At 44.7% G+C, this 72089-nt stretch overlaps 1 protein-coding gene and 3 long non-coding RNA genes across 10 annotated transcripts in view; 1 reads left to right on the forward strand and 3 right to left on the reverse strand.

Moving 5' to 3' along the window:
• Positions 1-263: 263 nt before the first annotated feature.
• Positions 264-33387, reverse strand: ADNP2 (ADNP homeobox 2). Of its 6 annotated transcripts, XM_077869798.1 has the most exons (6): positions 33241-33339; positions 32085-32308; positions 31056-31179; positions 22652-22772; positions 9133-9222; positions 264-4936 (listed from the first exon to the last, which is right to left on the reverse strand). In XM_077869798.1, the coding sequence occupies exons 4-6, from the start codon at positions 22757-22759 to the stop codon at positions 1730-1732; spliced, it is 3405 nt and encodes a 1134-aa protein (XP_077725924.1). In that variant the 5' UTR covers positions 22760-22772; positions 31056-31179; positions 32085-32308; positions 33241-33339; the 3' UTR covers positions 264-1729. The 6 variants fall into 6 exon arrangements, with proteins under 6 accessions (XP_077725924.1, XP_077726093.1, XP_077726015.1 ...); XM_077869967.1 differs by lacking the exon at positions 31056-31179; XM_077869889.1 differs by lacking the exons at positions 32085-32308; positions 33241-33339 and adding an exon at positions 31934-32075.
• A 6435-nt stretch (positions 33388-39822) lies between these two features.
• Positions 39823-70004, reverse strand: LOC144296969 (uncharacterized). Of its 2 annotated transcripts, XR_013363984.1 has the most exons (5): positions 69585-70004; positions 47322-47411; positions 42708-42847; positions 40717-40832; positions 39823-40472 (listed from the first exon to the last, which is right to left on the reverse strand). It is a non-coding gene; the product is annotated as an uncharacterized LOC144296969 (long non-coding RNA). The 2 variants fall into 2 exon arrangements; XR_013363954.1 differs by lacking the exon at positions 42708-42847 and having other exon boundaries at positions 39824-40472; positions 69585-69984.
• LOC144296932 (uncharacterized) lies at positions 54972-69555 on the reverse strand. Its single transcript, XR_013363901.1, has 3 exons — positions 69433-69555; positions 56365-56493; positions 54972-55635 (listed from the first exon to the last, which is right to left on the reverse strand). It is a non-coding gene; the product is annotated as an uncharacterized LOC144296932 (long non-coding RNA).
• LOC144297004 (uncharacterized) overlaps positions 69569-72089 on the forward strand; it is a 6302-nt gene continuing 3781 nt past the window's right edge. The window contains exon 1 of the long non-coding RNA XR_013364027.1: positions 69569-70541. This is a non-coding gene — a long non-coding RNA (uncharacterized LOC144297004). The remainder of the gene's footprint in view (positions 70542-72089) is intronic.

The raw sequence follows: 72089 nt of genomic DNA on the forward strand, positions 1-72089 counted from the left end.
CCAGTGCCCTGATCCCACCCAGCGCAGGCTCGACACAGGCCAAGTTCACAGCTACCCAACATCCACCTCGACCCTTAGGGGACCAGCGTTACAGATACGTCAGGAACCTGCAGCCACACCTCTTATGGACAGTGGTATTAGCCTTCTGGGTTATGCTAACTTTCATAGTGACAATGGTTTTTTGGCAAATAAACATGGTATCTATTTCCACATTTAGATTATTCTTGAGTCACAGTGACCTATCTGTTAAAAGAATTAAACAGTTCTGTTTGCAGTGGTATAACAAATTTTAATTCAAAATAGACACTCTGAAACAATAGGTTAAAAAAAAAATAAACTTCGACAAGCTCTTTTTGGATTTACAACAGAGTACACCAACAATCACAGACCAGTTTCACAACTGCCTCAAAAATGCACATTATAGCAATTACATGCAAGTTTCTATGTTTTAAAATCCATATGGTAACATTATCTTATTTCCCAGAGACCGTCACATCCTCTTAGTATGCTGGACAAGTGCCTCTGCCGTGTGTCGCCAGGAATATGATTTAAGGTCTAAACTGGCTGGTCTCCATTGCTGGTTCTGGTGCTCTGAGTTACTTGAGGGGTGGGAGGAACCGAGGGTTTAACTGCACAAAGCACAGGAACACAGTGGAGCTCTTTAGCAATACCACGTCCCTGTAACGCACACAACTGGGCTGCAGGAGAGCCTAGAACAAATACGCTGACCTCTGGGACACTGCAGAGAGTTAACATACCAACACAGAGACCACTCTCACTCTACTCACTTCGCTTTGTCCCCTGAAAACCCATGTCTACATTTCAGTTAGTATCCACACTCAGGGGTAAAAGTTTCATTCCTGAGTAACATGGTCCTTCCCTTTCACTGGTTTATGAACAGTTAGGTTAGGAGGAGTTTGTGTGTGTTCAGCATTTATTCTAAAGGCACTAAAAATTTATTGTCTTACCTTTGAATGGAGAAATGACTTACCACCATATCAAAACGGGGAGAAGTCTATACTGAAAGTATTTCTGCACCTACTGAATTGCTTTATTTATAAAATAACTCTTATGAGCTAAATATAAATAGGCTTCAGGTTCAGTGTGATTTTAACAAAGGAAAACATTTGGTTTTCTATGATTTGTAATAAAAAACAGCTGCTAGGATGAACTTGAAACAATCTAAGTCAAACTCATAGTCTAGTAAGCAAATACTTGCAGAGAAGGAACCAGCGTGAGTTAATGCAGTGCATCCTCGGGGCGCCCACCTCCCCAGGCCGTGTGCTCACTCTCTCAGCTCAGACACTCATCGCTGGCCGCTACCCATGAAGCTAACTGAGGACAGCAGCACAGATAATCAAGTATTCTGAAACAAGCTGAAATTTCCTTAAATGAAAACACAAACATACAGATTTCAGTTTCATCCTACGATACTGACACTATTGGGTAATAGGACGTGCATGAAGGTTCCAAGGATTTCATTTACATGACAGGGAAGAACTAAAAATACTTGTTACAAAATCAAACTGCAGGAAACAATAAATCTGAAAGAACTATTCACTTCTTTTATATAGAAGTCCTTCTGAGCACCTGAAATAAATCTATAAAGAGCAGCATAAGGACCACTGAAATTGATTAATTCAACATACAGTGAAGAAAATAACATTTTTAAATCTCAATTGAAAAAAACACTAATTATCTAGAACTTTAGATTTCCTTTTCTTTTTTTTTACAAGTTTTGTGGCTCATACTCAAAGTTCAACCTGTGTTTAACATTTTTAAGTTCAGACATATCAAAGCCTAAAAGTACAGAAGGCTTGTGATTTTTTATTGCTTTCATGCAAATATATCTTCTTTTCCCAAAAAATGAAGCCACATCGATTTTCCACACCCACAAGAGTGAAGAAAGAAGTTCTATTTCCTTTTTACTAGGATATGGTCTCTTGTGGAAATAATCTCTAAGAAATTGCTTTTTCTCTTCATAAGAACGGTCTTCATATTTTTTAGGGTTTAATGCTAAAATCTGAAGAGCGTCATCATTAACCAGCGGCCCCCCCTCTGTCCTGATTTCATTCCTCTGTCTTTTAAAAGGCACCACACTTGCCACCTTTTCAGGAGCCAGGGCTGCATCACTGCTAATAACAAGAGGCCGCTCCTCTGCATCCCTCTGGTCTTCTGTCCCGAAGTGGCCATCGGGCAACTTTCTCTTTACAGAAAAACTAGTGTCATGGACCACCTCACCATTCAATAAGAGCACTTCGCTGTTCTCAATAAAATTAGGCTGGATCTGGAGGTCTGAGCTGCTGTCCTTTGGAGCACTTCTGCAGCGCAGCAGGTGTATGGCAATGGCTGCCAGGGTCATGTTGCCAGTGTAGACTCCACAGCAGTGGATGCATTTGAACGCTGGGGATTTCAGAATGGTGTGGACCGTTGGCGTGATGTGGTGCCTCTCCTTCAAATGAACCTCATAAGCCTCAGTCGTCACGAAGGTGCCAAAACAAAAGGGGCAAGTCAGTGCTTGTTTGCCAGGGCTCCCGGAGGCACCCTCTCCCTGGGGTCTCACTTTAATATACACGGGGACCAGGGACTTGGAGTGGATCCCAGCCAGTATTGCCAAATAGACCTCCCGCTCCCCAAGCTCTTCCTTTGGCAGAATGGTAATGAAATCAAGATGGGGAAACATCAGGTTGCCATTGGCATCGACATCCAACTGGAAACCTTTGTTACTATAGTCCACAGGTAACTTCTTCTTTCCCCGGTGCATAGTCCTGCTGTGCTCTGAAAGACCTTTAATGTCATGGAAAGTGCACGGACAGAACAGGCACCCCAGGCCGTGCATTAGCAAGTGATGGATGAGCTCTTCCTCGGACACTAAGCATTTACAAGAGAGACACCGAACTGTTTTCTCTCTCATCCACTTTAAAAATGGTGCACATGCTGCCAGCTTTTCAGGCTCCAGTTTTTCAGCAGATTTGGACTCGCTGTGCTTATGGGCCACTTCCATATGAACCTGGTAGACGTTGGAAGGGAAGAGCTCATTGCAAACTGGACAGGTTTTCCATTGCTTCGCTTGTTTGAGTGCCTGGTTCGCCTCTACCACAGACGGAGAGGCCTGAACAAACACACTCTGAGTGGCACTGACGAGCACCGGAGGGGAGGGCATGCTGGCCACAGAACTGGCCATCTGTGCAGCTGGGCCCGAAGGCAGGAGCTGGATGGGCATCTGGGAGGGAGGGACAGCTGCCATACCACCCGGAGGCACAGGCAAAGTGACAGACACAGGGGCAAGGGTATACGTGGGAATCCCGTTCACCTGCTTCCCTGTAGGGATGAGCTGTCTGAGAATAGAGCCCGACGTGAGGAAGGTGGTGTTCTGAGAAGCACCAGGCCTAACTGGCTGACTTGCAGGCAGGATGTTGGTGCTCACAGACTGATTAAGTTGTAGGACCCCAGGCCTAACTGGCTGGCCTACGGGGAGCACTCCTGACATGACAGGCTGGCTAAGCTGAAGAACACCAGAATTAATACCCTGGTTCACAGGGAGGACACCTGATGATACTGACTGGGTGGGAGAAAGGAGCCCAGGAGCGACCACCTGGCCTGCAGGCAGCACCCTCAGTGGTACCGTCTGGCCAGGAGGGAGAACCCGGGACGGGACTGTCAGCCCAGTGGGGAGAACCCCTGATGGGGCCGTTTGGCCAATGGGGAGAACCCCTGACTGGACCACCTGGCCAGCAGGAAGAACCCCAGAAGTCGCCGTCTGTCCTGAAGGGATAACCCCAGCAGGGGTCATCTGGCCTGCAGGAAGGACCCCTGACGGGACAGTCCTACTCACAGAAATGACCCCTGGTGAGACGGCCTGAAGAACCCCAGGGGTGACCGAGGGACTGACAGGAAGGACGCCAGGCCCAGCAGGTCTGCTGACTGAAAGAACGCCAGGCCCAACAGGCTGGCTAAGGGGTAAAGCTCCAGGGCGGATGGTCTGGTTTAGAGGGAGGACACCAGTTCCAACAGACTTATTTATAGGTCCAACTGGCTGACTCAAGGGCAACACAGGAGGATTTGCTGACTGAGTAAGTGGGACTCCATGAGAAAGAAAGACAGGCTGGGGAGCAGAGGGAGGGAGAGGACTGGAGACTAGAGTCACGTGGGACTGCACCACAGCAGGCGGAGAGTGCGTGAGGCTTCCAGATGTGCCTGAGGCCACAGTCACTGGCTGGACCATGGTCTGGCTCTGACCATTCTGTGGCAAGGCAAGACGAAAGCAAGGGGATGTGGCTGTGATGCCTGGAGCGCTGCTGTTTGGTGGTGCAGCCAAAGGCGCTGCTGGTTTTGGAGCAATGTGCATTTGCTTCAAAAGTCCAGGTTTCTTAATATGTTCTGAAATCACGGACCTAAGTTTATTCTCCAAATCCCTGTGTATGTCTGATGTCAAAATATGATACATTAAAGCATCCTGGCTGCTGGCATTGGCATTGCACTTTTTACAATAATACTTGTCAGATGGTGGCATCTTCTCAGTAGAAAGGCTATCCTCAGTTTTGGGTTGCTCACCCATTTCCTCAGTTCGCAGGCCAAAGTAGGAGTTAATTAAGTAGTGAAAATGGGCTACCAGCACATGCTTCTTCATGCTGTAGTACAAAGTGTTTGAAAAGTTACATTTTAAACATGTAAAACTTATCACATCACTCCTAGATTTCGTTTCACCTAAAATATTTACTGTGTAGTTCTGGACTTTCCGAACAGGTGCATGAAACATTCTGAAGTGCCTTCCCACAGTTTTGGGTTGAGAAGAAAACACACAGTTTGGGCAAGGGATCACCAGCTCCTGATCAATTTCGTCTTCATGGTAACGATGTAAATGATTTTTGAATGAAGTAAGCACTTTTGTAGAGTATTTACAGAGGCTACAACAGTATGGCTTTGTTCGATATCTCTGTTAAAAGAAAACAAAGTCAAGCATGCTTTAATAAAAAAATCAGTTGCTACACCTTCTATAGTTCAAAACTAAATTATTCTTCTTCATTTAATGTGCTACATAATTTAACACTATCACCCCTCACAGAACAGTGTTTTTTCTAAACCAGGGCAAGTTTTTTCTCAAAGGGCCAGAGAGTAAATAAATACTGCCTCTATGCCAACAACTTGGTGCCACCATTGTAACAGAAGAGCACCCACAGATAATATGCAAATCTACAAGCATGGCTTTGTGCCAATGAAATGATAGGCCCTAATTCAAATTTCATAGAAATTTCATGTTACAAAATAATATTCATTTCTTTCTTCTCAAACATCTGAAAATGTAGCAGCTACTCCTAGCTGCAACCATGCACACAGAACCCAGCCCACAGCTCTGCCCCACTGGCCCTTTGAACCCAGCTCCTAAACCACAACCCATCACTCCAATTGAAGAAATTCACTCAATTCTCTGAGAAAGAAAGCTAGTAAGTATTCCATTTCCCATAGCTCCAATGTTGTTTTTACTCCAAATTCTAAAACCTCTAGAATTTATCTGCAAATAAACTAACATGCATACTGTTAAACACGTCATTACTTGCTTTTATTTCCCTCATTCCAGAAAGGAGCCAAATGACAGTGCTCACCACATCCAAGGGTCCCGTAAACTATGTGATAAAACTGTAAGAAAAGAGGGCTGTACCTAAAGCACGACGACAATCCTGAGGGAGCTCCAGGCCAGAACACAGACCAACGATGTAGTTTCTCTTTGGGGCAAACACAGGGGAATTCAACAAGCTTGGGGCATCTGTACAAGAGCTGGCCAAATGAGAAATGTGATGTTCTAACATCCAAAAATGTGCTGGTTGGTGAAGGTTTGAGGGTCACAAAGTCTCTGGTCTCATGAGTCTCCTCCAGACCCTAGAGCTGGTGAACCACCAACTGCCTAGCCCTCCTTTCACAGAAGAGGAAGGTAGACCTGGGCCAACTAATGCTTCACATGAGGGAAAGACCTGCTTGTGACACCACTTCTTGCTGGCCCTTCCTAACCCTGCGCTCTCATGTCCCCCCACAAACATTTTGTACTTTCCGTCACCCTCTCTCCTGTTCACACAGGTTTCCTTCCTACCACAAGGCAGAGAAATCACTCAGCATGTTCAACAACGTGGAACTGTATTCTCAGCAATTAGCAATTTCCCAAGTTCTGGCATTTCTGATAGGATCTAGAATAAACCTAGGGCAACAGCCAACCCCATACCACAAACCAGAAAAAACAATAACCCATATTTCACTGATTCTAAAAGACTTTTTCCCCCAATTTTACTATCTCAGAAATCTGGATACACTTTACAACTAATAGTTTAATGGTACAACTCAGTTTAAATGAAATATTGCTTTAGTTTTATTTAGAGGTTCATTAAAAAAATGGTGTGTCTCAGAACAGAGTCAATACTTTTGTAGTAATGGACGATAACAGATGGTGACTACACTTACCATGGCAAGCACTGAGAAATGTAGTTACCGAATCACAGTTGTGCACCTGAAACTTGTAACACTGGATGTCAACGATACTTAAATAATACATCTTTTTTTTTAGAATTTTTTATTTCTAAGTAATCTCTATACCCAGCATGAGGCTAGAATTTACAACCCCTAATGAAGAGTTTAGTTTAGCTAGCCAGGTGCCCCAATAATACATTTTTTTTAACGGTACGTTTCATACTCAATGAAATACTGTAGTGAAAAACCAGTTAGTCAATGAAAATTACACTCAATGAAAGAGCCAACAGAAATCACTAAAGTTGCATGTTACTATTTTTGGGTCAGGGAAAGATTTCTTCAATATGAAAACATAAACATGATCCATAACTGGATCTCATCAAAGTAAGAAAGTTTCTGTTCTGTGAAAGACACTGTTTAAAAAGACAAGCCACTGGCTAGGAAACAACATTTGCAAATCTCATACCTAATAAAGGGCTTGTATCCCGAAAACATGTTGTAGGCATGTACAAGTCTCAATAATTTAAAAAAACAAACAATTTTTAGCAAATGGGCAAAAGATTTGAACACTTTACCCAAGAGGGCATCCAGATGCCAAATAAACATATGGAAAGATGTTCAACATCATTAGGCAACAGGGAATTGCAAAGTAAAACCAGAGAAGGTGCCACTACATACCTATTAAAATAGAAAATTAATGGATAAATCCATAAGCACCACAACCCAGACAGAATCAAGTCTAGTTTAAATGGAGAGTAACTTAGATGCAGACCACCCACACCACATCAGGGAAAAGCAAAATGGTATAGTCACTTTGAAAAACAGTTTGGCAGTCTGTTATAAAGATAAATATAAAAAATAAATAAATAAAAAATAAAGATAAATACACACTTATTTACCATATAGAGTCCAACAATTTCAATCCTAGGCCCTTACCCAGAAGAAATGAAAGCCTATGTTCCCATCAAAGTCCCCTGCAAAAGCTCTAGGAAGAGTGATCATTCAGAACAAGGTGAGTATGAGAGCTGGGCCCTCCTGGCAACAGAGGAAGAAAGATGACTGGGGCCAGATGCACAACAGTGCAGTGAGGAGGACTGGGTGCCAGCAGAAACCCTCACCCTGGACTGGGCACCATCCCCATCAGCCTGTGGTTGCTTCCTTATGTCCCATGCTAAATCAGCTCTGTCACCTGCTAGAACCTTAGCATGTCTCAGTCCCCAAAATCCAAACATCTAGCAAATCTCTGTTCTCAGAGCCCTTAAGAACCTCACTGCAGCCACATGCTCCAGCAGGAGCGCACATCTCTGCCGCCTCCTGAACGAAGAGGAGGTGCTGAACTAGCAGACAGCACAGTCCCTACCTTATTGGGCAGGGGTGGTGTTTCCAAATACGGAACCTAATCAACAAATTCAATCTCTGCTATTTCATACGGTCATTTAACACTTTATGCTGAGGCCCTATTCACCCCCCATAAAACAAGCCCCCTTAAGGGAAAAAAACTAACTTGAACCTATTTGTACCAGGCACTCAAAAAGTGTTTCTTGATGTAAGCTTAAATTAGGGCAGCCTGGGTGGCTCAGCGGTTTAGCACAGCCTTCAGTCCAGCACGTGATCCTGGGGACCCAGGATCAAGTCCCATGCCAGGCTCCTCTGCCTGTGTCTCTGCCTCCCTCTCTCTCTGTCTCTCATAAATGAGTAAATAAAATCTTAAAAAAAAAAAAAAAAAAGAAAGAAAAGCTCAAATTATCTATTATACTGCATGTTGCCTTTTGGGATTTTCTGAGAATTCAGAAGAGGAAAATCAATGACATGTAAGAAAAGATTCATGACGTCAAGGTCCTCAAAGCAAAAGGCATATTTGAACAGCCATGTGCTGTTCCAAGCAGAATAACCAAATCAAGGGGGCATCTTGTGTCTGGTGGTAAAGAGGGGTGTGGTGGGTCAAGGAGGGCAGAGACCAACAGGTGGGACACAAAACAGAGGCAGAAAAGTACAACTCAGGAGGACAGTTGGCAACAGAAATGCTTTTAAAGAAATCTGTGACACAGCAATGATTGACTAGTAATAGGAAAATCTTTTTAAAGCCCAAAGTTCCAAGGCCAACATGGCTTGGACGAATGGAGGGAGAGAGGAAAGTGGGCAGGTGGCAGAGTCAAATCTGGGACATGTGGAGCTTGGTACTGATGAAGGTGCTGATGTTAATGGAGGGCTGGGTGTTAGGAATGGTTTTCCAGAAAAAAAACACTATTAAAGAATTTAGCTTGAATCTGCTTAGGTGTGATGTCTCAAATTATCATAAATTGTGTTTTTCATCTCAAAGATATTTTTAATTAAGCTTCCTGAAACCAGGATGAACCTTCATCATACGTAATGACACGGCAATTCTTTTTCCTCAGAAGAGTGATAAATCCAAGGCCTTTCTTGCATGAGTGGCCGTCTTATGATCAACAAATCATAGTTTCACTGTATCTCATTATCAACCTTAGACACAGAAAACTCTCAAAGTAACAATGACTCTATACTATAAAGCATTCTTTGTTGGTTCTCCTTCCCTGAACTTTACATGCCTCCCCGTATACATCCATGATCCCAACACGTGGGATGTTCCTCAGAATTGAACCAACACTTACCCCCAACTTCTGAGGAAATATAAAAATCAAATACAAAAATACATACCACTTTCTTTCCAGAAGGTTCCCAGAGAGAAATATCTCCCCACGATGTGTTAAAAAAGTACTTCTCTCCTGGGTCAAAGCCTTTAAGGTCCTTTTAAAAGGGGAGAAAAAGAGATCGTTAAGCAATTTCAAGAGAAGGAAATATTTAATAACCTGAAGGGATTATTTTAGCTCCTAAGAAATCTGCATGGGAAAGTAAAATGAAAACACAGCCCGTGAGCAAACTGTGGCAGAGCACTCATAAAGCATAAAAACGGAGGAAAAGGCTGAAATGATCTAAGTAAAAATTAAAGTTTTAAATTATAGTTAAAAATTACAGTTTTATAAGTAGTAAACAGATGAGAAGAGCAAAGCTGCACGAGTGAACACTGTCTTCCGTAACTGGCAAGCACCTGGGAGGATTTGCCAGAGAATATGAAGTGGGAGGTCCCAGTGTGTGCCTGACCAAGGATACCCAGAATCAGCCCTGTTGTGTGGACAAGGTGTGGACAAGGAAGTGGACAACACAACAGAAAGTGGTGAGGAGATGGGTCAGACAGGACACGACACTGAGAACCAAAAAACCAGATGCAATGCAGTTCACTCTGAACCTGGGTTAAACAAACCAAGTGTAAAACACATTTGGGGACATTGGAGAGACAAGAATATGGACTGTCAGATAAAAAAGACAAACATTTAATGACACAAGGATGGAAGGTAACTGAAAAGTACTACAAAAGCATCATCAATATGAGCTCACTGTGGCTCACTACACACACAAAGAAGACACTGAAGAACAAGATGTTAACAGGCAGGAGTATGGCATTTTGAATTTTATTTTCTAAAGAAATGACCACCTGTATTTTCTAACTTTTACAGATTATATTGCTATTTTTATAATAATTAAAGACTTGTAACATAAAAAATTAGTGAAGCCAGGTAATAATATAACAATTGCCTTCAAATATGCCTACCCTGGGGATCCCTGGGTGGCGCAGCGGTTTAGCGCCTGCCTTTGGCCCAGGGCGCGATCCTGGAGACCCGGGATCGAATCCCACATCGGGCTCCCTGCATGGAGTCTGCTTCTCCCTCTGCCTCTCTCTCTCTTTCTCTCTCTGTGTCTCTAATAAATAAAATCTTTAAAAAAAAAAAAAAACTTCCCACAAAGTGGGTGCCTAGGTGGCTCAGTCAATTAAGTGTCTGTCTCTTGATCTCAGCTCAGGTCATGATCTCGGGACCCATGTGGGGCTCCACACTCATCAGGGAGTCTGCTGGAGACTCTCCCCCTGCCAATTCCCCCAGTCATTCTCTCTCTCTAAAAGATAAAACAAAAACAAAACTTTGCACAAAGAAAACTCCAACTCTAGATAGCTTTGTTAGTAATTCCACTAAACATTTGCAGAAGAAACATTATCAATTCACAAACTTCTGGAAAATCTAAAGGGGAAGAAACAATTCCCAGTTCATTCTGAGGCCACAATTATCCTGACACCAAAACTAGACAAAGATATTACAAAAAATTAAAACTACACACCACAGCACTGATGCATATAGATACAAAAATCCTTAACAAAAATTTTGCAAATCAACATATAAAAAGAACTAAGTAGAATTTCTCCCAGGAATACAGATTGCTTTAACAGTTTATTTGTTTGTTTTTAATATTATATTTATTCATGATAGACAGAGAGAGAGAGACAGAGGCAGAGACACAGGCAGAGGGAGAAGCAGGCCCCATGCAGGGAGCCCGACGTGGGACTCGATCCTAGGACTCAAGGATCGTGCCCCGGGCCAAAGGCATGCGCTAAACTGCCGAGCCACCCAGGGATCCCCAGTTTGTTTCTTTTTTTTTTTTTTTTTTTTTTTAGTTTTTAGTTTGTTTCTTTTTTAAAGATTTTACCTAGGGACGCCTGGGTGGCTCAGTGGTTGAGCGCATGAATACATTAATAAAATCTTGAGACACACAGAGAGAGGCAGAGACAGAGGGAGAAGCAGGCTCCCTGTGGGGAGCCCAATGTAGGACTTGATCTGGGGACCCCAGGATCACGACCTGAGCCAAAAGCAGACACTCAACCACTGAGCCACCCAGGAACCCTAACAGTTTATTTTTAAAAAAGAAAATCAAACTATGCTGTTCACTATATTAGGCTTTAAAAAGATAATTATCTTGACACAGAAAAATCACTTTCACCAAGGTAGGAACTTCCTAACCCTGAAAGAGGGATCTATGAAGAACAGGCAGCTAACAATCACATTGTTAGCTAACATCATGAACGTTCTTACTGCTACTGTAAACTCTATTTCAAAGATTTTTTAAAAACCAGTACTACCAAATGGTAAGGGGTACAAGTGAAACCCTCACACACTACTGGCGGGAGTGTGGAATCATACAATGGCCATTTCCTATAAAACTAAACAGATGTTCTCAAAAATACTTCTATAAGAATATTCATAAGGAGAAACTTATTCATAATAACCAAAAGTGGGAACAGCCTAGGTGTCCACCACCAGGAGAAAGGACCAATAAACTAATCCGTCCATGGGATGGAGTACTGCAACCACACAGAATCTTTCACAGGAGTACATCGAAATCTCATTCCCATAAAACTGTAGAAGAGGCAAATCTATTCCATAGTACAAAATTTTATTTTGTACATAGTACAAAATTTTATTTTATGGATTCCCATAAAACTGTAGAAGAGGCAAATCTATTCCATAGTACAAAATTTCAGAACACTGGTAGCCATGGAGTGGGGGCAGGGACTGACTAGAACAGAGCTTGAGGAAAACCTTCCAGACTGATGGAATTGTCTTCTATCCTGATGGGAGACTTGTATTACAGTAGGATTTGCACATCAAAAATCATCATCTGCAAAAACTTAAGTGCATTTCACAGCATATAAATTCCTTCCCCCTCCCAAAAAAACTAACACTAAACTCTACTGACACATACTGAAAGAGTACAAGGGTAAAATATACTGCTGCTGCAACTTTCTTTGAAATTCATCAAAAAATAAGATAGAATGATGGGCTAAATACAAATACATAATTCTTAAACATAGTTGTTTATGTATACATATATGTAACTTACAGATGATGATTTATATATATGCACACACACATCTATGTAATGTTGATTTTACAGAAATTAGGTGGTAGATAGATGGGTTTTCTTTTAGGCTTAAATTTTTCATAAAAAAATACTGGAAAAGAAGAAAGACAGCAATGTTTTGTCACAGAAGAGATAAGGGAAGAGGATTTAAAGGAAGCGGTGCTTTCCAACTCCAGTTGCAGAAAAAAAAAAAGAGCTAGTTAGAAAAAAACAATTATTAGGAAATAAATAGAAGATACTAAAAACATTTCAATATGCTTTTATAGATAAGATGTAGAAACAGGTTGAACTTTTGAACATCTGGGCAGCCCTGGTGGCCCAACGGTTTAGCGCCGTCTTCAGCCCACGGTGTGATCCTGGAGACCCAGAATCAAGTCCCACATCAGGCTCCCTGCATGGAGCCTGCTTCTCCCTCTGCCCCCCACCTCTCTCTCTCTCATGAATAAATAAATAAAATCTTAAAAAATAAATAAAAATTTAAAAAAATAAACTTTTGAAGATCTCTTTATACATACATAGGTCTCTAAAGCATGCCTGCTATCAAGGGTGGGTTCAGGACATGACAATTTGTAAGCACTGATTTAATGTCTCAATCTAATATCTGACTTGATGCACAGAACTTAAGTGTAGGGTCACCCTCAGAAATGGTCACTCTGAACAGGGCAGCAAAGAAAGAAATATGATACAGTGAGGAACCAAGAATAAGTACCTAAATAAACAGAAAGACACTCTATATTCATGGGTGTGGATATTGTTAAGATATCAGTACTACCCAAAGTGACCTATAGCACAATCCCTATTGAAATTCCAAGACTCTTTTGCAGAAATGGATTACTCAATCCTCAAATTCATATGGAACTGCAAGGGGTCCCAAATATCCAAAACAATACTGAAAGAAAAAAAAAATAATAAAGTTGGACGATTCACACTTTTCAAAACGTACTACAAAAGTAAAATAATGATTAGTGTAGGGGCACCTGGCTGGCTCATTCTACAGAGCATGTGACTCTTGATCTTGAAGCTGTGGGTTTAAGCCCCAGGTTGGGTATAGAGAGGACTTAAAAATATAATCTTCAAAAAAAAAAAAAAAAAGTGTAGTACCAGCAAAAGGACAGACATACAGAGCAATGGAATAGAAGAGACAGCAGAAATAAACCCAAACATCCAAGGCCAAATGATTTTTGACAAGGATGCCAAGTCCATTCAATGAGCGGAAAATGGTCTCTTCAATAAATGGTACTGGAACACTGAATTTCCACAGGCAAAAGAACAAAGCTGGACTCTTACTTCACAACACATTCAAAAATTAATTCAAAATGGTTCAACAATTTTTTTTTTGGTTCAACAATTTAAACAAAAAGAAATACAACCATAAACCTCTTAGAAGAAAACATACAAAAGAATCTTCATGACTGGATTTGGTAACGGATTCTCAGATATGATATAAAAAGTACCAGCAACAATAACAAAAATAGGTAAACTGGACTTTATCAAAATTTAAAATTTTTGTGCATTGAAAGATACTATCAAGAAAGTCAAGAGGGACGCCTAGGTGGTTCAGCGGTTGAGCGTCTGTCTGCCTCTGGCTCAGGGCGTGATCCCGGGGCCCCGGGATCAAGTCCCACCTCAGGCTCCCTGCATGGAGCCTGCTTTTCCCTCTGCCTCTCTCTCTCTCATGAATAAATTTTTTAAAAATCTTAGAAAAAAAAAAAAAAAGAAAGAAAGAAACTCAAAAGAAACCTACAGAACAGGAGAAAATATCTGCAGATCACATCTAATAAGAGTTTAATATCCAAAATAACTGCAATTCGGGGGATCCCTGGGTGGCGCAGCAGTTTGGCGCCTGCCTTTGGCTCAGGGTGCAATCCTGGAGACCCGGGATCGAATCCCACGTCGGGCTCCCGGTGCATGGAGCCTGCTTCTCTCTCTGCCTGTGTCTCTGCCTCTCTCTCTCTCTCTCTCTCTCTGTGACTATCATAAATAAATAAATAATTTAAAAAAAATAACTGCAATTCAACAATGGAAAGACAAATAATCCAATTAAAAACTGAGCAAAGGATTTAAACAGAAATCTCTTAAGATATACAAATGACCAAAAAGTACATGAAAGATGTTCAACATCCTTAGCTACCAGATGGCAAACAAGCAGGGAGAGAAACAGGAAGATGAAAAAAGGGAGAAAATAGCAAGTGTTGGCAGGGACGTGGACAAAGTTGAGTCCTCACTCTGCTGACAGGAGTGGAGAAGGGTAAAGCCAGCATGGAAACAGGTTGGTAGTTCCTCAAAAAGCTAAATATGAAATTATCACATGACCTAGCAATTGTACTCCTAAGTATATACTAAAAAAACTGAAAACAGGCTCAAATAGATACTTGTATGCCAAAGTTCACTGTAGCATCCTTCACAAAAGCCAAAACATGGGATCAACCCAAATGTCTATTAAGAGATGAGCTGTTCAACAAAACGTGGTGCATCCATACAACGGATGTGATTTAGCCATAAAAAGGAATTACATGGGACCCCTGGGTGGCGCAGCGGTTTGGCGTCTGCCTTTGGCCCAGGGCACAATCCTGGAAACCCTGGATCGAATCCCACGTCGGGCTCCCGGTGCATGGAGCCTGCTTCTCCCTCTGCCTGTGTCTCTGCCTCTCTCTCTCTCTCTGTGACTATCATAAATAAATAAATAAAAATTAAAAAAAAAAAAAAAAAGGAATTACATTTTGAGACATGCTACAACATGGACGAAGCTTGAGAACATTAACATAAGTGAAATAAGCCAGACACAAAAGAACTACGCTTACATGAAACATCCCTAACAGGCCAACCGTGGAGCTAGGGTAGATTACGGGTTAGCAGGGGCTGGGGGGTTGGGGGGAGGGGGAGTTGGACGGGTGGACAGGGACTATCTCATGCTTAGTTTGTTTGAGGTGATAACTTTGGGAACACAGCAGACTCTTAAACAACAGAGGTTTGAACTGCATGAGTCCACTTCTACACAGATTTTTTTCTCAATGAATATACATAAGTTTTATAAACATATTTTCTCTTATGATTTCTTAACATTATTTCTCTAGGGATGCCTCAGTGGCTTAGCAGTTGAGCACCTGCCTTTGGCTCAGGATATGATCCCAGATTCCTGGGTTCGAGTCCCACATTGGGCTCCCTGCATAGAGCTTGCTTCTCCCTCTGCCTGTGTCTCTGCTTCTCTCTGTGTCTCTCATGAATAAATAAATAACATCTTCAAAAAAAATTTTTTTTTCTCTAAGCTTACTTTATCGTAAGAAGACAGTATATCACACATATAACATCTGTGTGCTGACTGCCAATGCTGTCAGTAAGGATTCTGGGCAACAGTGGACTAGTAGTAGTTAAGTTTGGGGGAGTCTAAAGTTATATCCAGGTTTGAGTGTGCAGAGGAAAGGTGGTTGGTGCCCCTAGCCCTCCCGGATGTGCAGGCGTCAACTATAGATAGTGCAGATAGTCACAAAACAGTGTGAATATGATTAACGCTAATGTACTGTGTACTTAAAAATGGGAAAGATGGCAAATTCTTTATTATATATATTTTACTCTAATAAAAACATCTTTAAATATGGTTGGAAGATATTAGAGAAAAAAAGCAACATATTTCATTACTTTATATTGATTTCATACTGAAATATTTTTAATATATGAGGTTAAGTAAACTAAATTATTAAATATTAAAAAAAAGTCTGGGGCACTTGGTTGTCTCAATTGGTGAAGCGTCTGCCTTCAGCTCAGGTCATGATCCCAGAATTGTGGGTTTGACACCAGCGAGGGCTGACTCCAGGGACACAGGCCTAGTTCAGCCAGTGTTGGAGTTTAACACTCTGTTTTCACCATCTTGAAATTGTTAATAATTTTACATTTGAGTTAAACTCTAATAGGATAATAGAGCACCACTGGGGCACCTGGGTGGCTCAGTGGTTGAGCATCTGCCTTCAGCTCAGGTTGTGATCCCAAGGTCCTAGGATCGAATCCCACATCAGGCTCCCCATGGGAAGCCTGCTTCTCCCTCTGCTTCTCTCGGTCTCTTTCATGAATAAAAAAAAAAAAAAAAAAAAAAAAGACCATGAGGCACATTTTAGGCTTAGAGCTCCAGCTCATGCATGGTCCTACCCTCCAGTATTCCTGGGAAAGATTCTGTCCCTGCTCTGTCTCCCACTCACCCAACACCCTCCTCTCAGCCCCCATCCTACAACCACTCCCTCTGTCCTCTACGACATGGGGCAATTAGCACACTGTCAGGAAGTCCACATCCCACGGTCACCTCCCATGGCAGCCCAGCACAGGCTGGGGCAGGGGAGGAGGCAAGGTGGGGACCTGGAACCCTGCCAGGCTCCAGGTACCATAAGCATCCCAGCACAGAGGCTCCTCTCCCTTGGGAGCCGCCCACGTGCTGTGGGTTGGGACAACAGGCCTGTGGGCCAGCGCAGGTCCACATTTTCACTGTGCCCAATGCCCTGTAAACTAAAGAGCCAGCCCATATTTAACTGACCAAATGTTAACTTTCAAAAAAATCAAGAGACTCTAATGAGTAGCAGGGTTTAGAACTACTTTTAAAAAGAAGATAAGGTTCTTGGAAGAGTCTCTCTTCCCTCAAGTTCATTTTTCTCAGAGAGGCTTTCAACAAGAGTTGTATAGCCTAAAATCTGAGGTCCTAACTCTTGGGACAAATTAGAGAAGGCAGAGTGACATCTCACTGAAATCTGAAATGCTGGCTGGGTAAGAAGTAGAAAGCAGCATGGACAGGTGTTCCCTCAGCTCCTTCCATTCCTGGAAACCTAAGTCTGCCAGTAAATTCCCTGTTGCTCAACTTGGTCTAGTGTTGGTTTCTGCTGCTTGAAACCAAGAAATTCTAAATACTCTGGGGGATTAGGAACAAATGCATCTGACATGGAAAATAATTCTTAATATGAAATTCAGTGAAAAGACAAAACAAAGCTAGTATCTTAGTTTGATCTCTCCCACTTATAAAAAAATCTAGATAGACATACAAAAATATTAACAATGGGGGAGATTTTGGGTAATGGCTTACAAATGAGTCTTCTTATATCCATGTTTCTACATATATTTTATTTTTCTAAACTGAACTTCACATAGCTTGAATTTTAAACAATTTTATAAAACACAGAACTATAGTTTTAAAAAAACAAAACTTTCCCCCAAAAGAATTTGTAACATTTAACCTAAGAGTTTAACTAACCTAATAGTTGTACACCGTTCAAATCTCTCAATTTTCTTTTTTTTTTTTTTAAGATTTTATTTATTTATTCATGAGAAACACAAAGAGAGAGAGAGGCAGAGACATAGACAGGGGAGAAGCAGGCTCCTCACAGGGAGCCTGACGTGGGACTCGATCCCGAGACTGGGATCACGCCCAGAGCCAAAGGCAGATGCTCAACCACTGAGCCACCCAGGCGTCCCTAAATCTCTCAATTTTCCCTTGAGAAGTATGTACGCTTCTATGTCAGCACAGTCAAGAAAGTAAACAAGCCTTGAACAAATTCAGATGAGTAAACACATTCTTAGGCTGACTAATAAGGAAGCAAAAGTCAGTGAGGAATATTTTCTATACAAAGTCAAAAACAAGGACACTAGGATGAAAAACTTTAGTTATTACTAATGTTTTATCTAAGAATAAAACAAAACCAATTTTGGAACAGAATTCCATTCAAAAAGTGAATTCATATTCAAGGAGATGCAAGAAAGACATGACAACTAAAGGCCATGCCTGCTCCTAGACTGGGCCCATCGCGGACCTGGAGGAGCTATAAATGATCAGACAAGATAAAAATACCAGTTTACTTGAGCTGACAATCACCCTGTGTTAACGTAAGAGACTGTCCTTATTCTTAGAAAACACACATGTGAAGTATTACACACACACACACACACACACACACAAGTGAGCCAACGTTAAACCAAACAGAATAAAATGAGAATGACTGGTTAATCTGGTTAAAGGGTAATGTGTTTCTGAGTTCACTCGGCCTGGTTTGATGGGGGTTAATCAATTTGGTTGTGGTTTTAAATTCCAGATTCCTGGAATACCCTTTCTAATTCTTTCCACTAGGTAATCCTACTGGTTCTTTAAAAACAAAAACAGTTCCAATCTCACCTCCCTAAAGGCCACACAAGCCCCCCAAGCCAGAAGTGACAGTTCTGCGAGTGTGTCTCTGAGCTCCTGCTCAACTGCCTCCCTCTCCTGGGTAACGACCCTAGTGCCCTCATCTCTACAGTCCTTCACTGGAGTAAGGACACAGGCCCAAAGGCCTAAAGAGGAACTGATTTGCCCAAGGGCACATAATTAGCTAAGAGACAAGATTAAAATAAAAGGCAAGATTAAAAACAAGGCATCCCAGTGACCTAAGGGTACTCTCAGTCTGATATCTTCAGGGTTCACTTTCTGAGCATCACCATGTACACCACATGCCAGGCACCACTGTAGGAGGTTCCCATATATTATCATTTGAAATACCCTGTATCTATATACATACACTTGTGTTCTTAGCTTATTTATATATTCTCTACAAATATTACTTCAATACATGTACTTGCTGCAATAAAATGATTTATAAGAAAATCATAAAAAATTACTTATAAGGTCATTCAGATGATTAAATATGTACTTCTCAGATAAATGTGGTCTTCATTCAGAGTTCCTGAAAATGCTTCAAAACCATAAAGGTGACTTGCAGACCCTACCCAAGGGGATCATTCTGTTGTATGTACCCAAGGGTACATACAGTTGGTTCCCCAGAGGACCGATCACATTATTTGAGGACTGGAGCCTTCTGGGGAAGGGAGGGGGGCTGGAGGTTGAATCAGCCAATGACTTAATCAATTCTGACTATTAATGAAGCCTCAGTAAGAATTTTATTCCCTGCTTTGGTGAGCTTCCACATTGGGAAACCAGAACCCCTGGTGTTGTATCAGAACTGGGTCCAGGAACTTTATAAGACTTATCTGTTACTAATGGACTATGTCTCTCTCTTTCTCATTTTTTTTTTTAAAGATTTATTTATTCACGAGAGACAGAGAGAGAGGCAGAGACATAAGGCAGAGGGAGAAGCAGGCTCCTCACAGGGAGCCCAATGTGGTACTCAATCCCAGATCCTGGGATCATGCCCTGAGCTGAAGGCAGACGCTCAACTGCTGAGCCAAATTTTACCTCCAAATAATGGCCTTGCTTTCTTAAACCTCATGCATAAAATGACTTATAAACAGAGATGCAAAAAAAAATAAATAAATAAAAATAAACAGAGATGCAGCTGGGGATTTACCCAAAGATACAGATGCAGTGAAATGTCGGGACACCTGCACCCCGATGTTTATAGCAGCAATGTCCACAATAGCCAAACTGTGGAAGGAGCCTCGGTGTCCATCAAAAGATGAATGGATAAAGAAGATGTGGCTTATGTATACAATGGAATATTACTCAGCCATTAGAAATGACAAATACCCACCATCTGCTTCGATGTGGATGGAACTGGAGGATATTATGCCAAGTGAAATAAGTCAATCGGAGAAGGACAAACATTATATGGTCTCATTCATTTGGGGAACATAAAAAATAGTGAAAGGGAATAAAGGGGAAAGGTGAAAAAAATGAGTGGGAAATATCAGAAAGGGAGACAGAACATGAGAGACTCCTAACTCTGGGAAACGAACTAGGGGTGGTAGAAAGGGAGGTAGGAGGGGGGTGGGGGTGACTGGGTGACAGGCACTGACGGGGGCACTTGATGGGATGAGCACGACGTGTTATTCTATGTTGGCAAATTGAACACCAATAAAAAATAAATTTATTAAAATAAATAAAATAAAATAAAATAAAATAAAATAAAATAAAATAAAATAAAATAAAATAAAATAAAATAAAACAGAGATGCAAAGAACTCCAAGGTTCTCTCACTGTAAGACTGTTCCTAAGCAGTATGATCTACCCAAGGTTTCCACTTATATCTCCCCCATCCTTTTATTTGCAAATGGACTTTCAGTCATAGTCTGTTATTAAAAGTACTGTTTCTATTTTTGTTCATTCAAAAAATATTTATTAAAAATATAGATGTAAAAATATATATATATATATAGATGTATCTGTTACACACCTATGCACCAGACCACAATTCTGATCACAGGTAATACCATCAATGAACAAAACAAGAGGTCCTTGTCTTCTTTCATTCAAGTGGGGGAGAAAGATACCTGGTACCTGATGTTATTTTAGAAATATAATAAAATAATATCAGGTACCATGAGAGCTCTGAAGTACAACAGAGTTGGTAAGCCAGGAGAGCACAGGGAAGGCAGCATTTCAGAGGGAAGAGCTCTCTGAGGTGGCAATGTCTCAACAGAAAATTACCTGCAACCTTTTAGAAATTAGTATTTGTCTACATGAGGGCAAAAATAAATTCTGGCCATTAATGAGGATCCTGGTAATTATTAGTCTCAGTATTAGGCCACCTTTTTATAAATAAAATCAATCTGGCTGAAAGTCTGAGATTTGAAAATTAAGAAACCAAACCCTTCCAAGGCCAATACTGTGAACTGAATTGTTCACAAGTCTAAAAAAAAAAGTCAAAGTAGACACGGTCCTTATTTTGATAGTTATGAATAAAACAAACATGCACAGAACTACCAGTGGCTACTTTTGGCATATCCATCCGATGGATTATTGCATAATCATTAAAAATTATGAGGATGAGGGGCGCCTGGGTGACTCGGTTGACTGAGCATCTGCCTTCAGCTCAGGTCATGATCCCAGGACCTTGGGAGCCTTGCCGAGCAGGGAGCTGGCTTCTCCCTCTGCCCCCTTCTCCTGATCGTTCTCTCTCTCTCTCAAATAAATAAATCTTAAAAAAAAAAAAAAAAAAAGAACTACCAATGGCTTTAAGAATACACATCAAGGGATCCCTGGGTGGCGCAGCGGTTTGGCACCTGCCTTTGGCCCAGGGCGCGATCCTGGAGACTTGGGATCGAATCCCACGTCGGGCTCCCAGTGCATGGAGCCTGCTTCTCCCTCTGCCTATGTCTCTGCCTCTCTCTCTCTCTCTGTATGACTATCATAAATAAATAAAAATTAAAAAAAAAAAAAAAGAATACACATCAAGCCTCACTCCACAATTTCTATTTCTTAACTTGAAAATATATAGCTGGCAATAGAGCCTCAAGTTAATAAGAAAGAAAATTAAGAGAACATAACTTATCAGAGTATGACTGTGACCTTAATTTTTAAACTTTTGTTAAAATTACATATATTAAATTCACAAAGCAGAAAAGCCCCATCACATGAATCCCCATTTGGTAATTACTCCAACCATCTAGGGAATTAAGTCAGGGTCTTCTTCGGCTAAAATAACAAATAATTCAACACATTCCCTTCGATCAAAACAAGATCAAAAACAAACATATTTGATAACTAGTAACTATAAAAAGCACCACCTAAAAGTAACTTTTAAAAACTTGAATAGGGATCCCTGGGTGGCGCAGCGGTTTAGCCCAGGGCGCGATCCTGGAGACCCGGGATCGAATCCCACGTCGGGCTCCCCGTGCATGGAGCCTGCTTCTCCATCTGCCTATGTCTCTGCCTCTCTCTCTCTGTGTGTGTGACTATCATAAATAAATAAAAATTAAAAAAAAAAAGACTTTAAAAACTTGAATAGCTTAAAATAGCTCAGTTTAAAAAAGACATAAAAGAATACTTCTTGGGCAGCCTGGGTGGCTCAGCAGTCTATTAGCACCGCCTTCAGCCCAGGGCGTAATCCTGGGGATGCAAGGTCGAGTCCCATGTCAGGCTCACTGCATGAGACCTGCTTTTCCCTCTGCTCTGTGTCCCTGCCTCTCTCTCTCTGTGTGTCTCTCATGAATAAATAAATAAAATCTTAAAAAAAAAAGGCAGCCCAGGTGGCTCAGCGGTTTAGCGCTGCCTTCAGCCCAGGGACTGATCCCAGCGCGGGATGGAGTCCCACATCAGGATTCCTGCATGGAGCCTGCTCCTCCCTCTGTGTCTCTGCCTCTTTCTCTCTCTCTCTCTCTCTGTGTCTCTCATGAATAAATAAATAAAATCTTTAAAAAAAAAAGATTATTTCTTGCAGGGCTGGTTTAGTGTCACAAACTCTTGTTAGTTTTCATCTAGGAAGCTCTTCATCTCTCCTATTCTAAATGACAGCCTTGCTAGAGAGTATTCTTGGCTGCAGATTTTTCCCATTCAGCACCTTGAAATAAGAACTAATGATGCTCAAAAAAAAAGAACTAATGATGCTCTCAAACAGTCATCTGAAATACTAGCAATTTCCACCTTGAGGAACCTTACTCATTCCTCAAACACTCTAAAATCACCTCCATAAAGCCAACCCTACATCACTGATATTACTGTCTTCTCTTAATCTCACTTATGGACTCTTACCTTCAGCAATTCCTTGCAGCTGTCAAGCCCAATATCCACAAGAATGCCTTTCACCTTTTTTCGTACCTTCCTGATGTTGTCAAGATTTTCCACAGGAATTTGAAACATTTTTTAATTTTTCCTTGAAAAAAGAAAAAAGAAAAGAAAACTGAGTACCTATATCTACATCTACATATTTAACAGAGCTGGCAAAATAGTAATTTTCAGGGTGCCTGGGTGGCACAGTCAGTTGGTTGTCCGACTCTTGGTTTCAGCTCAGGTTGTGACCTTGGGGTCGTGAGATGGAGCCCCACATGACGCTCCATGCTCGGCATGGAGTCTGCCTCAGGCTCTCCCCCTCTGCCCATCCCTACCTCACATACATGCATGCTCAAATCCTCTCTCAAATAAATAAATCTTAAAAAAAAAAAAGAGTAATTTTCAACAAATTATGCTAGGACAACTACATATCCACATGCCAAAGAATGAAGTTGGGAATTTCCTTTCATTACACGCAAAAATTAACTCAAAATGGATCATACGTCTCCATGTAAGAGCTTAAACTTTGAATCTCTTAAAAGAAAACAGGCATAAATTTTCATGGCCTTGGATTTGGCAATGGACCCTTAGATAAGACACCAAAAACCAACTAACAACTAAAGAAAAAGAGATAAGTTGGATTTCATCGAATATAACACTTTTACACCTCAAAGGAAACCATCAAAAAAGCAAAAAAAAAAAAGAAGAAAAGAAACCGCAAAACAAGAAGAAACATTTGCAAATCATATTTCTGATCAGGAACTTAACATCCAGGGATCCCTGGGTGGCGCAGCGGTTAGGCGCCTGCCTTTGGCCCAGGATCGAATCCCACATTGGGCTCCCGGTGCATGGAGCCTTCTTCTCCCTCTGCCTGTGTCTCTGCCTCTCTCTCTCTCTGTGTGACTATCATAAATAAATAAAAATTAAAAAAAAAAAAAAAGGAACTTACATCCAGAATATATAAAGAAAACAACTCTTATAACTCAATAATTAAAAGACAACCCAACTTAAAAATGGGCAAAAGAGGGGCACCTGGGTGGCACTGCCAGTCAAGTGTCCACCTCTTGGTTTCAGCTCAGGTCGTGATCTCAGGGTCGTGAGATGGAGCCCCACATCAGGCTCTGTGCTCAGTCTGCTTGAGATTCTCTCTCCCCACCTTTGCCCTTCCTGCTCATACTCTCTAAAAAAAATAATAAATCTTAAAAAAAAGATGATGGGCAAAAAATTTGAATATTTCTCCAAAGATAATATACAAATGCTGTTAAGCACATAAAAAGATGCTAAACAACATTAGCTGTGGGGAAATGAAACTCAAAACCACAGTGAAATATGTAACTATACCTACTAAGAGGACTATAATATAAAAAAAAAGAAGAAAAAAGAAAAAACACAAGTGTTGGAAAGGATGTGGAACAACTGAATCTCTCATATGTTGTGGTAGTTAAAGTAAAACAGTGCAGCCACTTTGGAAAACAGTCTGGCAGTTCCTCAAAAGATGAAATATATAGGTGCTATATGAACCATCAATTTCACCCAAGAGAAATTAAAAACATGCATTCAAACAAAAACTTCTGCTGTTCACAGCAGTATTATTCACAAGAGCCAAAAAGTGGAAACAATCCACATGTCCATCAACTGATGAATGAATAAATAAAACATGGTATATCCACACAATGAAATATTTGGCCAAAAAAGAAATGAAGTACTGACACGTTTGCTATGATGTGGATTTCCCCTGAGGAAGATTATGCTAAGTGAAATACATGTTGTATTTCATATAAAGTGTTCAGGGCAAATTTATGGAGACAGAAAATAGAATACTAGTTGTCCCAGTTGCCTAGGGCTGAGGAGGACTGGAAGGTGATGAGTAAGGGGAACAGGACGTTAGAATAATGACAATGTTCTAAAAAATCAACTGTGGTGATGTATGCACAACTCTCTGAATATACTAAACACCAGTGAACTATAATTATATATACACACACACATATACACTTTAAACAGATAAACTGGGGCAGCCCGGATGGCTCAGCAGTTTAGCACCACCTTCAAGCCCAGGGCCTGATCCTGGAGACCCAGGATCGAGTCCCGTGTCGGGCTTCCTGCGTGGAACCTGCTTCTCCCTCTGCCTGTGTCTCTGCCTCTCTTTCTCTGTCTCTCATGAATAAATAAATAATCTTTTTTTAAATAAATAAGCAGGTGAACTGTATGGTTTTAAATTATATTTCCATAAAGCTGTTTTTAAAGTATCTGAAAAGGCATAAAATTAAACTAAATCCTGTGGTACTTGATCAGAATGTAGGTATGACTGTATTGTTTTTAATACATACATAAAAGATACAGTTGTAAACCTGTACATATATATTCCATAGCTCTGTCTACTAAGAGAGTCTAGAGGCAGTGACATACTCCAATAACAGTGAGCACTCCTAAAGCCCAAATCTTACTCTTTTCTTTTCTTTTTTTAAAGATTTATTTATTTACTTGAAAGACAGAATGAGAGCAAGTGGGTTCAGGGAGGGGCAGAGGGAGAATATCAAGCAGATGAGGCACCAAGCAGAGCCCCACATGGGCTTGATCTCATGACCCTGAGATCAGGACCTGAGCCAAAACCAAGAGCTGGATGTTTAACTGACTGTGCCACCCAGGCACCCCCCTCCCCCCCAGATCTTACTTTCTAAATACCACTTTCCACAAAGAACCAGGACTCCTTAGAAAAATGGTTGATTCTAGGGCTGAAGCATGGAAAAGATAAGACAAGCCAAGACTGTCCTACACCAGAAATAAGCAAGTTGTTCAAAGAATGGTGAGACATGTCAAAAGGACTCAAAAGAAACCAGCTTAAAGAAGTTCCCACTGGGGATCCCTGGGTGGCTCAGCGGTTTAGTGTCTGCCTTCCGCCCAGGGCGTGGTCCTAGAGTCCCAGGATCAAGTCCCGCATTAGGCTCCCTACATGGAGCCTGCTTCTCCCTCTGTCTGTATCTTTGCCTGCCTCTCCCCCTACCCCCGCCCCTTCTCTGGTCTCTGGTGAATAAATAAATAAAATCTTAAAAAAAAAAAAAAAAAAAAAGTTCCCACCACCCAAATATAAGACAATTTGGGCAAAAAATAAATGACAGTAATAGATTTCAACCTGTGTACTACAAAGCTGTGGTCATCAAGACAGTGTGGTACTGGCACAAAAACAGACACATAGATCAATGGAACAGAATAGAGAACCCAGAAGTGGACCCTGAACTTTATGGTCAACTAATATTCGATAAAGGAGGAAAGACTATCCACTGGAAGACAGTCTCTTCAATAAATGGTGCTGGGAAAATTGGACATCCACATGCAGAAGAATGAAACTAGACCACTCTCTTGCACCATACACAAAGATAAACTCAAAATGGATGAAAGATCTAAATGTGAGACAAGATTCCATCAAAATCCTAGAGAAGAACACAGGCAACACCCTTTTTGAACTCGGCCACAGTAACTTCTTGCAAGATACATCCACGAAGGCAAAAGAAACAAAAGCAAAAATGAACTATTGGGACTTCATCAAGATAAGAAGCTTTTGCACAGCAAAGGATACAGTCAACAAAACTCAAAGACAACCTACAGAATGGGAGAAGATATTTGAAAATGACATATCAGATAAAGGGCTAGTTTCCAAGATCTATAAAGAACTTATCAAACTCAACACCAAAGAAACAAACAATCCAATCATGAAATGGGCAAAAGACATGAAGAGAAATCTCACAGAGGAAGACATAGACATGGCCAACATGCACATGAGAAAATGCTCTGCATCACTTGCCATCAGGGAAATACAAATCAAAACCACAATGAGATCCCACCTCACACCAGTGAGAATGGGGAAAATTAACAAGGCAGGAAACAACAAATGTTGGAGAGGATGCGGAGAAAAGGGAACCCTCTTGCACTGTTGGTGGGAATGTGAACTGGTGCAGCCACTCTGGAAAACTGTGTGGAGGTTCCTCAAACAGTTAAAAATAGACCTGCCCTACGACCCAGCAATTGCACTGTTGGGGATTTACCCCAAAGATACAAATGCAATGAAACGCCGGGACACCTGCACGCCGATGTTTATAGCAGCAATGGCCACGATAGCCAAACTGTGGAAGGAGCCTCGGTGTCCAACGAAAGATGAGTGGATAAAGAAGATGTGGTTTATGTATACAATGGAATATTACTCAGCTATTAGAAATGACAAATACCCACCATTTGCTTCAACGTGGATGGAACTGAAGGGTATTATGCTGAGTGAAGTAAGCCAGTCGGAGAAGGACAAACATTATATGTTCTCATTCATTTGGGGAATATAAATAATAGTGAAAAGGAATATAAGGGAAGGGGGAAGAAATGTGTGGGAAATATCAGAAAGGGAGACAGAACGTAAAGACTGCTAACTCTGGGAAACGAACTAAGGGTGTTGGAGGGGGAGGAGGGCGGGGGGTGGGAGTGAATGGGTGACGGGCACTGGGGGTCATTCTGTATGTTAGTAAATCGAACACCAATAAAAAATAAATTAAAAAAAAAAAAAAAACTTCTTAAACTCAACACCCAAGAAACAAACAATCCAATCATGAAATGGGCAAAAGACATGAAGAGAAATCTCACAGAGGAAGACATAGACATGGCCAACATGCACATGAGAAAATGCTCTGCATCACTTGCCATCAGGGAAATACAAATCAAAACCACAATGAGATACCACCTCACACCAGTGAGAATGGGGAAAATTAATAAGGCAGGAAACCACAAATGTTGGAGAGGATGTGGAGAAAAGGGGAACCCTCCTGCACTGTTGGTGGGAATGTGAACTGGTGCAGCGGCTCTGGAAAACTGTGTGGAGGTTCCTCAAAGAGTTAAAAATAGACCTGCCCTACGACCCAGCAATTGCACTGCTGGGGATTTACCCCAAAGATTCAGATGCAATGAAATGCTGGGACACCTGCACCCCGATGTTTATAGCAGCAATGTCCACAATAGCCAAACTGTGGAAGGAGCCTCGGTGTCCATCGAAAGATGAATGGATAAAGAAGATGTGGTTTATGTATACAATGGAATATTACTCAGCCATTAGAAACGACAAATACCCACCATTTGCTTCAACGTGGATGGAACTGGAGGGTATTATGCTGAGTGAAATAAGTCAATCGGAGAAGGACGACATTATATGGTCTCATTCATTTGGGGAATATAAATAATAGTGAAAGGGAATATAAGGGAAGGGAGAAGAAATGTGTGGGAAATATCAGAAAGGGAGACAGAACATAAAGACTCCTAACTCTGGGAAACGAACTAGGGGTGGTGGGAGGGGAGGAGGGCGGGGGGTGGGGGTGAATGGGTGATGGGCACTGAGGGGGACACTTGACGGGATGAGCACTGGGTGTTATTCTGTATGTTGGTAAATTGAACACCAATAAAAAATTAATTTATTAAAAAAACAGATTACCACCTATGGCACTGAATTTTTCAAAACACAATGCAACAGTACTTCCCATCCCACATGCTCTTTTGCAATATCAGTGCCCAGGACCTTGGGCACCTGGGTGGCTCTGTCAGTCAAGCGTCTGACTCTTGATTTTGGCTCAGGTGTGAGCTCAGAGTTATGAGATCGAGCCCCACATTGGGCACTGCACTGGGCACTGCTTCACATTCTCTCTCACCCTCTCCCTCTCTCTCCGCACATGCTCTAATAAATAAGTAAATCTTTAAAAAAATATATATGATCTTGACAATTCTCCCCCAAAGTGGGGCACTTATGCCTCACCCCTTAAACTTGGGCAGAACTCTGTGGCTGACTCAACCCATAAAGTATGGCAGAGGTCATGCCATGTGACTTCCAAGACTAGAGCAAGCTTCTGCTCACTCTCTGAGCACCATCACCTTGGAATCCAGACACCATGTCATGAAGCAGCTCAATTAGCCCACATGGAGAGACCATACAGAGATGTTCCAACCTCAACCACCAGACAAGTAAGTGAAGACACTTCTAGACACCTGGCTCTCAAGTCACCTCAGCCTTGGAGTCTTCCTAGATGAGGAACAGAAATAAGCCATTTCCCCTGCTCCAGTCTGAACTCTAGATTCAAAGAATTACTGAATTTTAACCAAATGCTTTATTCTACAAGATTGTGGCGTGATTTGGTAATCATCAACATGGTGATAAAAATTAAATATATTGAAAATCTGATGAGGAGTGGGATATGTACATGATTTCCAAGCACCTCCCTAAAATTACTTAATAATTAAGTAAGGGGTGCCGTAAGTGCCTCAGTTGGTTAAGCATCCAATTCCTGATTTCAGCCCAGGTCATAATCTCAGAGTTGTGAGGTCATGCACTGAGTCAGGCTCCACACTGGGCATGGAGTTTGCTTGAGAGTCTCTCTTTCCCCCTCTCTCTGTCCCTCCTCATCCTCTAAATAAATAAGTAAATAAATACCAAAGGAAGAAGAGTAATTCACAGAAGTCTGGTAGACTTCTCAGCCCAAATTAATAGACACTGCACAAAATAACTAGCCTATACTATTCCAAAGTGTTCAGACCATACAAGGTAGCACTATTCATAACAGCCAAAACATGGAAATTGAAATGTCCTTCAAATGGTAAATGGATAAACACAATGTGGTATACCCATACAACAGAATGCTTCTTGGCATTAAAAACGAGGTACTGGGGATCCCTGGATGGCTCAGTGGTTTACCACCTGCCTTCAGCCCAGGGCGTGATCCTGGAGTCCCAGGATCGAGTTCCACATCGAGCTCCCTGCATGGAGCTTCCTTCTCCCTCTGCCTGTGTCTCTGCCTCTGTGTGTCTCTCATGAATAAATAAATAAAATCTTAAAAACAAAAACAAGCAAACAAACAAAAAAACTAGGTACTGACACACACCACAAATGAATTCAAAAGCATCATGCTAAGTGAAAGAAGCCAGATGCTAAAGTCCTCACGTCATCTGACTCCACTTATGTGAAATATTCAGAAGAGACAACACTACAGCGATAGAAGGTAGGTTAGCAGTTGGCTGGGAATGAAAACAGGTTTTTTGGAGTGTACCAGAAATGTTCTTTCATTAGACTATATAATTCGACATGAATTACACACTTTAAATATATATATACATGGAAGGAAAACTACAGAACTGTTTCCCGCTGAAAGAGACTAAAAATGAGTAAATACAATGTGCAATTCTAAGTTAATTCTTTTACTAGAAATAGTATTGGAACACTGGAAAAATTTCAATGGAATCTGAGGATTTGATGATAATTATTCATTTCCTGATTCTGATGGTTTTATTCTGGATATGTAGGAGACTGCTCTTATTGTAGGAAACAGACAATATTTGGGGTAATGTGGCATCTTGCTTAGCTAATTTCTTTTAAATGTTTCAGGAGAAAAAGTTCTTTGTATTATATTTGCAACTTTCTATAAGTCTGCAACTATTTCAAAGTTTTTTTAATATGTAAGCTATCACACTAAAAAAATCAAGTTCAAGTTAAAAAACATCAGGTTAAAATAACGAATGCCAATCTTACTAACAGAACGGTAACTTTTAAAGATTGATAATATCCACTAGCAGTGAAACTAAGTGGAAAAATCATAATTTCTACATGTTCAGAAGCAGTCTGGCCATATTTCCCAAGATTTTAAATGACAACATCTGTGAGTCAGCAATTCCACTTTTACACTCCTCTTGTCACCCCTCTTCCCGCACTGCATGCCTGGTGCCCCTCAGAGTTTATGCTTCTTGCATGGCACCCTGTTGCAATGATCCATTTATATATCTATTTCTTCTATTAGGTTAAACTCCTCCAGGGTAGGAATCATGTTTTCTTTGCATGGGGCCGATCACAGAGTATAACATACAGCAAGCGTTCACAATAAATGAACAAAAGAGATAAAAATAAAACAGGAATCATAAGACGTGTGGGAAGCACTATAAAGGTTGAAAATGGCTATGGGAGGGTTTACAGTTGGAGCCCAAGACAGTCTAGGTGAACAGATCAGAACCAAAAAAGGACCAAGGTAAAGGAAAAAAAAGTATCCATATATTTGACCAAAGGTAAATAAAACCAAAGAGGCAGACTGGAATCAAATGGGTGGGGCAGAGGGAGGAAGGGTTAACCTGTAAGAGGGAGGAATTCCCAGTAGGTACAAGGGAAACAAAAAGTTTCTGAAAAGCTAATTTGGAGTGAGTTTTCCAAATCTCATCATCTATGTCAAAAGTATATTTTAGGTTCAGTAGAAGGAGAGACTGAAGGATCATTTAGCACTTTGTAATGGAAGAACATTAAATCCTAAGAAATAAAGTTAAAAATCATAAAATTATTAAAAATTTTAATGCACATATGGGTTCTAGGCCTCAAAAGCCTCACCTGGGAGCGCCTGGTGCCTCAGCAGGTTGGGCGTCTGACTCTTAATCTCAGGGTCATGAGTTCAAGCCCCACAGCCTCACTAACTGAAGAGCTGTCCAGCACCTCATGAGGGTGTTCCTAAAAGCTAAACACAAGGTCACTTTCAAGCCCACACTGGCTTCTTCAGCCAGAGCAAGCCTCAATGAAAATCACTGTTAGATGCTTTCTACTCAACTCTATTTGCTTTCATTTCATCCTTAAAGTTCCATCTGTTCTCCACCCTTTGGAGTTCTCCTTTTCCCCAGAGCTGACTGTTAAACAGACCTGTCCAAGGTTAAGACCATCACCCACTTGTATCTGAAACAAGGAAGCAAGCTACATTTACTGCAGGCAAAGAAGGATGGCTTCACATGGTAAGCACTAATCTTGAAACTGGATCTTACCACCGGGTTCTGAGAAGCACAGCATCCGAGCACTAGTGGACTTTGAGAAGCACTAGTTTGGGGATGGGCGCATCATCAGAGGCTGGTTCCCAGAGGCTGTTGCAGCCTGGCTAACTCTCAGGACAGGAAATGAGGCTGTCAGCAACTAGGCCCTGTAGTTACCTGCTGAAGCCTTGGGAGTAGGGCCAAGGAACTGTCTGTCCTTTCCTGAATCTGGAGAACAAGAACTTTGATTCTCAAATGTAAGCACCCCCTTCCCTCACCATTGTTACTGTGGCTCCCAAGCAGGTTAAATGCATACCTTCCTCATTAGGGCACAGCAGCAGAAGGCGGCCGCACGACCCTGTCCACCTAAGTGGTCAATTTTACATTTCCTATCAGTGGGTGATACGCGTGGGCCTCCCCCAAATTCCACTCACTGCACAAGAAAATACGATTTCCCAAGGGAGCACTTACAGTTACTTTTGTTTTTTAGGATCAAGATCACTTAAGATCATTTCATTCTGGAAAAAGTCCACTCCAAAAATGAGTGGTTCAGGTCATCTCACAGGAACTTGGGAGATCGTGTGAAACTGAAGTTATACAGGGATGTGCCAAAAACACCCACACTGCACAGCAGTCTCAGCAGCAGAGTCCGTTAGGGCACGTCCTGGATTCCAACTGGGTCCACAACCACGGGCTGTAGTTAAGTGGTCTGTCCCCGGGGCGGGGACCAGAGGCACCATGACCACCAGCATCCCATGAAGCGTCCGGACCACGGCAGCACACCACTGCACTCTCACAATCCTGCGGCACCGAGCTGCGGCCTCCCAGTGGCCGTGTAGACAGGCCCTAACACGGTGAGACAGCCGGGGTGCGGAACATGGGTCAGGGTCCGGGGCCGCTGCACCCGCCAATGCTGCAAGTGCGCCGGGCAAAGCGGGGTGCCCGCCTTCGTCCGCAGCCCCCAGCAGCCCCCGCCCCCTCCGCCCTCCTCCGCGCGGACGGACCACCTGCACGCAGCCCCGATGCCAGCCCACCGGACGGCACTCGACCGTCACCCCGCCCGCAGCCCGGTAACCGGGGCCTCCGCGGGATATCCCTGCACTCCGTGCCCTGCCGCCCCGGGGGTCGCGTCCGTGCCCCGGCGCCCTCCCCCGCACTGCCGGCCCCTCGGGGCCTCGGGAGGCTGTGAGCACCTTCCGTCCCATCAGGACGCGTGTGAGCAGCACTCCGGCGAGTCTCCCGCTCATACTCGGACACGTCACACCCCGACTCGGATTATGCAAGTGCGCACGGTCCGCACCATCCAGGTCGGCGGGCTCGGCGGAGGCAGCGGGATCGTGGGCGCCGCGGCGCGGGGCGAGCCCGCGAGGGGAGCCCGCCCCGGACCCAGCTCCGCGCCCCCGACCCGCACGGCCGAGCTGGGCGCTCCCGCCGGGCTGCCGCGGGGACAGGCTGCGCGGAGCAAGCGGGCCGCCCTCCCTCCCTTCCCCCGTCGGTCCCTCGGTCGTCCCCTCCCCGCCGCGTCCTGCCCCCGCCCCCCCGCGACCACCCCCGACGCCCACGTGATGCGGAGGGTGACGGCCGCCGTCCCGGGCCGCGAACCCCACGCCGCGACGACCTCGCAGGATTCAGGAGGCGGGAGGCGGGAGGCGGGAGGCGGCCGCCGGCCGCGAGCTGTGGGCGGGGCTGGGCGGGGCGCGGCCGCCGTCGGACTCCGCGGGCCTGGGCCAGGCAGGGCCGGGGGCGTCGCCGCGGGGCTGGGCCTGGGTCGTACCTACCGCTGGGCGCTCGGAGCGCCGCTGCGTCCCCCGTCGCCTCTCGCCGCGCCGCCGTGGCCCGTCGGGGCCCCGCGCTCCCGCCCGCCTCCGCCCCGCGCGGCGGGACCCCCGCCTCGGCGCGCGCCCACCCCCGCGCGACCCCGTCCCCTCCTCCCAGCACGGCCAGAAAGAGAAAATGGCGCTCGATTTGCCTCCGGAAGTGACGCGCGCCCTCATTTGCATGCCAGTACAGCCAGCCAATGGGAGGAGAGTATGCATTGGACCCCCCTGGGCACTGCCCACAGGACCCTTGGGGCCCCTCCCTGAAGCTGGACTGGAAGCTCTGGAGTGGGGGTGGGGGAGGGTCCCTGTTGGAGCCCCCGCCCCCCACCCCTTTCCTGCCACAGTGGGCTGGCCTGCCAGCCTCTCCCTAGCATCTCTGCAAACTCTCTCGAGAGTTTGTGTGGGTGATGACGTCATTGAAGGGGCGGGGCGAGGGCGCCGTCCACCACGTGACCAATCACGTGGGCTCACCAGAGCTTTGACTTCATTTACATGGAATGGGGGTGGAGCTAGTGGCAGGGGCAGGAATGGGAGGCCCCGCCCACATCTCAGAGCCAATGGGAAGCCAGCTGCGAGGAGAATCCTGCGCTGCCATTGGAGGACACAAGTTGGGCTCTCAGAACTTGAACAAGTGTGTCCTTGGACTGATGGGGGCTCCTGACCTCACGATTATTTCCTGAGAAAGTTGTCTCAGTTTCTCTTGAGAAGTCTGATTTTTTTTTAGTTAGAGCTACTATACGTTGTGTAGGGAAGAGGTTAATTGCATACACTTGTAAAAACTCTTAACTGGCCTAAAAGTTCACTTTTGCCCAAATTTTAATTGTGAAGCCATAATATGATATTCCACATGGAATGGGAGCTTTCAGAAGGGTCTTCATCCCTTGAGTCAGACTTGCGGGGGAAGACAAGGACCACACCGCCCTCAGGGATCTTGCACTTTAGTGAGAGGCTGGGTGCGCATGCAAACACCTCCTTTTACCTCTTGGGGCCCTGTCCTATTCTGGCTCCCTAATGACCATTCCAGACCATCCTCACCTCATCGACCTTCTCTGAGCACCTGCCCTGCTCAACTTCACTTCCAGCAGAAGACCATGTCTCCTTCCACAACCCTAAGACCCTCAGACGGGAGATTCCTTGACCTCCTGGTGGCACCATGCATACCTGTTTCCTCAACGACCACCCTCACCGTGGACCTAGTTTGAGAGGATGTGCTGGCCATGCCCCTCCCCCAGTCTGCCCTGCCATGGACCTCCCCAGTGACCAAAAACGTAACAGGCACGAAATAACGGAATTAATTTAAAAATGTGTTAAATTCTGAACTGCATGACATGACCATGGTTTGCTCCTTTTCCCTACAGGAATACCAGTCATAATTGAAGGAGAGTTTAATCTTTATATTTATTTATGAATTATGATTTAATGTGCTAATGAGTCAGTGCTAAATGGGTATGATATCCTCATGTATCTTCCTTGAAATCATGGGTGTGATGAAAAGTAAAGTTTAAGCCTTCCAGTCCCCTTTGATCCAGATCAAGGTGTTGTAAGGAGAGCATTTGGTCACATTTCTCCCAATGTGGCCTGGGTACCTTGAACTCTACATCCTTGTGCTCTGAACCCTCAGCACCTTGGAGAAACTCCTAGGTAACCGACGACCTCATCATCGTTAGACCCAAGAACAGATGTGAGTCCTCACCCTTCATTTGTCACCCATCTCCCTCTCCTGAAGCTCTTCTCTCCCTGACCACTTCCAGATATGCCCTTCCATCTTCTCCAAGATCTCTGTTCCTTATGTCTTCATCAGCTTCCCTTCCTCAGCCTATCCTTCAATGTGGATCTCCAGGGTTGTGCTCACTTTCATTCATTTTTCAACACATATTCATCACCCACATCCTATATGCCAGGTGCTGTACTAGGTACCAGAAATCCCATCCCTCTCACTTTATTACTCTGCATACTCTCCCTTCTTAATCTCAATTGCAGATTCAAATTTCATTATTTCAATTCCAAATGAATATATCTACCTCTTTCCTAAGCTTTACTTTTATTTTTCTGGCTGCCAATTGGGCAGCCCACTTGGGTCTCCTGCACTCAGATTTAAAATGTTCCAAACAAACAGCCTATCATCCTTCCTTGTAATTACAGTAAGCGGTGTGATTGATTGTCTTTCATTTTACCATCTCGAGTTTTCCAATTTTACATTCTAAGCAATCCTCAAATCTGTCAACTCACTTGCAGCCTTGGAATTCAGCTCACCTCCTGAGGAACACCAACACAAGCACCTAACTTGTCTCCAGCGTTGGCTCCACAGGTACATTCTCTAGTCAGCCATCCTTGTGATGTAGCTAAGACAAATTGGACCCTGCCATTCCACATCCTCCCAGGAACAAGCCCAGTGGTCAGCACAGCACACAAGCTCTCCAAGCTTGACCAGTCCCAGCGCATCTCCTGTTCCTGAAACACCATGCAGTGCCCATAGGATTCCTATCCTCTCCACTGCCAGAACTAATTTTCATCCCATTCCCATTCAAGGCTGCATACCGCTGCCCTCTCTTTCAGGAAAATCTCCCTGACCGCTACCACTCCACACAGAAACATTACAAACTGTGGTGGGCACATCTCCTTGGTATTCCAGAACATTCTGTGCGTCTGGCACTGCACTCACTGGGTTGTTTCATCACCATCTGCTAATGTGTTTCTCTGTCAGAAGAGCTGTACCAACAGGAACCATGTCTTCTTCACCACTATATCTCTGATGCCTAGGTTACTTTAAGAAATATAATATAAATAAATATTTTAATAAACATAAGACAGGGCAGCCTGGGTGGCTCAGCGGTTTAGCACCGCCTTCAGCCCAGGGTGTGATCCTGGAGATACGGGATCGAATCCCACGTCAGGCTCCCTGCATGGAGCCTGCTTCTCCCTCTGCCTGTGTCTGTGCCTCTTTCTCTCTGTCTATCATGAAAAAATAAATAAAATCTTTTAAAAAATAAAATAAACATAAGACAATTTTAGGGGCACCCGGGTGACTCAGTCAGTTGAGGGTTCGGTCTGCCTTTGGGTCAGGCCATGATCCCAGGGTCTTGGGTAGACCAAGATCCCTGGAGGGAGCCTGCTTCTCCCTCTTCCTCTGCCCCTCCCCCTGCTTGTGCTCGAGCTCTGTCTCTGTCAAATAAATAAAATCTTTTAAAAATTTTTATATAAGTCAATTTTAATAAAATTTGGTTAAAAGTTTTCCCCATCTCATTATGAAATATTTTGAACATACTGAAAAGTTGAAATAAGTATACAGTGAACACCATCACTGAACTTTTACAATTAACATTTTGCTCTGTTTGCTTTATCGCCCAGCTATCTATCTATGTTTGCATCTCTTGATCCATGCTATTTTTTTTTATTCACTCAAAGAGTGCATCAGCCCACTACATCCCTAAATACTTCGGCATTGATATATGAGTGATGTTTCGAACTATAATCAACAGCTTTGGTGTGGAAAGGACTGTCCCTCCCCACCATAGAAGGAATGAGCAATATGGCCCAGTGAGACTCATCAAGATTCTTTTCAAAGACTCAGGAAAACACATGGCCAAGATGTAAGCAAATCATGTCACAGCACACACAAGTGTGTTCTGCTTTTCCTTAACCAACTTGGTGTCAATATAAGTATAGATGCTTTGATTTTAGTTGTTCAGTTGGGCTTAAAGGAGGGTAGGCTGAATCTTTCCTAGTTCACCTCATAATCAGCGTCGGCATTTGTAGTATAATTGTCCAGCATAGAGAGAGCAATCCGAGTGAACACAGAACAGAGAAAAATCTTGAACTAGTCCCAGACTCTGACATGTCCATCCACAGCTACCTTTGTACCCAGTTACAGGGGAGAAGCCCTGTGGGCTCTTGCTGCCCTGAGGGCCCTAGCTGGGAGATACAAGTGCCTTTATGTGTAAAGAAAGGGGGGAAGCATCATATCCTCTGAGACAGATCTGAGTGAACAGAGTGGGCTTGATTTCAGCTCCAACTGCCCCCACCTTAGCTTGTCTCCCTGTGGGGTCTGCACAGCATACAGCTATATTTGGCATCCCTGACTGAGCTATAAACAGACAAGCTGTACACATGCTCATCTACAATAAAATAAATTGCTAAGGTTAATCTAAAACCACTGAAATTTCCACAGAAAAGAGGGACAGTTATTCTTTATGAACAAGTTACATCTAATCACTCCTTTCTTGCCTGTGTTCTATATATACTTTTTGTGTGTCTACTGGGTGCCAAGGAGACAGTGATGAGCAGAAAACAAAAGCTTAATCCACCGGAGGAGAACATCATTAGTGAAATTGCTACACAATGAGAATTTAATTATAAACTGAGGTAAACACTCCTGAAGAAGATATGCTCTCCAAGCATCTATGATGCAGAAACCTGATCTAGAGTGGCAGTCTTAAGGAAGCAACAACCTGAAGTCAGAGGGACAAGAAAACATTAGTGGATCAAAACAGCTAGATGTGGTAAGGGGAGGTGACTGCAGGCAGCAGGAACAGCCCCTGCAGAGACCCTGTGCCTGGAAGGAGCGTGTCCTAGGCAGACTGAGGAATGAAACCAGAATAACTGAAGCACACATCACAGGAAGAAAAATACTATGAGAGTAGGTGAGGGACCAGATCATGAAGTCACTTGGGTCTTCCTAAGACCAATGAAAAGCCAATTGAGTGTTTTCACTGGGTGGGTTGATAGAATTAGATTTGCATCTGGAAAATATATAGCTGGCTATATCAGGAAGGAAAGAGTAGAGATGAGAGAAGGGTAGATGTAAAGCAAGAGTTAGGAGCTTGTTAGAGTGACCCAACAAGGAACATGTTGGAAGATGATGGTAATCTGGAGCTGAGAAGATGGAGAGAAGTGGACAGCTATGAGAGATAATTAGGAGGTGACGTGAACAAGGCATGATGATAGTTCGGACACTGCTGTGAGTGAAGTGTCAGGAAGGATGGCATTGAACAACTCAACACCAAGTAATCTGAAGATGGGCAGAGGACCTAAACAGACATTTCTCAAAAAAAGACACCCCAATGGCCAACAGACACATGAAAAGATGCTCAGCTTCACTCATCATCAGGGAAATGCAAATCAAAACACAATGAGATTACATCACACCTGTCAGAATGGCTTGAATCAAAAATACAAGGTATAACTAGTGTTTGGTGAGGACATGGAGAAACGGGGGACCTCATGCACTGTTGGTGGGAATGCAAACTGGAGCAGCCACTCTGGAAAACTGTATGGGAGGGGGTCCTCAAAAAAATAAAAAATAGAAATGTGATCCAGTAATTCTACTACTGGGTGTTTAACCAAAGAAAACAAAAACACAAATTTAAAAAGATACATGCACTTCAATGTTTATTGCAACATTATTTACAACAGCCAAGATATGGAAGAAGCCCAAGTGTCCTTCGACTGATGAATGGATAAAGAAGAATGTGGTGTATATATACAATGCAATATTAGTCAGCCATAAAAAAGAATAAGATCTTGCCATCTGTGGAAAGGATGGACTTAAAGGATGTCCAAAGGAAAATAAGACAGAGAAAGACAAATACTATATGATTTAACTTATACATGAATCTAAAAAGCAAAACAAATAAACAAACACACCTGAGAGAACAAACTGATGGCTGCCAGAGGGGAAGAGGGAATGAGCAAGGTTGGCAAAGGAGTTCAGTAATGGAATGAATAAATCACAGGAATAAAAGGTACAGCACAGGGAATATAGTCAGGTATTGTAATAGTGTCGTAAGGTGATGGGTGGCAGCTACGCTTGTGGTGAGCACAGTACCACATATAGAGATGTTGAATCATTATTGTATCCCTGAAACTAACATAACACTGTGTGTCATCAAATAGAATAAATAACCTCAAAAAAGAGGGAGACAGACAGTGGAAACCCTGGAGAGAGAATTATGGATCACAGATTTGATCTTAACCATGTTGGATATAACTGTTAAGACTTCTAGGTGTCAGGACACCTGGGTGGCTCAGGGGTTTAGCGCCTGCCTTTGGCCCAGGGTGTGATCCTGGAGTCCCAGGATCAAGTCCCACGTTGGGCTCCCTTCATGGGAGGTTAAAAAAAAAAAAGACTTCTGGGTGTCTGAATCTGAAAACTTGGGGTAGAAATATAAATTTAAAATTACCATAATGTAGGTGATAATAAAGCTATGAACACTGATGAGAGAGTAAAGAACCAAACACAAAGGTTCTAGTACAAAAAAAGGCACTACAGGAAGGTTGCTTCTTGGAGTCATATCTACCCTGTGATTCTATATTTTAATACAATAATAAATCTATTTTTTAAGATTTTATTTATTTATTCATGAGACACAGAGAGAGAGAGAGAGAGAGAGAGAGAGAGGCAGAGACAGGCAGAGGGAGAAGCAGGCTCCATGCAGGGAGCCCAACATGGGACTCGATCCCGGGTCTCCAGGATCATGCCCTGGGCTGAAGTTGGCACTAAACCGCTGAGCTACCTGGGCAGCACTACAATAATAAATTTAAAATACAAATCATTTTGTAGGCAACCACCTTCCTAGGTTTATTAGGACAATAAGATAACAATAAGATAAATTTGTGAATTCTATAGTTGGTGTTGGTGGGGGTTTTTATAAAAAAAAATTATATTTATATTTAGCCAACTGGACTCAGTTTAAATGATCCTAATTTTTTTGGCATCCAAAGCCTCATGGTCAGTCGAATACAGGCCTTCTCTCTATCAGGCCTGATCAAGCTGTTGACCTTGGCCAATCAATATCGTAGAGTTTCTTCACAGTCTGTCTGATCTGGTGCTTATTGGCCTTGACATCCGCAATGAGCATAAGTGTGGTGTCTTCTATCTTCTTCATGGCTGACTCAGTAGTCTGGAGGCTCTTGATGGCATAGTGGTCAAGCTTGATTCTCCTAAGGATGCTCTTTCCAGGGTATTCGGGCTGGCTTCGGAGACACAGGGTCTTAGATCGTTGGAATGTAGGTGATGTGCAGATCTTCTTAGTGTGACTTTGGATGCCTTTCAGCACCTCCTTCTTGTTTTCAAAGCCTTTGCTTTGGCTTCGGCTCTGGGAGAGGCAGGAGCTTCCTTCTTTGACTTTCGCGCCATCTTCATGAAAGGGTGGTGCTGGTGTTATTATGTAATTTGCAAAACATTAGATACCCTGCCAATAGAAAGTAATTTTATCATAATTAATTCTAGAAATCATTTCTTCAGAAGAAAATTTTCACATATGTTAATTCAGATTATCTACATGAACTATTGTAACACTACAGGGAGGGTTGACAGAGTCAAGCTTGGTGTGGTGTATGACCAGTGTAATTTAGCTTACAATGGTATGGTAATCGATGGGATAGCAACTTGTGGAATAATGGTGTAGTCCAGGAACAACAGGAGGAGCATCTTACCCAGGCAAACCTTGGAACGAGCTGGCCGGGAAAGTGATGTCTATACTGAAAATGTACCCAGGTGAAGAGAGAGATAGAAAAGTGTTCCAGGTAGAAGAAATGGCCTGTCCCAAAGCCTGAAAGGAAAAGAGAGCAAGATGTTTACAGAAAATAAAAGAAGGCCAATTTGGTTACCAGTGCAAGGGAGAGAAGGCTGGAAAACCAATCAGGGATTATTATGTCCAGTTACAAAGAGTAGATTTATTCCAAGGGCAATGGGCAAAGGGTTTTAAAGCAAGGGGATGATCTAAACAAGTGTATGTTTTGGAAAGGTTATTCCAGTTTCAGTTTTTATCACCTGTTTGTTCCACACAGTTTTATAATCTACATAAATCCAGTTTGTCATGTGGAAACAAATGAAGACCACCCAAGGGAGAACACAACAGCTGCCATTTATTCAGACCCTGCACCAACAAGTGAGTCAGCCACCACCACTTGTGTTTGGTGGAAACTCAGGAGTAAGCAGAAGAGGACACTCTGACTGGAGGCGGTTGGCTCAGGGCAGTTGGAGGAGGCTAAGCGGAGTTGTGACAGCTCATGCTTGGGGGTACACAGTGTGGGGAGTCACTTTTTTCTGCTGGCCCTAATTTGGAAGAGGAGAAAATACGAGAAGCCGGCAGTCATTGACCAAGTCCTGCTCATTCTGGGCAGATGGCTACAGAGACTGTTGTAAATGTCCACTTAGTCTCCCAATGCCCCCTCCTCGCTGGTCTTTCTGACACCTGTGAAAGGCTGACCACTTCATGGGCAGCTGGTGACCTTCATAACTCAGGGACTCTCGTTGGCTCCAGTCAGTCATATCATGACATCTGTTCTTTCTGTTGCTGCGTCATCAAGGAAGCCGACTGACCTGAGAAAGTAGCTGCCCACAAGAATTCAAGACCAGACAGGATGTGACAGAGCAATGTCATGTCATGACCACTGGGACAATAACAAGAACAATTCATAGTCTTGGGGGTGGGGCAGAAGAGAGTGACAGAGAGATCTTAAGTAGGCTTCACACCCAGGACAGAGTCTGACACAGGGCTCAATCTCACGACTCTGAGATCATGACCTGAGCTGAAATCAAGAGTCAGATCCCTAACTGACTGAACCCCCAGGTGCCCCCAGTTCATAGTCTTATAGGGTGCTTTGGAATTATAAACTTCATTTGCCCAACCCAAGCAAGAGAAAAAACCCATAGACCATGAGGATTCATGTTCAAGAGACAGATGGCTTTTCCTTACAGCAATGTGTGGTCTGATCCGCTTTGCCTGTTTCATTGATCCACGCACAACAAGAAGCATCAGCAGTGGCACGGACCCTGCCCTGACCAGCCAGAAAGGACTCTAGAGCAAGCTCCACCACCCATCACCATGTATGCCAGTCTACAGTGCTCCAGGGCAGTGGTGGTCACAGTTTCTCTAGGGGAAAGAGTAGCTCTCCTTCTCTTTGTAGAGTTTCCACCTTTGGGAGCATTGCTGTGGTTGTTGGCATCACAGTGAATCAGAAAGCCATCCAGGAAAAGTGCCTGAATGATCAAGGTAGCCTCATTTTGGAGCTCATGTCTAAGTTAGGGTTAACAGCCTTGTGGTGTCTACCTTATCTATACAGACCAGCTTCAGAATACTTCTCCTAGTGAATGAGGTATTAGTCTGAGGCAAGCAGCACCAACTGTCCTGGCCCCCAAAAAGGTAGTATCCAGCCAGGGCACATGGAGATCCAGGAACAAGGGACTTGGCTGTGACAAAGATGGAGACCAGGGCAGCCCCTGTGGCGCAGGGGTTTAGTGCCGCCTGCAGCCTGAGGTGTGATCCTGGAGACCCGGGATCTAGTCCTGAGTTGGGCTCCCTGAATGGAGCCTGCTTCTCCCTCTGCCTGTGTCTCTCTGTCTCTCTCTCTCTCTCTCTCTGTGTCTCTATGAATAAATAAATAAAATATTTTTTTAAAAAAGATGTAGACCAAAGCCTTACCTTAGATCTCTGTTGCTCTCTTTCCAGTGGCAGATATTTTGCCCATTGTTCTATGAAAGTTGTTGAATTAAAATTCAGAATTATCTAGAGTCTGATCAATAGATGTTTTTATCAATAGATTTGAATAACTGATTCTTTACCTTGGAGAAAGGGACATGAGCAAAGTCAAAGGTTAGGAAGACTTATGATGAGGAACTGACCCTCGCAATTAAGGAGGCTGAGAAGTCCCATGATCTGTTGTGTGAGCTGAAGACCCAGAAAGCCAGTGGTGCAATGCCAGTCCACAGTCTATTGGTAACGCAAGCAGGCAGGAATAAAAGGAGCTAATTCCTCCTTCCTTTTGTTCTATTCATTCCCTCAGTAGCTTGGATGATGCCCACCCATATGAGGAGGGCAATCTGCTTTACAGAGTACACCAATTCAAATGCTAATCTTATCTGGAAATACACTCACAGACACACAGAAATAATGCTGAATCTGGGTACCCCATCATCTTCACACATAAAATTAACCAACACAATGGAACATGGCCTGGAACTAAAGCTTCAAGGGCCTTTTAAATAACCTCAATGGATTTTATCTGGCTTCCACTCTCCATGGGATTTGAATATGTTTTAGTTATTCTATGCATATTTTCAGGATGGGTTGAAGTATTTCCTTGCCAAAAAGCTATAGCCCTTTACAGTTGCTAAAAACTCTGATTTTGTTTTTTTTTTTTTTTTTAAAGATTTATTTATTTTATTTTTTAATTTTTATTTATTTATGATAGTCACACACAGAGAGAGAGGCAGAGACATAGGCAGAGGGAGAAGCAGGCTCCATGCACCGGGAGCCCGATGTGGGATTCGATCCTGGGTCTCCAGGATCGCGCCCTGGGCCAAAGGCAGGCGCTAAACCACTGCGCCACCCAGGGATCCCAAAACTCTGATTTTGTTTTCAACCAGGTGCATCCCAACTTTTATATCAAGTGATCTAGGTACACAGTATAGGAACCATTATGAAAGAATTCTGTGAAGAGTTACTACTTGCTTAAAAACTATACCACCTTTGCAATCCACAATATTCTGGAAAGGCTGAAAGAGCCAAAGACATCCTTAAATTAAAACTAGCAAAATTTCCAGAAACCTTGAGTTCCTTTGGCTAAAAGTACCCCACTAGTCCTTACAGCCACATGGTTTACTCCCTCAAGGACACATCACGTACCTATGACCTGGCAATGGGGAAAGCCTATGCATTTAGGGACTTCAATTCTGCTGCTAAATCCTGCCCTGCTGTACACAGACATGGGGAAATACTGCAAGGGACTCATGTGCTGCCCTCTCCATCACCAGCAGGTGAAGGATGCCTTCCCACAACATCATTCTAACAGCCTCTTCATGACCTTCAAGACAGAGGTTTTGTCTGTTGGAAGACACATATGAGAAAACTGCTCTTAAACTTTGTTGGAAGACCCCTCACCATCTATCACTAACAAAAAGTCCAGCAGTAAAACTCAAGAGAGTCAGATTTCACAACTTGGATGATTCACAGCTAAAGAAACAATCCAGAATTCCATCCAGCTGGAAGACTATTCCAATAAGAGACCATGAACTTCAAGATTCCCTAGAAGCGGCCTATTTTCAGAAGCAGGCAGTGGACCAGAAACCATTAAAGCCAGCTCATGACCCCATAGAGTAGAGCACTTCTACCCAAGTCTGTAGTAAATGATGGGCTTTGCTGGAAGTTGAGTTAAAACTCCAATGGCTTGTCTAGATTGTTCCTCTACAAATGATGATGGGGGAGTTTCATAGCTAGGGATGCCCGGGAAGGAGGCTAGTGAAGATCCCTCCTCAGGTTCCAGATTGCCTGATCATTTTTAAGCTCTAAGAGGAAAGGTCCCTCAGTCCCTCCCTGAGAATTTAGTCAATCCATATAGGAGGTATCACAATCTCCAATTTAAAAAATGGTCCTCAAAAATAAAATAAAATAATAAATAAAATAAAATAAAATAAAATAAAATAAAATAAAATAAAAAATGTTCCTCATTGTGTGTAAAATCCAGTTAAACCTGGAAATCCTCCCAAATGTCATTTTGTGAGGGGCCTGGGTTAAGTTTGGCTAGTCTTTAGTCTATCAGAAGAGTGTTTTCTTCTCCTAAGATAGTTCATGCCCTAAACAATGGACTGTATTTTTGCAAAATTGTAATTTATCTTTTGAGACTTTATGTCCTGAGGCTGAAAGAGAATGGAGTCCTTTTCACTGCCAAGGCTGAAAGAGAATGGAGTCCTTTTCACAGGCTTTGTTCTCTGAGCAAAGTGGAAGATCATCTACATAGAGTGTCTTGTGATTTAAGTGTCTTGTGATTTAATCAATCACAAGAGCAATTTAGATTGCTAAAGTCTTAATTGAGGAAGCTGGGCACAATAAGAGGGTCAGTGAGTCCCTGGGGCACAACTACTCGGGTAAATTGTGGTGCCTCCCAGGTATAGGTGAAAAGTACTGCGTGTCTTCATGAAAGGGCACACGAAAAGGGCAAAGCTCCAACACACTGAGCAAGTGGCTTCAGGAGGCACTGACGACAGGATTGTATTTGGGTTAGTAGGAAGGGGAAAGGACAACTTTGTTGATGATATCCTTACCAGTTTGTTCCTTTACTGAAAGAACAGGAGTGTACATGGCATCAGAAGCCCATGGACAAGACGCCTTCAGCTAGAGGCTGGATCTTTCCTTTGTTTCTGGCTTCAAGGAATATGGGGGAGGTGCAGATAATGGTTTATAGGATATAGTTAAACTTTTATAGGTTCTGATCCAATTATTTTTCCTATTTCTATAGAATTTTTACAAATTTCAGGTACAGCATCAAAATCTTTACCTAGGGTCTGCATCAAATATCACGGAGAAGGCAGACACACTTGGTAATGAAGACAGGAGTTGTCTGTGATTCGAGGGATGTCTCTGTGGTATGCATTTACGGTCCAGTCAATTTTTATAAGAAATGTTATGGCTTTTAGGAGATGTAAACCTACTTCTCTGGCTTCCCTTGAAGTGTCAGGTTTATCATGTAAAGGGGGATTCTGTAAGTCCCTTTCCAGGTCAGTTCCATTGGCTTTTGCCATCAGGATTTAGAATGTGAAATTCTGTTGATATAGCTCAGATAACCCTGGTCATATGGAGCCATATGAATTCTAAATCCTATGAATAGATTTACTGGTCTTATCTGGGTTCAGAGAAATCCTTAATTATAAGGGTTTTTTTTTTTAAGATTTTATTTATTTATTCAGGAGAGCCAGAGAGCAGGGGGAGGCCAAGTCACAGACAGAAGGAGAAGCAGGCTCCCCCTGGGGATCCTGATGCAGGACTCAATCCCTAGACCTGGGATCATGCTCTGAGCCAAAAGCAGACACTCAACCACTGAGCCACCCAGGAGCCCCCTTAATTATAGTTTTTAATTCGTCTTGGGTCCAAGGATTAATTCCACAGTTTCCTACATATCTAGCTTATGGAAGGAAAAATCTCCAGAGGTGACTGGTAATTTGAGGTTTTAAGAGAATTGTTGGGAAAGTCAGAGGTTCTTTCTGGATGATGAGAAGAATAGGGTGGAACCAATAGAGGTACAGATGGAGAGCAACCAGGGACAAGGGATGAGAAGGGACCTGGGCATAGGAGGTGCTCCTGAGGGGATTGCTCTAGCTGTTTGTTGCTAAAGTGTGTCGAGTTGTTCATTAGCTTTGGTTAAATAACCTTCAAGTGAAATAATTTTCTATTCAGAATATAGTTTGGAGGGCTCTACCTACTAATCAAGCAATGCTGCCCATTTGGGCCTGAGAAATCTCATTTCCTTTCTTTTGTAAATCTCAAATGAACAAATTTTTTCAAGCCATATGTTCCTCAGACTGGACCAAATCATCCTCGGTAAAGTTATGCCATTGAGAAAGACAGGCACAAGTCTTCAGGTTATAAACAACAGTATGTATCAGAAGCAGGAGTCTTCCTGGAGGAGAGGCTCTAGACCCAGAATATGAGAGCTGATGAAGCCTTGTAGGAATGCACCTTGTGTCTCAGGCTCCCACCTGACAGTAGTCCCAGCAAGTGGAAAACCAGAGAAAATGCTCTCTCTGAATCAAAGCCAGGCTCTCAGGACACAAGATTGGGACAGAAATACAACCTCATCTGGTTTCATTGGTGACCACAGCAACTGTCTATCCAAGAAGACACCAGTCCATGGGAGCTACAAACCAGTTGTCTGTGAGGCTGGCTCAAACCACAGGCTCAGGGGCTGATGCTGGAGGTCTTCTCTGCAATCTTTATCATTACAATCAAAACACTTTAGACAGCACAACACAAAGCCAGAATACAGGGGCATCTGGTTGGCTCAGTTGGTAGACCACGTGACTCTTGATGTCAGGGTTGTGAGTTCGAGCCCCACATTGGGTGCTGAGCTGACTGAAAAATAAAATCTTTTAAAAATAATAAAAAACAAGAATGCAAAGACAGCAAAAGGAAAGGAAAGGAATGGTCTGATCCCACTAACAATGCCACACAAAAAGAAACCAATAACAAGATCTGGGAAGAAACATGAGAATAGCTTAGAAATTCCAATCAAAGATTCAGAGTCTAGACCCTCTGCCAGCTTACCTACAAGGGCCTCTGTGGGGACCACACCTGGTCATTGGTGGGGCTGCAGTCACGGACAGGGCAGACTGGGCCTTGGCAGAGCCTGCATAACTGTGGAAGTAAATAGATGCCATGTGAATGGGAACAAGCAGAGGTTATGTATTCAAAGCTTGCTATGGCCAACGGGTCAGCCACCATCCCTTGGTTTGTCAGAGACTCAACTGGAACAAAGGACACTTCAGGGGTGTCCTGATGGAGGCTGTGGGCCTGGGTATGCTGTAAAGTGGCTCCTGGAAGTGAGGCAACCAATGTCATGGGCTTGGGGAAGAAATAAGGCTTTCTCTGAGTCAGAAACAGGAGTGGACAACAGAGCAGCTATAGTCACTGACCAGGTCCTATTGTCATAGGCTCTGGCCACCATCGTTTGTATGGCTATTCTGCCAGTCAGGATCTACAGCCTTTGTTAAAGGGATAAAATAAACAATTTCTCAGAAGCACATAGGTTTTCAGCAGCATGTGTGGGGAAGATCTAGAATAATGTGAAACAAATGAGGCTACTGGAGCACATGCCCGTCCAGTCCTCTCTCAAAGGCCCTCAAGCCCCTTTCACCCACCACCATCACTCATCTCACTCCAGATCCTTGGTCCTACCTAATCTGAGCTCAGGTAGCAGTGGGGGAGTGAGAGTTATCCAGGTGTTAATCAATACCTCCTTGAGGTGTTTGTACTCTAACCCAGGAAAGTTTCTAACACAAAAAGAATGGAGTGATAATGGTGGGTTCATGGCTTGGGATCTGCTCATCTGAGGTAAGGGATGTCCCCCTAAGGCCGCCATCTAAAGCTGTTCCAGTCTTCTTGACTGTCTGCTCACAAACACCCAGGAACCCGGGCGGCACTGTGCATCTTCTGTCATGGACCTTCTGCTGTGCAGTAACAGCTAGCAGGCCTGATGGCCACATGCCAACCCTGCATATTAGGGAGGGAGCAGATAGATGACAGCTTGGCACACCCCTTGAGAGACACTGACCTTCCAAAGAACCGAGGTAGAACCTCTTCTCAAAGTGATGGGCCCACAGGTTTAGAGTAAGCTTTTGATGTCAGGGATTTTCCCACAATCAAAGAGGACTCAATTGTAAAACAAAAACTATACTGACACGTATGTTAACTCGTATATTCTCAACTATATTCATTTGCCTTTTGGTCTGAAGTCTAATAATTGATTATGACCATAACTCTGTAAAGAGAAAATGCTGTGGTTTATAAATATTGTCTAAATATATGGGAAAGCACCAGCTTCACACATATCTTAAAACAATTGCATTGACATATATGGCCTTACTTAACAGATAAATTATCCTTGGTGACACAGTGACTGGTAGAGCTCTAAGGAACTTGCTAGAATGACATAGTACATAAAAGAGGGAACACAGACTTTAGGGTCAGGCAAACCTTGTCTTAATATAGGCTTTTATGTATGAGCTGCATATCCTCAGGCCACTATGGAACTCCTCTGTAGACCTCCACATTTATGAATTAAGGATAATATTACCTCAAGATTTTGTATGAAAATGAAATGAGGGGGCAGGGAAAAATGGCAGAAGAGTAGGGTCCCCAAGTCACCTCTCCCCACCAACTTACCTAGACAACTTTAAAATCATCCTGAAAACCTACAGATTCGGCCTGAGATTCAAAGAGAGAACAGCTGGAATGCTACAGAGAGAAGAGTTTGTGCTTCTAACAAGGTAGGAAGACAGAAAATAAATAAATAAAAAACAATCCAGTGGCGGAGGGGCCCTGTCAGGAGCCAGACTAAGGCCAGGTGAGAGCCTCCAAGACAAAAGCATAGTCCCGGATAAGCAGGAACTTTACCAATCTTCCCTGATGGAAAGGCGCTCTCAGGGAACTCAGGCAGGATCCCAGGAGGGACAGTGGAGCCCCCAGGCTCCCAGGGTCACTAACAGAGGAAGTGAACCCCGGGAAAGAGTGCACCACACACCATTGCCGAGGTCCCTAAAGGGCTGGAGCACATGCCTGGTGGGGCCCCGGGAGCAGCCCAGGTGGCGGCTCAGGCAGCAGCTCCGGGCAGAGGGGGCTGAGCAACCCGGGAGCGCAATTCCAGCGCACAGGCCCTGGAGCCCAAGGCGCAGGGGGACACAGCCCAGGATCCGGCGCTCCCCTTGGGATAGGCGGAGGCCAGGAGGACACAGGACAGTGAGGACGCTCCTGCTGCTGGGTGCCCCCGAGCTATGCAGGTCGGTGCCCCCCACCACCAGAGCATCCAGGCCCCTGCGGACTGGGAGCTGCAGGAGTTACTGCGGGACCTGACTCTAGAGCTGGAGAGCTGGCCACCGCCACTGTTGTTATTGTTCTTCCTGGTGTCATCCTGTGTCTGGGACTGAGCAGGGTTGCCAGGGAGCAGGGGCTTCACAGGATAAACAGCTCCCACTGAGCCGTGCATCTAGCAGGGGGTAAAGGCAGCTCCCCCAGGTGCACACACCTGAGAATCAGCACAGCAGGCCCCTCCCCCAAAAGACCAGCTGGAAGGACAGGGGAAGAGCAAGTTCTTGACCAAGCAATACTGGAAAGTTCCAGGGGAAGTCGAGGGAATTACAGTGTATAGCTTCAGAGGATACCCCTTCTTGTTTATTGTTTTTTGTTTGTTTTCCCCTTTTTTCTCTTTTTCCTTCCTTTTTCCAGTACAACTTGTTTTCAGCCACTCTGCACCGAGCAAAATGACTAGAAGGAAGAACTCACCACAAAAGAAAGAATCAGAAACAGTACTCTCTCCTACAGTGTTACAAAATTTGGATTACAATTCAATGTCAGAAAGCCAATTCAGAAGCACAATTATAAAGCTACTGGTGGCTCTGGAAAAAAGCATAAAGGATTCAAAAGACTTCATGACTGCAGAATTTAGATCTAATCAGGCCAAAATTAAAAATCAATTAAATGAGATGCAATCCAAACTGGAGGTCCTAATGATGAGGGTTAATGAGGTAGAAGAACAAGTGAGTGACATAGAAGACAAGTTGATGGCAAGGAAGGAAGCTGAGGAAAAAAGAGAAAAACAATGAAAAGATCATGAGGAAAGGTTAAGGGAAATAAATGACAGCCTCAGAAGGAAAAATCTACGTTTAATTGGGGTTCCAGAGGGCGCCAAAAGGGACAGAGGACCAGAAAGTATATTTGAACAAATCATAGCTGAGGACCTCCCTAACTTGGGAAGGGAAACAGGCATTCAGATCCAGGAAATAGAAGGATCCCCCCCCCTAAAATCAATAAAAACCGTTCAACACTCCGGCATTTAATAGTGAAACTTGCAAATTCCAAATATAAAGAGAAGATCCTTAAAGCAGCAAGAGACAAGAAATCCCTAACCTTTATGGAGAGAAGAATTAGGTTAACAGCAGACCTCTTCACAGAGACCTGGCAGGCCAGAAAGGGCTGGCAGGATATATTCAGGATCCTAAATGAGAAGAACCTGCAGCCAAGAATACTTTATCCAGCAAGGCTCTCATTCTGAATAGAAGGAGAGATAAAGAGCTTTCAAGAGAGGCAGAAACTGAAAGAATATGTGACCACCAAACCAGCTCTGCAAGAAATAATAAGGGGGACTCTATAAAAGAGAGAGGAAGTCCAAAGAAACAATCCACAAAAACAGGGACTGGATAGGTATTATGATGACACTAAATTCATATGTTTCAATAGTAACTCTAAACGTGAATGGGCTTAATGATCCCATCAAAAGGCGCAGGGTTTCAGACTGGATAAAAAAGCAAGACCCATCTATTTGCTATCTACAAGAGACTCATTTTAGACCTAAGGACACCTACAGCCTGAAAATAAAAGGATAGCAAACCATATACCATGCAAATGGTCCTCAAAAGAAAGCAGGGGTAGCCATCCTCATATCAGATAAATTAAACTTTATCCCAAAGACTGTAGTAAGAGATGAAGAGGGACACTATATCATACTTAAAGGGTATATCCAACAAGAGGACCTAACAATCATGAATATTTATGCCCCTAATGTGGAAGCTGCCGAGCATATCAATAAATAAATAACCAAAATTGCACATATTTAGGTAATAATACACTTATACTGGGAGACTTCAACACGGCGCTTTCTGCAAATGACAGATCTTCTAAGCACAACATCTCCAAAGAAACAAGAGCTTTAAATTATACACTGGACCAAATGGATTTCACAGATATTTACAGAAATTTACATCCAAACGTAACTGAATACACATTCTTCTCAAGTGCACCTGGAAATTTCTCCAGAATAGACCACATACTGGGTCAAAAATCAGGTCTTAACTGATACCAAAAGATTGGGATTGTCCCCCGCATATTTTCAGACCATAGTGCTTTGAAACTTGAACTCAATCACAAGAAGAAATTGGAAGAAATTCAAACACGTGGAGGTTAAAGACCATCTTGCTAAAAGATGAAAGGGTCAACCAGGAAATTAGAGAAGAATTAAAATGATTCATGGAAACTAGTGAGAATGAAGATACAACTGTTCAAACTCTTTGGGATACAGCAAAAGCAGTCCTGAGAGGGAAATACACCACAATACAAGCATTCCTCAAAAAACTGAAAAAAACTCAAATACAAAAACTAACCTTACACCTAGGAACTGGAGAGGAACTGGAGAAAAAACAGCAAATAAAACCTACACCCAGCAGAAGAAGAGAGTTAATAAAGATTCGAGCAGAACTCAATGAAATAGAGACCAGAAGAACTGTGGAACAGATCAACAAAACCAGGAGTTGTTTCTTTGAAAGAATTAATAAGATAGATAACGCATTAGCCAGCCTTATTAAAAACAAAAGAGAAAAGACTAAAATTAATAAAATCACGATGAAAAAGGAGAGATCACCACCAATACCAAGGAAATACAAACGATTTTAAAAACTTATTATGGGGCAGCCCCAGTGGCACAGCGGTTTAGCGCCGCCTGCAGCCCAGGGCGTGATCCTGGAGACCCTGGATCGAGTCCCACGTCAGGCTCTCTGTATGATGCCTGCTTCTCCCTCTGCCTGTGTCTCTGCCTCTCTCTCTCTCTCTCTGTCTCTATGAATAAATAAATAAAATCTTTAAAAAAATAAAAAAATAAACTTATTAAGAGCAGCTATATGCCAATTAATTATGCAATCCAGAAGAAATGGACGCATTTCTGGAAAACCACAAACTACCAAAACTGGAACAGGAAGAAATAGACAACCTGAACAGGCTGATAACCAGGGAGGAAATTGAAGCAGTCATCAAAAACCTCCCAAGACACAAAAGTCCAGGGCCGATGGCTTCCCAGGGGAGTTCTATCAAAGATTTAAAGAAACAATACCTATTCTACTAAAGTTGTTCCAAGAGATGGAATACTTCCAAACTCGTTCTATGAGGCCAATGTCACCTTAATTCCAAAACCAGACAAAGACCCCACCAAAAAGGAGAATTATAGACCAATATTCCTGATGAGCACAGCTGCAAAAATTCTCAACAAGACACTAGCCAATAGGATCCAACAATACATTAAGAAGATTATTCACCATGACCAAGTGGGATTTATCCCCGGGATGCAAGGCTGGTTCAACACTCGTAAAGCAATCAATGTGATAGATCATATCAACAAGAGAAAAAACAAGAACCATTTGATCCTATCAATAGATGCAGAGAAAGCATTTGACAAAATACAGCATCCATTCCTAATCAAAACTCTTCAGAGTGTATGAATAGAGGGAACATTCCTCTGCATCTTACAGGCCATCTACAAAAAGCCCACAGCAAATATCATTCTCAATGGGGAAACACTGGGAGTCTTTCCCCTTAGATCAGGAAGAATGATCACTTAGATCAGGGATGTCCACTCTCACTACTGCTATTTCAACATAGTACTGGAAGTCCTAGCCTCAGCAATCAGGCAACAAAAAGAAATAAAAGGCATTCAAATTGGCAAAGAAGTCAAACTCTCCCTCTTCACAGATGACATGATACTGTACATAGAAAACCCAAAAGACTCCACCCCAAGATTGCTAGAACTCATACAGCAATTCAGCAGTGTGGCAGGATACAAAATCAATGCCCAGAAATTAGTGGCATTTCTCTACACTAACAATGACACTGTAGAAGGAGAGATTAGGGAGTCAATCCCATTTACAATTGCACCCAAAGGCATTCGGTACCTAGGAATAAACCTAACCAGAGAGGTAAAGGATCTATACCCTAAAAACTACAGAACACTTCTGAAAGAAATTGAGAAAGACACAAAAAGATGGAAATATATTCCATGCTCATAGATTGGAAGAATTAACATTGTGAAAATGTCAATGTTACTCAGGGCAATTTACACATTTAATGCAATCCCTATCAAAATACCATAGACTTTCTTCAGAGAGTTGGAACAAATCATCTTAAGATTTGTGTGGAATCAGAAAAGAACCCAAATAGCCAGGGGAATATTAAAAAAGAAAACCATAGCTGGAGGCATCACAATGCCAGATTTCAGGTGTACTACAAAGCTGTGGTCATCAAGACAGTGTGGTACTGGCACAAAAACAGACACATAGATCAATGGAACAGAATAGAGAATCCAGAAGTGGACCCTCAACTGTATGGTCACTAATATTCAACAAAGCAGGAAAGACTATCCACTGGAAAAAAGACAGTCTCTTCAATAAATGGTGCTGGGGAAATTGGACATCCACATGCAGAAGAATGAAACTAGACCACTCTCTTGCACCATACACAAAGATAAATTCAAAATGGATGAAAGATCTAAATGTGAGACAAGAGTCCATCAAAATCCTAGAGGAGAACACAGGCAACACCCTTTTTGAACTTGGCCACAGCAACTTCTTGCAAGATACATCCATGAAGGCAAGGGAAACAAAAGCAAAAATGAATTATTGGGACTTCCTCAAGATAAAAACTTCTGCACAGCAAAAGAAACAGTCAACAAAACTAAAAGACAACTTACAGAATGGGAGAAGATATTTGCAAATGACGTATCAGATAAAGGGCTAGTTTCCAAGATCTATAAAGAACTTATTTAACTCAACTCCAAAGAAACCAACAATCAAATCATGAAGTGGGCAAAAGACATGAACAGAAATCTCACAGAGGAAGACATAGACATGGCCAACAAGCACAGGAGAAAATGCTCCACATCACTTGCCATCAGGGAAATACAAATGAAAACCACAATGAGATACCACCTCACACCAGTGAGAATGGGGAAAATTAACAAGGCAGGAAACAACAAATGTTGGAGAGGATGCGGAGAAAAGGGCACCCTCTTACACTGTTGGTGGGAATGTGAACTGGTGCAGCCACTCTGGAAAACTGTGTGGAGGTTCCTCAAAGAGTTAAAAATAGACCTGCCCTACGACCCAGCAACTGCACTGCTGGAGATTTACCCCAAAGATATAGATGCAGTGAAACGCCGGGACACCTGCACCCCGATGTTTATAGCAGCAATGGCCACGATAGCCAAACTGTGGAAGGAGCCTCGGTGTCCAACGAAAGATGAATGGATAAAGAAGATGTGGTCTATGTATGCAATGGAATATTCCTCAGCCATTAGAAACGACAAATACCCACCATTTGCTTCGACGTGGATGGAACTGAAGGGTATTATGCTGAGTGAAATAAGTCAATCGGAGAAGGACAAACATTATATGGTCTCATTCATTTGGGGAATATAAAAATTAGTGAAGGGGAATAAAGGGGGAAGGAGAGAAAATGAGTGAAAACATCAGTGAGGATGACAAAACATGAGAGACACCTAACTCTGGGAAATGAACAAGGGTAGTGGAAAGGGAGGTGGGCGGGGGGTTGGGGTGACTGAGTGATGGGCACTCAGGGGGGCATTTGGTGTGATGAGCACTGGGTGTTATGTTATATGTTGGCAAATGAAGTCCAATAAAAATTTTTTTGTAATTGGTTTATACTCAATAGATGCCTGATTCCCAAATTTAAAAACACACATTTTTCATATAATGTAGAGAAGGTAAAAAGAATCAATAGTTCACTCTCAAAAATCAATCTGAGAGATGTCCTTGTCTCATTTCACAGATGTGGAAGGTGCACCTCAGATTCAGAGGGTAGCTAAGTCCACACCAGCAACAGCTCACAGAGATAGGCCATCTGCTCTGTGCTCATGGTCTTCCCATTTTTCCATGCCATCACCCTCAACACTGGTCTTGGGCACCAGAACATTGCCTGGCACGGCAAGTGAGGATACGACTCCTGCGACTATGCAGATGGGAGGGAGCTGAGGACCAGCTCCACTGGACACCCAGTGTTGATAAGTACACATTAAAGTCTTCTCAATCTAAAAAATAAATAAATAAATAAATAGATAGATAAATATATAAATATATAAAGTCTTCTCAATCTCATTTTTTGTCATCTTCTTCCTCCACATCTAATTTTTCCTCATTTTCTGGGTTTTGTATGAGTTCACAGCTACTAAATGACACTGGGACTTTGTCACCAAACACTTTCTCCTTATTCTTCTCCCTCCAAGATGTTCTCTCTTCCTGCCATATATATTTTTACATCATGATGCAGTCATTCAAAGTTACCTAATGTGATTTCAATAATTTTTAAGGTCCTGGACACCCCACCTCCCTGCTCTGCCTGTTTTTTACCACTCTCTTTTCCTTCTATAAAGAGTTGGCTCCAAGTAGCTGAAATGGGGGTGATTTCTTTCCATTTACATATGACACACTTTGAGTTTGTCTCAAAAAAAAAAAAAGAAAAGAAAAGAAAACTGATTTCTGGGGATCCCTGGGTGGCTCAGCGGTTTGGTGCCTGCCTTTGGCCCAGGGCACAATCCTGGAGTCCCGGGATCAAGTCCCACGTCAGGCTCCCGGCATGGAGCCTGCTTCTCCCTCCTCCTGTGTCTCTGCTTCTCTCTTTCTCTCTCTCTATGTCTATCATGAATAAATAAATAAATAAATAAATAAATTTAAAAAAAAAGAAAAAAGAAAACTGATTTCTGAATTATTTAAGGGAAACGTTTATGATTTCATTTAAAAATAAAATCCAGGAGGCTCACCTTGAGAACTCAGATTCTGAACCTCTGCTAAGTGTGTGGTTTCCATGTGACACACTCCCAGATGCATCCATATCCATGTCTGCTCTGCAGCTCTTATGTCAGATGAAGAGGACAATGAACTTCAGGAACCTTTGAAATCAGTCATTTACAAAAATGCAAAGTATACATTTTGTATAAAAAATTGTATAATACCTAATTCAGAATTTGTGTTTTATTATAATTGTCATGTTTTAATAAATTTTACCCCTTTTCCTATAAAAGCAGAATGTTCACGATACTTCAAACAGGCATCAAGCTTAAAACTTAGCCCTTAGTATAAAAACAATTTCCCCATCTGTCTCCAACATTATTTATTTCACACACCAGCTTGTTTGCACAATGCAATATAATTGTTAATTTATTTATTTAGAGAGAGTGAGAGCAGGGGCAGAAGGGAGGAGGGACAAGCAGACTCCATGCTGAGCATGGAGCCCAACGTGGGGCTTGATCTCCAGATCCTGAACTCATGCCCTGAGCCGATATCAAGAGTCAGACCTTGACCAACTGACCTGCCCAGGCAGCTCTACAATACAATATAATTTTATATTTAAGTCTGTTCACCTCATTTTGCTTTCAGTGATTTTATCCTACTCTTCTCTTTTGGCTTTACCTGTCCTTTATCCAACTCCAAATTACAAAATTAGAAGGGAGAATTTACTCTGGCCTTGTCCTGGTACACAGCTAATGTCAAAAATAACAAATATGAACAGATACTGTCCACCCCCCCATCAGGTTTGGGTTTGTACCACAACTCTTGGACATTCAGGGATGCCCTTGCTTGCCCACTGGCCACTCATGCGGGTGAGGAGCCAGCTGTTTCTTGAGGGTGTGACTGTGAGGAGCAGACAATGGTTAAGAATGCATTGCTAATGATGTCACATGATGCGGTCCCTGAATGCACAGGCTGTGCCAGACCAAATATACACCATAGAAGACCTGGGCTTGCTTTCTCCCTGCCACTAAGCAAACAGTGTCAGTTTAAAAAACTCGAAGAAATGGGTAGGAAATATCAGAAAGGGAGACAGAACGTGGAAGACTCCTAACTCTGGGAAATGAACTAGGAGTGGTGGAAGGGGAGGAGGGCGGGGAGTGGGGGTGACTGGGTGACGGGCACTGAGGGGGGTACTTGACGGGATGAGCACTGGGTGTTATTCTGTATGTTGGCAAGTTGAACACCAATAAAAAAATAAATTTATTATTAAAAAAAAAAAAAAACTCGAGAACCTTGTTCCGTAGTGTTGTGAGAGAAGAATTTGTCCTGGACATTAACTCTGCACACTCGGAAGATGCCGCAGGGTTCCAGGGGATGCGCGGCTGGGAGGATGGCACCTGCTTGCTCTCATCAGACACTCCCTTCTGTCTGCACTTTGGGCACTCAGGGCACCCACACTCCATTGCTTTGTCCCACCCTCACAACTCCACCCTACAAGCGAGTCCAAAAAGGCTGAGTGTGCTGGGCTGCCAACTGTCACAGAGCCATCCTGCTGCCAAGGGAAATGTGGGAAGAGTGGTGGACAGAGCACACACAGTGCTCAGCTGGGGGGAAGGCCATGGCCTCTGTGCTAATGGGGACCCTTGCTTGTTCCCCAACATACTCTATCCCCTCTGATGACAGAAGCCCCAGGTGCAGGGAGGGGGTGAGGGCCCACCTGTTCCTCGGGCATAAGGAGCAATACCCACCCTGTGGAAACACAGTACATTGACATGACCCCTGGGGGCCCACATCCTCCTCTAGGATTGCTTTTGCTGGCTAGACCCCTCAGCTCCCTGGCAGGTGGACTCTACCCCAGGCCTTGCTCTGAGTATCCACGGGGCATAGACCAGGGCCACACACTCTGGCCTAGGCCTCACTGCAGGCAAATGTGCATCATTCCAGTGCTGAAAGCCACTCCCAGCTGAGCCCCTGAGAGGAGTCCTGGATGTATATGAACCAAAATTAAGGGGAAATGCAAGTACATAATGTCTAGAAACCACTGCATCAGGAAAATCTCACCTCGCCAACAAAAGAGAAAATCTGGGTCCTCAAGAAAAACTACCAAAAATCTATGAAAAGCCAATGTTCCCGTTTTTTCTAAGAGATCTATTCCAAATATAAATTGGAACATTTCAAAAGTAATGGTTTGTGTCAGGACCAGGGTCTCAGGGTCCTGAGATCAGACCCGCTTCAGGCTTCACACTCAGTGCAGAGTCCACGTAAGATTGTCCCTTGCCTCTCCCCACACTTAATCGCTCTATCTTTTTTTAAAAAATATTTTATTTATTTATTTCAGAGAGAGAGAGAGAACAAGCATAAGCAAGAGGAGGGGCAGAGGAAAAGAAAGTTCCCCGCTGAGCAGGGAGCCCGACATGGGGCTCGACCCCAGGACCCTGGGATCAACCTGAGCTGAAGGCATGCACCTGTTGATTTGTGTCTTTGAAGGTACTGAGTATACACACTGATTTTCCCGTTTTGTTGGAAAAGTTCATCTTCACAAAGAGCTATTTACTCACGTGGGGACTAGGCAGATGCCTTCAGGGCAGATTCCCGCCTGCTGGGCAGGGTCATGGGGATGGCATCTGTGACTCCAGCAGGTGGGCAGGCTGCCGGTCCCACAGACGCCCACCCTCATGCCACCCAGCCCCTCGGTGTGGGGGAGCACAGCAGCAGGAAGGGTGCTGTCACACATTTTACTTATTTATTGATTGATTGATTTAAAGATTTTATTTACTTATTAATGAAACACACACACACAGATGGAGAGAGGCAGAGACACAGGCATAGGGAGAAGCAGGCTCCATGCAGGGAGCCCGACTTGGGACTCGATCCTCTGGGGTCTCCAGGATCAGGCCCTGGGCTGAGGCGCTAAACTGCTGAGCCACCGGGGCCGCCCACTTTTTTATTTAAAATCAGCTAATAGGGATCCCTGGGTGGCGCAGTGGTTTGGCGCCTTCCTTTGGCCCAGGGCGTGATCCTGGAGACCCGGGATCAAATCCCACGTCGGGCTCCCGGTGCATGGAGCCTGCTTCTCCCTCTGCCTGTGTCTCTGCCTCTCTCTCTCTCTCTCTCTCTGTGACTATCATAAATAAATAAAAATTTATAAAAAATAAATAAATAAATAAATAAAATAAAATCAGCTAATAGGGGCACCTGGGTGGCTCAGCGGTTGAGCCTCTGCCTTTGGCTCAGAGCGTGACCCTGGGTCCTGGGATCAAGTCCGGATGCAGCTCCCTGCATGGAGCCTGCTTCTCCCTCTGCCTGTGTCTCTGCCTCTCTCTTACCTGTGTCTCTGCCTCTCTCTCTGTGTCTCATGAATAAATAAATAAAATCTTTTAAAAAATAAAATCAATTAATAACATACAGTGTCTCATTGGTTTCAGAGATAGGGATCAGTGATTCCTCAGTCTTAAATCACACCCAGTGCTCATCCCATCCTGTCTCCTTCATACCGGTCACCCCGTGACCTGTCCCCCACCCTCTCCCCTCCAACGACCCTGTTTGTTTCCTATAGGGCCAGCCCCACAGGCTCCAGGGAGCTTCCGACCTGGACCAGGGCAGGGGGGTCAGGAAACCCCCACAAACATAGTGACCACTTGGAGGCGGGGGAAGTGCCAGGTTGGTGCGGAGGAGGGGCGTCCCCTGTGACCTCCGCCTGGCCTCACAGTTGGCTTCTCCACGCACAATCCTGTCCGGGCTGGTGATCGTGCAAACTGATAACACGGTGGATTCTTTTGAATGGCATGGTGTGATGGGGGAAAACATTGTAAATATTTGACTTTTAGTTAAATGAATACAGATTTAATTTAAAAACAACTCCCAAGGGGATCCCTGGGTCGCCCAGCGGTTTAGCGCCTGCCTTCAGCCCAGGGCGTGATCCTGGGTTCCCTGCCTGGAGCCTGCTTCTCCCTCTGCCTGGGTCTGCCTCTCTCTCTCTGTGTCTCTATGAATAAATAAAATCGATGGAGGGGCACGATGGCGGAAGAGTAGGGTCTCCAAACCACCTGTCTCCACCAAATTACCTAGAAAACCTTCAAATTATCCTGAAAATCTATGAATTCGGCCTGAGATTTAAAGAGAGACCAGCTGGAATGCTACAGTGAGAAGAGTTCGTGCTTCTATCAAGGTAGGAAGACGGGGAAAAAGAAATAAAGAAACAAAGGCCTCCAAGGGGGAGGGGCCCCGCGAGGAGCCGGGCTGAGGCCGGGGCGAGTGTCCCCAGGACAGGAGAGCCCCGTCCCGGAGGAGCAGGAGCTGCACCGACCTTCCCGGGGGGAAAGGGGCTCGCAAGGAGTTGGAGCAGGACCTGGGAGGGCGGGGATGCCCTCGGGCTCCCCGGGACAGTAACAGCAACTGCGCCCCGGGAGAGTGCGCCGAGCTCCCTAAGGGCTGCAGCGCGCACGGCGGGACCCGGCGGGACCCGGAGCAGCTCGGGGGGGTGCTCGGGGGCGGCTCCGCGGAGGGGGCTGCGGGGCGGGAGCGCGAATCCAACAGCGCAGGCTCCGGAGCACAGGGCGCCGGGACACAGCCCAGGATCCGGCCTTCCCCCCGGGGCAGGCAGAGGCCGGGAGGGCCCAGGACAGCGAGGACACTCCTGCCCCGAGCTGAGCAGATCAGCGGCCCCGCCACCAGAGCATCCAGGCCCTTGCAGGCTGAGAGCTCCGTATTTACTGCGGGAGCTGACTCCAGGGCTCCAGAGCTGGCCGCCGCCACTGCGGTTGTTCCTCCTGGGGCCTCACCGGGTAAACAACCCCCACTGAGCCCTGCACCAGGCAGGGGGCAGAGCAGCTCCCCCAAGTGCTAACACCTGAAAATCAGCGCAACAGGCCCCTCCCCCAGAAGACCAGCTAGACGGACAACTTCCAGGGGAAGCCAAGGGACTTAAAGTATACAGAATCAGAAGATACTCCCCCGTGGTTCTTTTTTCTTTTTTCTTTTTTTGTTGTTGTTTTGTTTTGTTTTGTTTTGCTTTCCTTTTTGATTTGTTTCCTTCCCCCACCCCTTTTTTTCCTTTCTTTCTTTTTATTTCTTTTTTTCTTCTTTTTTTTCATTTTTTTTCTTCCTTTTTTTTTCTCTTTCTCTTTTCTTTCCTTCTTTCTCTCCTCTCTTTTTCTCCTTTTCCCAATACAACTTGCTTTGGCCACTCTGCACTGAGCAAAATGACTAGAAGGAAAACCTCACCTCAAAAGAAAGAATCAGAAACAGTCCTCTCTCCCACAGAGTTACAAAATCTGGATTACAATTCAATGTCAGAAAGCCAATTCAGAAGCACTATTATACAGCTACTGGTGGCTCTAGAAAAAAGCATAAAGGACTCAAGAGACTTCATGACTGCAGAATTTAGAGCTAATCAGGCAGAAATTAAAAATCAATTGAATGAGATGCAATCCAAACTAGAAGCCCTAACGACGAGGGTTAACGAGGTGGAAGAACGAGTGAGTGACATAGAAGACAAGTTGATAGCAAAGAGGGAAACAGGAAAAAAGAGACAAACAATTAAAAGACCATGAAGATAGATTAAGGGAAATAAACGACAGCCTGAGGAAGAAAAACTTACGTTTAATTGGTGTTCCCGAGGGCGCCGAAAGGGACAGAGGGCCAGAATATGTATTTGAACAAATTCTAGCTGAAAACTTTCCTAATCTGGGAAGGGAAACAGGCATTCAGATCCAGGAAATAGAGAGATCCCCCCCTAAAATCAATAAAAACCGTTCAACACCTCGACATTTAATAGTGAAGCTTGCAAATTCCAAAGATAAAGAGAAGATCCTTAAATCAGCAAGAGACAAGAAATCCCTGACTTTGATGGGGAGGAGTATTAGGGTAACAGCAGACCTCTCCACAGAGACCTGGCAGGCCAGAAAGGGCTGGCAGGATGTATTCAGGGTCCTAAATGAGAAGAACATGCAACCAAGAATACTTTATCCAGCAAGGCTCTCATTCAAAATGGAAGGAGAGATAAAGAGCTTCCAAGACAGGCAGGAACTAAAAGAATATGTGACCTCCAAACCAGCTCTGCAAGAAATGTTAAGGGGGACTCTTAAAATTCCCCTTTAAGAAGAAGTTCAGTGGAACATTCCACAAAAACAAGGACTGAATAGATATCATGATGACACTAAACTCATATCTCTCAATAGTAACTCTGAATGTGAACGGGCTTAATGACCCCATCAAAAGGCGCAGGGTTTCAGACTGGATAAAAAAGCAGGACCCATCTATTTGCTGTCTACAAGAGACTCATTTTAGACAGAAGGACACCTACAGCCTGAAAATAAAAGGTTGGAGAACCATTTACCATTCGAATGGTCCTCAAAAGAAAGCAGGGGAGGCCATCCTTATATCAGATAAACTAAAATTTACCCCGAAGACTGTAGTGAGAGATGAAGAGGGACACTATATCATACTTAAAGGATCTATTCAACAAGAGGACTTAACAATCCTCAAAATATATGCCCCGAGTGTGGGAGCTGCCAAATATATAAATCAATTATTAACCAAAGTGAAGAAATACTTAGATAATAATACACTTATACTTGGTGACTTCAATCTAGCTCTTTCTATACTCGATAGGTCTTCTAAGCACAACATCTCCAAAGAAACGAGAGCTTTAAATGATACACTGGACCAGATGGATTTCACAGATATCTACAGAACTTTACATCCAAACTCAACTGAATACACATTCTTCTCAAGTGCACATGGAGCTTTCTCCAGAATAAACCACATACTGGGTCACAAATCGGGTCTGAACCGATACCAAAAGATTGGGATCGTCCCCTGCATATTCTCAGACCATAATGCCTTGAAATTAGAACTAAATCACAAGAAGAAGTTTGGAAGGACCTCAAACACGTGGAGGTTAAGGACCATCCTGCTAAAAGATGAAAGGGTCAACCAGGAAATTAAGGAAGTATTAAAAAGATTCATGGAAACTAATGAGAATGAAGATACAACCGTTCAAAATCTTTGGGATGCAGCAAAAGCAGTCCTAAGGGGGAAATACATCGCAATACAAGCATCCATTCAAAAACTGGAAAGAACTCAAATACAAAAGCTAACCTTACACATAAAGGAGCTAGAGAAAAAACAGCAAATAGATCCTACACCCAGGAGAAGAAGAGAGTTAATAAAGATTCGAGCAGAACTCAATGAAATTGAGACCAGAAGAACTGTGGAACAGATCAACAGAACCAGGAGTTGGTTCTTTGAAAGAATTAATAAGATAGATAAACCATTAGCCAGCCTTATTAAAAAGAAGAGAGAGAAGACTCAAATTAATAAAATCATGAATGAGAAAGGAGAGATCACTACCAACACCAAGGAAATACAAACGATTTTAAAAACATATTATGAACAGCTATACACCAATAAATTAGGCAATCTAGAAGAAATGGACGCATTCCTGGAAAGCCACAAACTACCAAAACTGGAACAGGAAGAAATAGAAAACCTGAACAGGCCAATAACCAGGGAGGAAACTGAAGCAGTCATCAAAAACCTCCCAAGACACAAGAGTCCAGGGCCAGATGGCTTCCCAGGGGAATTCTATCAAACGTTTAAAGAAGAAACCATACCTATCCTACTAAAGCTGTTTGGAAAGATAGAAAGAGATGGAGTACTTCCAAATTCGTTCTATGAGGCCAGCATCACCTTAATTCCAAAACCAGACAAAGACCCCACCAAAAAGGAGAATTACAGACCAATATCCCTGATGAACATGGATGCAAAAATTCTCAACAAGATACTGGCCAATAGGATCCATCAGTACACTAAGAAAATTATTCACCATGACCAAGTAGGATTTATCCCTGGGACACAAGGCTGGTTCAACACCCGTAAAACAATCAATGTGATTCATCATATCAGCAAGAGAAAAACCAAGAACCATATGATCCTCTCATTAGATGCAGAGAAAGCATTTGACAAAATACAGCATCCATTTCTGATCAAAACTCTTCAGAGTGTAGGGATAGAGGGAACATTCCTCGACATCTTAAAAGCCATCTATGAAAAGCCCACAGCAAATATCATTCTCAATGGGGAAGCACTGGGAGCCTTTCCCCTAAGATCAGGAACAAGACAGGGATGTCCACTCTCACCACTGCTGTTCAACATAGTACTGGAAGTCCTAGCCTCAGCAATCAGACAACAAAAAGACATTAAAGGCATTCAAATTGGCAAAGAAGAAGTCAAACTCTCCCTCTTCACCGATGACAGGATACTCTACATAGAAAACCCAAAAGTCTCCACCCCAAGATTGCTAGAACTCATACAGCAATTCGGTAGCGTGGCAGGATACAAAATCAATGCCCAGAAGTCAGTGGCATCTCTATACACTAACAATGAGGCTGAAGAAAGAGAAATTAAGGAGTCAATCCCATTTACAATTGCACCCAAAAGCATAAGATACCTAGGAATAAACCTAACCAAAGATGTAAAGGATCTATACCCTCAAAACTATAGAACACTTCTGAAAGAAATTGAGGAAGACACAAAGAGATGGAAAAATATTCCATGCTCATGGATTGGCAGAATTAATATTGTGAAAATGTCAATGTTACCCAGGGCAATATACACGTTTAATGCAATCCCTATCAAAATACCATGGACTTTCTTCAGAGAGTTAGAACAAATTATTTTAAGATTTGTGTGGAATCAGAAAAGACCCCGAATAGCCAGGGGAATTTTAAAAAAGAAAACCATATCTGGGGGCATCACAATGCCAGATTTCAGGTTGTACTACAAAGCTGTGGTCATCAAGACAGTGTGGTACTGGCACAAAAACAGACACACAGATCAATGGAACAGAATAGAGAACCCAGAAGTGGACCCTCAACTTTATGGTCAACTAATATTCGATAAAGGGGGAAAGACTATCCACTGGAAGAAAGACAGTCTCTTCAGTAAATGGTGCTGGGAAAATTGGACATCCACATGCAGAAGAATGAAACTAGACCACTCTCTTTCACCAAACACAAAGATAAACTCAAAATGGATGAAAGATCTAAATGTGAGACAAGAGTCCATCAAAATCCTAGAGGAGAACACAGTCAACACCCTTTTTGAACTCGGCCATAGTAACTTCTTGCAAGATACATCCACTAAGGCAAAAGAAACAAAAGCAAAAATGAACTATTGGGACTTCATCAAGATAAGAAGCTTTTGCATAGCAAAGGATACAGTCAACAAAACTCAAAGACAACCTACAGAATGGGAGAAGATATTTGCAAATGACATATCAGATAAAGGGCTAGTTTCCAAGATCTATAAAGAACTTTTTTTTTTTTAATGTTTTTAATTTATTTATGATAGTCACAGAGAGAGAGAGAGAGGCACAGAGACACAGGCAGAGGGAGAAGCAGGCTCCATGCACCGGGAGCCCGATGTGGGATTCGATCCCGGGTCTCCAGGATCACGTCCTGGGCCAAAGGCAGGCGCCAAACCGCTGGGCCACCCTGGGATCCCTATAAAGAACTTCTTAAACTCAACACCAAAGAGACAAACATTCCAATCATGAAATGGGCAAAAGACATGAAGAGAAATCTCACAGAGGAAGACATAGACATGGCCAAGATGCATATGAGAAAATGCTCTGCATCACTTGCCATCAGGGAAATACAAATCAAAACCACAATGAGATACCACCTCACCCCAGTGAGAATGGGAAAAATTAACAAGGCAGGAAAAATTAACAAATGTTGGAGAGGATGCAGAGAAAAGGGAACTCTCTTGCACTGTTGGTGGGAATGTGAACTGGTGCAGCCACTCTGGAAAACTGTGTGGAGGTTCCTCAAAGAGTTAAAAATAGATCTGCCCTACGACCCAGCAATTGCACTGTTGGGGATTTACCCCAAAGATTCAGATGCAATGAAACGCCGGGACACCTGCACCCCGATGTTTATAGCAGCAATGTCCACAATAGCCAAACTGTGGAGGGAGCCTCGGTGTCCATCGAAAGATGAATGGATAAAGAAGATGTGGTTTATGTATACAATGGAATATTCCTCAGCCATTAGAAATGACAAACACCCACCATTTGCTTCAACGTGGATGGACCTGGAGGGTACTATGCTGAGTGAAGTAAGTCAGTCGGAGAAGGACAAACATTATATGTTCTCATTCATGTGGGGAATATAAATAATAGTGAAAGGGAATATAAGGGAAGGGAGAAGAAATGTGTGGGAAATATCAGAAAGGGAGACAGAACATGAAGACTCCTAACTCTGGGAAACGAACTAGGGGTGGTGGAAGGGGAGGATGGCAGGGGGTGGGGGTGACTGGGTGATGGGCACTGGGGGTTATTCTGTATGTTGGTAAATTGAACACCAATAAAAAATAAATAAAAAATAAAATCTTTAAAAAAAAAAAAGAATTCAGATCATCTACAGCGCCGCCCGCATCTCATGGGGGAAGCACTCTGCTCAGAGCCTGGGGCCTCCCGGGTCCCCCGTCCTCCCGCCCCTGGGGGAACCTGCTCGCCCTCCCGGGCCTGGCCGAGCCCGGTCCTCTGAGCCCACGCCTCGCTCACCGGCCCGCGGGCCGCAGACCCCGGCGTGGTGGCAGTGGGAGCTGTCCCGCTCTCCTCTCCTCGACAGGTGGACACCCCTACCTGCGGCCGACGGCGCACAGGCCCCGGGCTGCATCGCAGCGGGTCGGCTTCTCTGCCCGGCCCCTCACTCCAGCTCCGCTGCAAAGCCGACTTCAAGTAATTTCCAAGAGAAGTAAAGAGAAACTACCTTCGTCATTAGGTCATTAGCGGGTGACGCCAACTGCTGACTTTCAGACCCCGCTCCCGAGCAAAATCCAGACAGACCGGCAGACCGAGCTTGAAGGCGCCAGGTGTGCGCAAGGCGGGGCTGGCTCCGGGTCCGGGGGGCCTGGCCCTTCTCCGCCAGCCCTGCGGTCAGGACCCCGCGGGCTGCGCTTGGCCTCCAGGCCCCTGCTCCCGCCCCGCACCCTGCGCACACCCTGCAGGGCTCGCCTCGGGCAGGAAGCCTGGGCACCCTCCCTCCGTGCTCGCGGGGCGCCCGCCGCCGGGGCCGCCGCACCCACACTCCTGCCAGGCGGACCGCGCGGAGGGCAGGACCCGGGTGGGAGCGCAGCCCGTCCTTCCCGTCCAGCCCACTGCCCCGGGCTCGGTGTCCATGCTTCAAAACTTTCTTGTTTCCGAAATAACGGAGGATCATCGTAGAAAACAGAAAAATGAGAGAAAAAAATCGGCCAACGCTTCCTCCCATCCCCGCCGGACTGGGCTCGCAAGCGTCCGCGCACTTGAACCCGAGGCTTCCCTCCCAGTAGGCCCGCGCCTGAGCCCAGGACCCGCGCCACCTGCACCTGCCCGCCTGCCCCCAGGGCCGGGCCAAAGCCTCCCTCAGCCCCACGCGGCCTAAGTCGAGCTCACAGGCTTGTCACGGGTCCCTGTCGTGCATCAGGACCTCCGCTCTCCCAGCAAACAGCGCCACAACCCTCCTGCATTGGGTCTCATGGGCCCTCACCATTTCTGCTGCATTTTATTTTACTTTTTTATTTTTAAAAAAGATTTTATTTATTTATTCATGAGAGACACAGAGGCAGAGACACAGGCAGAAGGAGAAGCAGGCTCCCCACGGGGGGCCTGATGCGGGACTCCATCCCAGGAAGCCCTGAGCCCAAGGCAGACCTCAACCACTGGGCCCCCCAGGTGCCCTTTGCTGCATTTAAAAATCCAAATCTATAATCAGAGTGATCCAGATGCGCGCACCCTACAGAAGTCGCCAACCCGGCAGCCACCGCCGCAGAGGGGCCGCCAACAGCCCTGCGCTCCTCAGAGCAGAAGGAGGCCTTGGGTGAGGCCAAGCTGAGCAAGCGGAGCTGAGCAGACTGTTCTCAGGCCTGCAGCCACTCACAGTCTGGGAACACGAATGACTGCCAACAACTGTGGCCTTCTCTGAGTCACAGGGGCCAGACGGAGAGGGGGTGACCCGCAGACAGGCCTCCAAAGTCTCCAGTTACAAGAACGATGCTCATTCGGGATCATCAGGTGCATGGTCACTTGGGGTGGGACAGGGGAGGGGGATGGAAGCGGGTGGGCTGGAGTAACCCAGGAGTACCGCCACACACAATCCCCGGGGGGCCAGAGTCAGTCAGCCATCCAACTCTGGATTTCAGCTCAGGTCACGACCTCAGGGTCGTGAGATCAATCTCTACCCTGGGCCGGGGTAGGTAGCTTTCGTGTCCGCCGGCTTGGCCAGGACAGCCAAGGAGGCTGTGCCCGCAGAAGCTGAGGGTCCTGACAACACCGACGCTGAGGCTTCAGGGCAGCCTGTCCCTCACCAGCCACCCCCTGGCCCAGGAATCAGGCATCAGGCACGAAGAAGAGAACCCAGGGCACCCAACCCGGGTCCTCAGGAGCAACACAGACACCCCCACACAGGGCAGCCCTCAGCGTAGCCCCGCCCACGTCCCACCTCTAAACACCACACTGAAGATGTGGATAATTTTAGAAGCATCTCTTCCTAGAAGCATCATCCTGCATAAAGGCCAAATGCAGAACCTCTCTCCCTCAGCCACAGCAATGACCTCAAACCCCAGGGTCCCCCTGAGAGGACTCCTGATGACTGCAGCTCATGTCGGAGGCTCACCTTCCACTCTGGGCTCGGGATTAGGTCCATCGGAATCATGACTGCCCTGCTGCCCGGGCCTCGGGTGGACATGGGCTCACAGGTCCAAGGCTGCCCTGATGGCTAAATGTATGCAAACTGGGGCAGAAGTGGACTCTTGCCCACCTCAGGCAGCCCTGACTCAGCCTGGGGCCATCAGCACCCCCTGTGAGCACTCAGTCCCTCTGCACCCTCAGGGATCCTGCCAGCCCCACCTGCAGATATACCCGGAATCCAGGTACCTCTCACCACCTGCACATCCCGGCCATGCTCCCTGTTAGTCTCCTGGTTTGGCGCCTCCTAACCTGTTCTCCACTGAGCAGCCCCACTGAGCCCAGCCATGCGGGTCAAGGTCCTGACCCAGCCACGAGACCCCTCCCTGGTATGTCACCTCACTCCACTGCATGGTGACCCTACCTCTGGGCCTTGGTGGTCACTCCTCCCTCTGCCTGGAATGTCCCCCACAGGCCTTCACCCCATTAGCCACAGAGCCCACCCCTACCCTCCCGGGCATTCCATGACCATCCTGACGCCACCTGCACGTCACCATGGATACACACAATGCCCACCCTGCTAGGTTGTTCTGGCTTCTTCCGTGCAGCGAGCACCCCTCAGGCAGGTCCCCCACAGCAGGTGGCAGGGGCAGCTGGTCCAGTCGTGGCCTGAGCTCACTATGAGGGGGTGGCGGGTCACAGGGTCTCACAAACCCCTTCAGGCGGGGACCCCTGCCCTGCAGCCTCCTGGGCAGAGCGGCTCTGCATGCGGGCCGGCCCCACAACACAGGAAGCACAGCCCCACTTAGTCAGGCAGCTGGGCGACCACGGGAGGGTGGGCAGGAGCCCAAGGGGCGCAGGCCGGAAGAGTCCAGGGTCGGCGTGGTGTGGGCTGGCCAGATGCAGGGACATGCAGCTTCAAGAAGACAATTCCCTCGCAGCCCCCAGCCCTACTCCTGCCGGGCTTGTGTCCCTGCAGCCCCCGCATGGCCCACTGGGCTTGAGCCCAGGCTGGGTCCGGCCCCATGGGAGCAAGCCCCCAAAGCCTGGGTATTTACAGGTATTTTTGGAGAAGAGACCCAGACTCACACGGTCCCCAGGGCCTTGACCCAAGATACACTCAGAGCTCTGTGCTCGACTCAGCCTGGCTCTGGCAGATGCCATGGTCAGGACCCAGGTCCGGAGGGGCTCCGTTTCTTCATCCTCCATACAGTGGACCCCGCCTGGCCCAGTGCAGAGCCTGGGCATCTGGACGGCGCAGGTCACCAGAGCAGTCAGGAGAAGCCCGGAGTCCCCGTCCTCCGCACAGGGGAGGGGCTGGAGATGGAGGCAATGACCCATCTGCTCAGAATCCCAAAAGTACGGGGCTCGGGGAGCTTCCGGGTTGATCACATCCACCTACGACTGGCAGGGCGGCCCACCCCCACTCCACGGGGACAGCAGATTCTGCGCTCGGAAGCCCATGGACCTCACCCTGGGCGGCTCTTCATCTACGTGGTGTGCTGTTCTTCATGACTTAATAAGCCACCAGATGTGAGTGAGTCCTGACGTCGGGGAGCTGCCCTCGCAAGTGATGGAGCCCCCTTGGGGTTGTGGGAACCCTGATCCCAGCTGACTGATAGGAGGGGTGACACCCTGTGACCGGGGGCCACTGTGTGGGGTCTGTGCTGCTCAACAGGCAGTGTCAGAGCTGGAGCCATGGTGGCTCAGCGCCACAGGATTGGTGCTTGGGGTAAATCTCAGACGTCCGCAGTCAGACGAGCACGGAGAGGAGGCAACAGGGGCTTTTTCTTTAAGTGCTGGACCCTGCACTCCACCCCGCACACTGCCATCTGCGTCGCACAGACCCCCAGCTACACGCCCCCATGGGGCCCTGAAGGCCAGGCGCCTGCCTCCCTCCAGTGACCCTAGCGACTGCATCACTGCACAGCCAACAGTGGCCAGTCTGCAGGGGGCTCCAGGGACCCCCTGCCCCAGGATCAGAACTCGGAGCCTCAGCCCCCAGGGCCTTTCCACCCTCTGGGCAGCGGACACCTGCTCTGTCATCCTTTCCCTCATGCCCACGCCCCCTCAGACCTGCTGCAGAATCAAGAGTAAGCCCAGAACTCTGTGGCCCGGTGAGGCAGTCTGCTCATCTGTGCTGCCCAAGTCGAATTATAGGATAAAAGTTAAAATTCAGTTCCCCAGGCGCAAGAGCCATATTCCAAGTGCTTGGGGACAACATGTGCCTGGCTGACGGCAAAGACACAGAACACTCCTACCAGCAAGAGCCACCTCTCCAGCTGTGGCAAGATAAATTTCAATTTAAAAAATAAGGAACCTAGAAATTTAGAGACTTAAGAAGCATCAGCCAGCTGCAACCCCTGTACCGTTTTTGGATCCCAAACCCCTTGAAAACCTCATGGGAGGTTAGCATGTGTGGAGAGTTTGCATTAATTAGCTTCACTGTGGTAATCGTATCACTATGTCTCGGTAACAAAACTGTCACATTGTACAGCCTAAATATATACGATTTTTCCTTAAAACATATATAAAAATGTTTAAAATTTGTGAGATGCTCAGAAATGTCAACAGTGGTATTTGTCAAGACAGGCACTTGCAGAGTCCAGATTTCAGCAGTGACAGTGTTTTTCTAGAACTTACTTTTAGAGGTACACACTGGAAGAGTCACAGGTGAGATGTTATGATGTCTGGGGTTCACCTGGAAGCAGGTCTGGTGAAGGACACAGGGTAGGGGGGGTGGATGCAGTGACCAAGAGTCGGCCACAGTTAAAGCTGGCTGCTGGGAAGGTGTCCATGCGTCTCTTTACTTATGCAAACGTTACAAAGAGCAAGAAAAGGTAAAGCACACCCGAAGGTGAGTAAACAGTGCGTCCCTGTGCTCTGCGCGGAGGCTCCCCATCACCCCTGGGCTGCAGCTTGGCCCTCTCCCAAGCCCCGGCCCAGCCACAGGACCCCGTCCTGCTCTGTGCAGTGACAGGCTGAAAGGACCTCAGGGTTATCAGGGGAGGGAAAGGCTAGTTCCTCTCAGGGTCACCAGCCTGATGTGCAGCATAGGAAAGGAGGAATTTCTGGTCTGGT

Source organism: Canis aureus, chromosome 1 (assembly GCF_053574225.1).
Source record: "Canis aureus isolate CA01 chromosome 1, VMU_Caureus_v.1.0, whole genome shotgun sequence".
NCBI classification, from domain to species: Eukaryota; Metazoa; Chordata; class Mammalia; order Carnivora; family Canidae; genus Canis; species Canis aureus.

What these genes read in the sequence shown, in the direction of transcription:
- ADNP2 (XM_077869717.1), bottom strand. Translation starts at nt 22,759, where the DNA reads ATGTTTCAAATTCCTGTGGAAAATCTTGACAACATCAGGAAGGTACGA. An exon ending in GCTGCAAGGAATTGCTGAAG is followed by an intron (nt 9,223 to 22,651) that starts GTAAGAGTCCAT and finishes CCCTTTTAAAAG; the next exon opens with GACCTTAAAGGCTTTGACCC. An exon ending in AACCTTCTGGAAAGAAAGTG is followed by an intron (nt 4,937 to 9,132) that starts GTATGTATTTTT and finishes TTCTTTTAACAG; the next exon opens with AGATATCGAACAAAGCCATA.